The sequence below is a fragment of the Episyrphus balteatus genome, chromosome 1 (genome assembly GCF_945859705.1).
Source record: "Episyrphus balteatus chromosome 1, idEpiBalt1.1, whole genome shotgun sequence".
Lineage (NCBI taxonomy): Eukaryota > Metazoa > Arthropoda > Insecta > Diptera > Syrphidae > Episyrphus > Episyrphus balteatus.
This window is the reverse complement of record NC_079134.1, coordinates 119366095-119421775: the sequence shown is the minus strand read 5'-3', so window position 1 is coordinate 119421775 and position 55681 is coordinate 119366095. Positions and strand designations below refer to the sequence as shown.

The 55681-nt window shown below is 32.9% G+C and overlaps 1 protein-coding gene and 1 long non-coding RNA gene across 2 annotated transcripts; both read right to left on the bottom strand.

Annotated features, from left to right (window-relative positions):
* Positions 1–14514: 14514 nt before the first annotated feature.
* On the bottom strand, positions 14515–14873 carry LOC129907913 (uncharacterized). Its single transcript, XR_008771199.1, has 2 exons — positions 14792–14873; positions 14515–14678 (listed from the first exon to the last, which is right to left on the bottom strand). It is a non-coding gene; the product is annotated as an uncharacterized LOC129907913 (long non-coding RNA).
* Positions 14874–41072: 26199 nt separating this feature from the next.
* Positions 41073–42203, bottom strand: LOC129910486 (E3 SUMO-protein ligase ZBED1-like). The gene is made up of 2 exons (XM_055987891.1): positions 42056–42203; positions 41073–41992 (listed from the first exon to the last, which is right to left on the bottom strand). Exons 1-2 carry the CDS (start codon positions 42201–42203, stop codon positions 41073–41075), a joined length of 1068 nt encoding a protein of 355 aa, XP_055843866.1.
* Positions 42204–55681: the final 13478 nt, after the last annotated feature.

Sequence of the window (55681 nt, the reverse complement as noted above, 5' to 3'; positions counted from 1 at the left end):
TACTGTCTTGTTTATAAATTGTGTATTTGTGAATATTTTGTGATACAGTATCGAAAATAGCGTCAATTTCCTCCAAGTATTTAGTTGCCGAAAAAAAAAATAAATAAATTGTTGAAGCCACTACTAAAAAATTTTACGGTCATTTGAAAAACAAGACAGGATCCGTAAAACACGTTTCGAGAATTTTTTTCCTGTAAAGCAGCGAATTGTCTACAAACTAATGAATGAAAATAAGACGAAAGGCCACAACTCACCATCAAAAAAAGAAAAAAAAAATGCGTAATCAGGCAAATTGTTCATAATTTTTTTTTCTAACAACGAGCTTCCAACGCTCGTCGGACAAAAAAAAAAAATAGGCAGATCAACTCTTAACACCATCTTAAGAAAAGATCTTGGGTTTAAGTTCACCAAACGCCGGCGGAAGAACGTTTTAATAAAACGAAATGACATAATGGGGGCAATCCTGAATAAAAATTCCCCTGGAAATGTTTCCCATGGGAACGAAAATGATCATGAAAAGTTTCCCTCGGAATTAATTGGTATCGGCAACAAAATTTCCAGGGAAATTTAGCTGTCATTTCATACGATTTTTTGTTCCCTGGAAATTAATTCCGAGGCAGATTCATGATCAAGAAATTTCGAGGGAAAAAAATATTCCGAGGGCCCAATAACATGGAGAAGAAGATACTCGCGCGAAGTAAAGAAACTCGGAGAATAAAATAAAAAAATATATTTCACTGATGAGACATGGTTGAATGAGAGACACACTCGTGGTCGTGATAAAGCTTGCTTGAATAGATCCAGGGACCAGGGGTAACAACACCTCGCCAAGCGTTCAACGAAAGTCTATCAACAGGACTGTGTTGTGTTCACCAGCCGGGAAAGGATAAAGGCAAAGGGTCATCATTACGCACATAGGCAATTCAATTTCAATTTAGTTTATTGAACTTGTTATTTACAATTGACTTAAAATTAACTTATTTCTAAGATACATTGGTTGATATAAAATTTTGTTGGCACAGAAGGGGCCTAACCTTATACAATGACTACACTGAGCCAAAAAACAACGTAAAATCAATCGAAACCACTTTGAATCAATGGAAAATCACTACATTTTTAGCCTAAAGTGGAAAATGATTGAATCAAAGTAGTACACTTTAAATCTAAGTTGTTCACACATTAAAAAAAATAAAAAAAAGTAAAACTGGCATCCGCTGGGGATCGAACCTGCTATACCTGGGTTGACAAGCTTGTGTTTTACCACTGTGCCATCTCACTTATAAAAATTGATGTGACAAACTGTAACTTAAGCATAGGACGATTTTTAGAAAATTAATGAATATATTTTTCACCATTGATTCAATGTAGAACGGATTAAAAATTACTATGCGTATTTTCTCTGGGTGTAAGTTATAAAATATAAATAAATATTATACTTGGATAAACTTAATTTAAAAAGTCTGCTGACTAGGTTGTACTCGGGTTGTTCAGACCCGGATGTCCAGTTGTGGGGTTGGTTGAGTTGGGTTGGTTTGATTGGCGTTTAGCCACGATAGTGTGTCGACTGGGTGTCGACGTAAAAGTTAACTGCTTCTTCGTTGTCCATTGAAATTATGTGCTCATCCAGTATATCCAAAGCGCAAAGGTACCTAGGTTCCGGATGTCGTTTTTGGGCTATCATTCTTCTCATCAGCTGATTGGGGTGGTTGGCGATATTTCCTACAAGTATCTTCGCCGATCGCAGTAGATACTTGTCCAGTGGTATGATTTTTTCTTCCTCGTAGAGTCGCTTGTTGCTGTAGTATTTTTGTCGCTGTCGATCGAAGTAAAGTCCGGTGCACATCCTCAATATTTTTCTCTCGAACATTTGTAGTTCCTTCATGGCTGTCTTGGAGATGGTATACCATACCGGAAAGCTGTAGGCAATGACAGGTATTACGCACATAGGCAGTTCTACAGGATTTGTAGATGACGGGCTATTAAGCTTCGTTTCTGAAATCACCGGGGACTACCACGAAGATATGAATACCAGTGTCTATGAAGAATGGTTAAACAAGATCTTAACGCTTCTAGAGCCCAACTCTGTCATAGTTTTGGTTAACGCTTCATATCATTCAAGGAAGTAAAATAAAGCGGCCCATACACACCACACTTGTGTGCATACCGGAGCGACAAAATCAAAACTTTTTGATTTTTTTGTGTCGGTGTCATGATCGGTGTGCCGTCTGTGGTGCGGTGTCTTGTCTATGGGCTGCTTAAGGCTTCCACCACTTCTATTAGAAAAGACATCGAAATCGGATGATATAGCCTTTGAATTGCATACGGTGAAAGCAGAGTTATTGGCAATCGTGAAACACTATAAATCTCAATATGAGCCTACGTTGTTGATCAATTGATTTATTTGGGTTAACAATTAGTTTGATAGAGAGAGAGTTCCCGAGTCTGACAGCATGTATGAACAATATCTAAACGAGACCATTTCAAAAAATTTTGTAAAAATGGGACGATATTGATGCTTCAGCGGATCGATTGAATGAGAGCCTGTTGTTTAAATATGACGGAGACTTAACATTTATTAATTTATATAAGAACAAACAGTTTCTTGCATTAATGTATTGCTGCACAGAACCACCAAGTAAATTTCTGGTCAGGACGGATATTTGATCATGTCCGATCACATGCACTGATCGATGCACTATGTTGGTTCTTGGTTCTAATTGCAAATGAAACGTTTATGCCGAATTTTATCCCTACATCATCATGAAAGTGGGTTTTTTGAAAATATGTGCATGTAGTTATTACTACATGGCCTATTAGTAAAAGTTTTTACTACTTTGTACCTATATCACCCTTTACTTCCAAATTTCTTTTAAAGTACACCTTGGAATAAAACCGATGGAAGTAATTTCAGTTAACAAGAAAACGTGAGCCAGATGCTATCTATTGAAATAATCATTTCAATTGTGGAAATCATGGAATCTTACACTTGAAACTTGTTGCAAGAGAAAACATGTTATGTAATTGCCACTAACTTTTCTATTGTTTTAATTTGGCTGTAAGTAGTTCAAGAATTCTAGCTGAGACTTCCCTCACCATCACCATGTCAGTCTTTGATATAAAAACCACTTGGTCAAGATTTTAGATTATTAGAAATATGGTTGTTCCTAATTACATAATTCATTAAAATGCCCTTTTCACACACATTTACTTAATTATTATTGGTCGACATCGTGATTATTCATAAAATTCGGGCATTACAATCAACAAAGTAAATTCAAAAAAAAAAAATGTGTGTTGTTTTAATGGAGCTAATATTTTTAACTTCAAGTCCATGGCTCCTGATGAATGTCAGTGCTTAGAGACATTTACACAAATATCCTGATGACATGTCACGAGAACCTATGGCAATCAGTCAAAACACACATCAATGCACACCGGGGCTAAAGCAGTTTGCTTGGTGTTGCATTTGCGTCATTTCTTTTGTCGGAACTTCTTGTAGACATCATTCAATCTAGCTGTAATTTTCTCACCTGAAAATGTGACGTGCAATTTATTGTTTTCGTAACACATTTTTATTATTTATTATACTTGGCCATTTCCATAGACAGGAAAGCGCGCGGTAAGCAGGGTGAGAAGAGTACAGTATACGAACCTTCATGCGCACTTCTCACTGGTCCTGGTTGCATGATTTCAGAAGGCTCGCTTCTACACTGCTATTAATGAAGGTACGATAACCATCTTGAAAAATTATCTTCTAGTAATGGTTTTCGCGTAATTAGGTTCAAAGCAATGCTGTGTGGAAATAAAAACAAAGATATTATTAATGATCTGAAGACCATTTTTAAGCCTTAAGTATAAATGTTAGGTACCTACGAGTTTATGAACATGATTTTGCTGTTTTTTTTTGTAGATATCATTATAATTGTTGTGGTGTATGGTTAAGACGCAGAAAGTAGCTCAACACTTAACTCTAACCTAAATCACTCGTAAAAAAAAAAAAATTACCGTACACTTAAATCGTGGTTTAGGCTTACTTTGGTATTGTTCACATGAAAGATGGGAATAACAAATGAGATTTAATAAATTTCTTGGGCCAAATCCTTGAGTTGATAAGAGATCTTGGTCTATAAAAAAACATTTGATCCCTCTTTTCTCAAGAAGATGATTTTCTATTATGTCCCCGATTTGGTGGCTGAAATGTGTTAAAAAACTAGGATCCAAGAGATTGGCGTTTATTTATTGATTCTTCGAATTAAATGTGTTCTCTTACATAATAAAAATAAAATGGGCTGTTAGCTCATTGCACATTCAACAAAAGTTAAAGAGTTAAAGAGGAAAATCCCACGATAGATACAAAAAATATAACTGGCTGATATGCGTCGATCTTACTATGGTGAATTTTCTTATGGGTCAACAAGAAGGATATACTTAGGTACCTAACCCCAAGACAGCCAAGACAGAACATTGGACCATTAAGAGGTTGGCCATTGAGAGGGAATTTAGTACCGGGTAATATGAACGCGATAAATGCGCCGTCTAGTAGCCCGACACCGTTTTATATTACAAATAACAATTTACCCCCTCTCTTTATCAAGTTAGGTCTAATAAAACAGTTTGTAAAAACTCTTAGCAAGGATGGGGAATTTTTTGTATATAGTTACATATGAATCAGTAAAATATTTCCCAGATTAAACACAAACAAAAAATAAAGATGTTATTTTTGACGGTTCTCAAATCAGAGTCTGTATGACAGATAAGCAGAAATTTGCATATGGATTGTGCAAAATTTCTGAGGATAAAGAAAAAGCCTGCAGACTACATTCAATACATTGAGCAGCTAATGTTGCACTTCCAGCGACTGGAATGTAACATGAACATCAAGATGCACTACCTCTTCAGCCATTTAGACCGCTAGTAGTATTTTTGACTAAAAATGTAATCAATTAAAGTTTATTTTTAATTGCTCGAGAATTTCTTACAACTTATTCATAAAATTTTAAGTAACAACTACATATGTCAACACTGCAACAAATTAAAAATATGCAAGAAATCGTTATTCTCAATTTTGCGTTTTGAGCACGCTCTCCATACAACCAACACCAGTGTGCGTCGGAGCAATAGTGCCTTGCTTTCAAACACGGTACCTAAGACGTCATCTTTTCCACCAGATGCGCCTTCTGGAAACAATTGGCAGTGATTTTTTTTAGAAAAACAAACAGAGTGTTAGTAACAAAAAGGGTAAGCCATAAAGTTCGGAATATTTCGACTCGTGACAAAAAATATTAACAAAATTACCGGGTTGAGAAGACGTTTTCTTAAAAAAAGTAACTAACCGGTTAAAAAGAATGTGACATTACCGTTTTTTTATAGCAAAGAGCATAGTATCACTTTGACTGTTACCAGTTGATAAGTCTTCCAGCCTCGGAGAGTCAAAATAAAGGGAGATCAGTATCAGAAAGTATTGACTCCGTCTTGGATTACATTTAAACTTTCCTGCAGGAAAATTCCGTGGAGTATCAAATCACACTGAAAACTGAATAGATTAATGAAAAACGTTCCAGATTGTCGTACCCTTAAAACACGCTTGAAGAAAAAATTCTAAGAAAATATAATTATTTTCGAAATTAATAAGCGCGAGTCTATAGTCTACTTTTAAAATACCAGCCATAAACGATTAGTTACCTAAGGAAGCAGATGATTGGTAAAAGAAGAATTTAAAATCCAGACCAAAAAAGACTGCGCTTTATACGAGAAGCAGCAGCCCGAGATGAACGTTCGAAGGTTTACGACACTAATATATACCCTATTTCCACCCACCGACAAATTGATAAAGAAAGCTGACGAATTTGTGACTGAAACTCTTCGCGTTTTTTTATCCGAAAATAATTTTAAATTAAACTAGGCGATGATAAGATTTAAGGAAGCAAATACACGACGAGTGCACATTCGATAATAACTACCATATTTCTTCGTTTGCTTCCCCTGTCCTGGTGTAGGAGCTTTCTTGTGACAATTCAGTGACATTAGAAGTATATCAACTTGATGAAAGACATACATCGGATTATATAGCACAGATGCGAAATAAAACCTGCTGCGATTCCGATTGGGGATTTGGCACAAGCAAAATCTCGGCAGTTGTAACAGACAATACTGCGAATATGGTGATAGCTGTGGAAATTGCATTTGGAAAAAAGAAGCACATCCCTCCCATGTTTTGTCCATACGTTGAACATTGTTGCTCAAAATATACTCACAAAAATAAAGACCATGGTAACATTTTTTAAGCAAAGCTGTGTGGCAAGCGATGAATTACGAAAATCAGTAAGTGCCGAAACAAAATGAATTCAAGACGTATCAACACGTTGCGTTGGAACAGCACAATATTACATGATTCATCGAGTTTTGGAGCTAAAAAGTGCTGTGAGTGACATACTGATTTCCCATAAAACTGCAACGCCCATGTTGTCTGGGCTGTGGAATTGAATATTTTGTCATAGCTTCTTAATATTTTACGTCCATTAGAAGCTGCAACCAAGAAAATATCCGGTGATAAATATTTTACCAGCAGCAAAGATATTCTATTAGTTCATTGTATGCTTTCAAAACTAAAATCGTTTGTGATTGATGAACCTTTAGTAGAAGTCAACAAACGAATGGGCCTCATAGAACAAGTTTCAGCCACCTTGCTGCATCCGCGGTTCAAAAACTTCATTTTGAAGATACCTAGCTATTGAAAAAATTAAAGAATTACAGTCTTATTTAGGGCCAATTTTTCAATAGTCAGATAAACTTCAGTTAGAGCTCATTCCTAGGAATAAAAGTTTTTTTTATATTGACATTTATTCTTCTGATAGTCTAACTGACGATTGAAAAATCAGGGCTAATAGAATTAGCTAAACAGATCAATAGTACATAAGGGTTTATGTAATTTTTATGTAGGCTCTATGTAACGTTGCGAAAATTCCTTTTTGTAAAAAATTCTGCTATACATTTTAGTTATGCAATGCTTATGTCAAAAAAGTACAATCTACAATCAAAAAAGTGGCAATTTAATGTCTACATATGTCAAAAAAGTACCAAAATGTTATTTGTTATAACAAATTTGTTATTTGTTATAACAAATAAAATTTAAAAAAAATTGTTGGTTAAATTGAAAAAAATGGAATCTAAAGAAAAAAGGTCTCGCACCGCAAATTGGGATTCGTACGATAATGTAAGTAATATCAGCGACAAAAACCTTTCAATGAAATCAATAACATTTCTTTTAGATAGTACTCCTTCGATAGCTAGTTGAAGATAAAATTCATATCATAGAAAACAAAAATGTAGACACAAACACATCGCTTTTGAAAAGGGACGCCAGGCGTGAAATAACCAATAGGTATCTACAAATATACATAATCTTTGTTGTTTACTCATTAGTTTGTAATGATTTTCAATTTCAACAATTTAAGCGCAACGATGAGGGAAACATCGCAAATCCAAGCCCAATGACGAGGCACCAAAATGAAGGCCAAAGCTGAGAATGCAAACCAGCGTTACCGCAAAGCGACTTTAGTCGCTATTAGCGACTTTTTTGAAGCTTTAGCGACCAAGAGACGACTTTTTATTCAAAGCGACTTTTTCACTAATTTCATAATAGGGACTTTTTTTCTAAAAATTTTATTTCATTTTTATCTGACATTTAGAGCTTTGTGTTTATTTTTTCGATCTGAACGTGAACAAGCTCAGCTTGTTCAGAGCACGATCGATGGACTCATAATAAAATAACTGAGCAGATTGAGTTGAATGCTGAACACAAGCATTTAGCAAGTGAAATTGAAAAAAAATTAAACAAATAAAATAATGGCGCAAGAGTGCAGTAGTCAAGTTTTAAATTTTATTTCTTGTTTCTGTAAAAGAAAATTACAAGTAAATAGAAAAATGTTCAGATTTGTTTTAAAAATAATTTTGAGCGCTCAGAGGCTATTCAGAGTGTGCTCAGAATTTCTGGCTCTGTTCAAAGCCTTTTTCTGAGTTAAAAGAGAAAAACGCCTGCCCATGACCTCATCCATTTCCATACCCACATCTTCAATTCAAACTCAAAGTCCATTACATTGCATGTCAGTAGGTAGGTGTGTTCTTTTGCACTGCTTCCATATTCATATTCAGATGTCAAATCAAACAAGAATACATAGACACATACAATGAAAAAATAGCCAACCAAAAAATGGAATTGGAAAAAATATATTGGCAAGCTTGAAAGCCTTTTTTCTTTTAATATTTTATTCTTGTTCAAATTAAATGTTTCATACTTCAAATTTTAAAGGCCCAAGCGTAGCCTCCAACTAAATTTAGGTTCCTAACATGAAGACTGTTTTTTTTTTAGTTTATAATTTTGTTATTTTTTTTCGTATATATGAAAACAGTTTAGCGACTTTTTTATTTCAAATAGCGACTTTTTCGACAAAAAAGCGAATTTTTTTCAATTTTTCAGATTAGCGACCTTTTTTTTCTCAAAGCGAATTTTTTAGCGACTTTTCAAAAATTTTCAACGGTAACGCTGATGCAAACTACAAAAGAAACCGGAAAGCAACAGTTGGTGGGCCACCTCCTAAGTCACCTGACCCAGAGCACAACAAATTAATGGCACTTATCCTTAATGATATGAATTTCAGGACGAAGAAAATGAATTTGACCATATTTTCTTTCGAAAATCTATATTTTTTTTTAATTCTACATTTCTCTAAGGCTCATTGGGTTGAACCTTTATTTGTAAACTTTCCTCCTTCTCGGAGTTTTTAAAACGCGATTTAAATTACTGAAATCATTTATAAATGAGGAAAATTGGTAATTGGTGATAGAAATCAAAATGACATTTAAATATTAATAAAAATAATTTTCTAATATACGGTCTATTCAACCATAAAACGCGTTTAGCTTATTATGGGACTATGCTACCTTGCATAAGTTTTATAAATAGCAGTTTTGCGTTTAGAGGCATTATAAGGATTGCATAACTTTATGTAGGCTCTATACTGCTTTTTTAAATAAGACTGTTAATGAAGAAAAATCTACTAAATGAAGAGCAGATAGAATCTGACTCTGATAGTTCGGTGTGACCACACTGACCGCACACTGGGAGCCCAAACCGACTAAACTACCGGCCAATAGAGAATTTGTAGTGTGCGGGGGCTCTAACTCTTCATATGAAAAACATAATCTTCGTTGAAACTTTTATACGGTTTTAAGTGAAATATATGAAACCAATTGTTATACAACTAGGATGAAAAATTACCAACTTTATGGTGAAATTACATATTATTATTTGAAAATATAAACTAAACGTTAAATGTTACAATTTCTTGTAATATCAAAAATTTATTAGACATCTCAAGTTCTCAACTACAAATATGCCGCAGGTCTTGAAAGTACATTAGTTTGTGGAGCTATGTTTGGTCACGAATTCAATCTTGCTTAAAATGTTTTCTTTTTTTTTCATATATTCTTAACCAAAAATACTCTCTTGCGTATTGTATCAACAAAAATATTTGAGAATTCCTCAAAATATTATTTAATATATTGAAATCTCGAACAATTTTAAATTGCATTCCACATTTCATTTATTATTGATGCACATAGTTTGTAGCCAGTCGGCCTGTAGAGCCTAACGATTTACTTTCGACGCGCATGTGATCTGTGGTCATGCATACAGTGGTGCAGTAGAAAAAAAATGTTGGCAAAATTAAAGTAGAATATAAGCTCTCAAAAATCAAGAGTAACTGAAAGAACTAATATATTGGTAAGATGTACACTGACCCTATCCTCAACGATTGTTCGGATTCAACCCGGATATGTGGCACCTGACAGATCTTTGAGGGTGCGCTCATTAAAGATCCATCCTTAAGAATGTTCCTTCACATTGAGCTGTAATGATTTGTCCAGGACAGGAAGAAATAGAAATAACTAATTTTTCAAAACCGCCATTTTTTAATTTTCTGCAATTAAAATTATTTTTGGAGGTTTCATTTTTGTACCAAATATCACAAATATATTAAACAAACAACATTGCTAGAATTGAAAATAATTTAGTCGCTCATCAAATATTCGCATGAAAGAAAAGGCCCATTAATCACCCTAATTCTAGATTAAGTGTCCATTGTTAAAGTATTATTTCACAGAATAACGTTGAAGTTTCGTCGGTAACTTTTTCGTTGATCCACCATCCACTTGCAGGTCATATAGACTTTAGTCCATCTTTATATACAAATCATACCACTGTGCATCGGCGCGTCCATCTACATCATATTGACGGTAACATTAAAAACGAAGATATACTCTTAATTTGGATCCATTCGAACTAGCAAATGTCTTCATAAAAGTTTTTATTCTGCTTTTTATGAATGTTCTGATGGATCGCCGAATACTTCTCCTTTTACGCTCGGCATACCTACTACAACAACGTCATATTTGACTTCTTGTTTTTCCCATTGCAAACAGACGGAGTGTTGCATAGCATATCGCGGTGCAACTGCGCCTCGCCTTGTCATCAACGCCACAGAAGATGGCACGACAAACATATCTACTCTTAATTTTTTGCCAGTCAATTATTCAAACAATGCGTCATATCGATATTCATTTAATAAAATGTTTTTTTTTTTATTTATTTTGGAAACCTTGCGGTCTGAGTCAAACACAATTAATTCAGATTGGCGTCATATCTATTTATCGAGCGTATACTCAGAATTAGAAGGGAACGGGCGGGATCGGGAACATTCATTCCTTTTGCTGTAGTTAGTTTTTACTGCGGCCTGGAATATGTGGTTAATACTGCTGATGTACCTCTATCATGCATGATGGAATAAAGGCTGAAAAGGGAGATGTTTCATTTTGCCTCCGTTGTGTTTGCGATGTGAGTATGTTCATGGAAAATTGTGTATACGTATATGTACATTCGGCTCATTGCAACTATAGGAATACTTCTCCAAATGGGCAGAATTTTAACTGATTTCATACTATCGAGTTAGTTGAGCACGTTGGAATGCGAGGAATTGAAAATCGCCTGGCACATTAATTAAGTTATTCACACTCGTATGCATAAGAAGGGTATTCGAAGTAATGGTATTCCTTGACGAAAACGACATTTTGTTGTTTGCTTATTTCAATTTATTGTATCGTTAATATATGCAAAATCGATTAACTTTTCTTCATGGAAAGTTTACTTGGAGTTTTTTCGTTAAATCGAAAGTAGTTGTTCTTTATTTATATTTATATTGTTATAAATAATACATAACATCGCTAGGATTTATTAATATTATGAAGTTAGCATTTTGTTGTTCCTTAAACGAATAAGCACACCGTACAGACCCTGGCCATATTTATTAGACGCACTGTAGATCTTGAACAAAATCTAATTTAACCTCTGTTTTTAAAAAAATTGTTGTACTTAATTGAATCTTTTTGCATAATATACTGTATTTTCTAATAATTATAAATTAAAAAACAACATATTTATTGAGAATAAATCATATTGGTATTTTGCGCAAATTTAAAATTACTCAACAAAATTCTAATACTTAATAGGTAGATACCTACATTCTGCGCGGCATACTGTCAATACAAGACTGGACTATCTGTGCACTGTGTTGTGTGACTTGTAAATGATAATTCCAAACACGAATAATTTTTTCAAAAGTTGAGTTCTTTAGCCACTTCTCTCTTTATCAGCTCCCATTTTCAATTGGGTTCATGTCTCTGCTATTACCCGGCCAGTCCAAGAGAGAGATATTAATTCCAAATAAGTTTTAACAGATCGGGCTGTGTGTCAGGGAGCTCCATCTTGCATGAAAATGAATGATTCACCACTAGAAAAACAATTCCCTTATCGCGGCAACAACCGTGTCCTTAGAACTTCTTTGTACTGGTCCTGCTTCATGATCCCATTTACCACGTACAAACGTCCTATGCTTTTCCCACTAATCTCTGACCAGATCATTACCTTTGTCGTGTGTTTTACAATCTGGACAACGCAATCGGGATTACATTTTTCGCCACAGCGACGATGATTTACAAACTGAGAATTTTTTGCTAAGATATCAAATGTGCTTTCATCGCTGAAGCAGACCTGTTAAAAATAACAACAAAATAGGGAACTCAGTTAAACAATGGTAAATTTGTATAAGTTAATCGTTATCGATAGATTCAATTAGCGATTTCCAGAATTCCAAATCCTTATCACGAGCTAAATACTTAACAGCGATCTAATCTTGGCGTAAAAATGAATTTTCTTCCGCATTAACTTTTTCTTTTCGGGCTTAATCCAACCCCTGATACCGATTTCGACTTGATCGTTGATCCTTCTCCCGCTCGCCTCAGACACATCCAATCTTCGCGATATCTCGCCTTAACTTCAGCCTTTTTTCGTAGGAAAAATAAACAATAGTTGCCGTTAAATACACGTTGCAAGCTTTTTTAGCCACGAAATCACGCCAAGTAACATCAAACAACTGTGTACTTTTTATTGCTCTAGAAACAATGTAATAAAAAAGCAAAGAAATACAATACTATGTTTCTTAAATGAGAGTAACTTATCTATAAGGTTAAAAGTAAAACGTTTTGCATATATTTAACCTTCTGGAATACATGATTTTATGAAAAATCCATAGTGCGTCTAATAATACTGGTCAACAAGGTTGCAGTTACAGAAACCAGGATATACTTTTCTATAGGTTTTTGTGTGCTGAGCTCAATCCGAAGTCAGAAAAGCTCTATTACATCACGTTTTTGAGATATTCCCGTTAGAAAATCGAAAATGCCGCTTTTTATCAGTTTTCGAGGTTATTTCTTAGCGTTCGGTTATTTGTTTTAACTTTGCAAACTAATTAGACATAGTATAGTATCTTTGAAACATACCTGTTGTTGGGAAATCCTTTCCCGCAACTGTTGCAAAAATGACTTTTGGGTTTTGTAGCATTTTGGTGTTGAGGAGCAGCCGCCTGCACTGCAATTACTATAGTTTATCCTTAAACCTTGATTAAGATTTGTAGTGTTTAAGTAATGGCCTGGTAATGCTGCTGTCAATATTTTTCTTTAATTATTGACGAGAGCACAGACATTAGTTCCAAAAAATGTTTGGTTCTCATTGCACGTCACCAGGAACATGGTTCAGTCAAAGACGTTTTTTTTTTTGGTTTGCTGGAATTGGAAGAGTCAACAGCTCTTTTCATTTCAACAGCGATCAAGTTATATTTAAATGATTTACAAATACCCTTTGAAAATTTAATAGGGTTAGGGACTGACAATGCTGCAGTCATGAAGGTATCCTTCAATGGAGTTAAAACTCATTTAAAGGCATTGAACCCAAATATGTTTTACCTAGGTTGCACTTGTCATTCCCTCAATCTGTGCTCGAAAGCAGCTTCAAAGCAAATTCCTTTCGAAATAGAAAAAATGATAAAAACAATTTTCAATTTTTTTTCTCACGGTCCCAAAAGATTAACCGAATTTAAAACTTTCCAAGAATGTTTTAATGTCATTGAACATAAACTGCTAAATACCTGTTCTACTCGATGGCTTTCAGTTCAGGGAGCTGTAGACAGGGTTTTAGAGCAATGGACGGTTTTACAACATTACTTTTTATTATTGTCTTCCGAAGAACAACAGGAACATAGCATTGAATATGTTATTGAAAAGTTGAATGATGAGAATAAGTTATATTTACTTTTTTTATTTTACATATTGAATATAATTAATGAAATGAATAGAATTTTTTCAGTCAGAAAAAAATACAAAATTTTTTGAAACTGCTTAGTAATTTTATTAAAAGTGAATTCTTAAATACCGATATTAATTTTGAAAATCTAAATTATTATGTTCCTGTCCAAAATATATTTTGTGGAATAGAGTTTCAAAAAAATGAAAACAATGTTTCGAATGAAACAATTTTACTAACAAAACGAAATATTTTAAAATATTATATTTCTTTGTGTACTCAAATCAAATCGAGATTTCAATTTGAAGACAATAAACTTTGTTTAATACAATATTTAAACCCAACTAAAATTCAGAATGGTGATTTAATATCTATTTTACAACTTGTTGAGCATTTCCTTTTCATAAAAGCAATATTGATATTTTAAATGATGAATGGAGGTCATTTCTCATTTATGATATTAGTCAAATAGAGCAAAGTTATTTGCCTAAATGAATACAAAAAATGTACTGGAAGAATTTCTTTTCAAAAATTTATCAGAGTACTTGCTGAATTTAGCTATTTTGCCGCACAGTAGAGCGGCAGCTGAAAGGAAATTTTCAGAAATGAATTTAATAAAACATAAGTTTTTTTGTATTTCCTAAATCTGCTTCGAAAATTTTGGATCTACTTCAGTTTTTTTCTGCATTTGCTTCGAAAAATTTGATCTGAAGTCCGAACCCTGGTAACAGTACAGAAGGAAACCAAAACAAAAAACCTTGTACATCACTTGAATAGAAAACATGCTAAAATGGATTTTAAGACCATACACATTTGATAACTACAAACTTACCGATAAGAAAATTGTGGTCTACATATTCCCTGAGTTGTTATCATTAGATGTTACGGTTAACAATGCAGAACTGTTGGGGCTAACTACTGTTATCATTTGAGGTTGTGTTTGTTGTTGTTGTTGCTGCTGATGATGTTGCTGTGGCGTCTGATGAATCTTCAAATATTTTTAAGTGAAAAAAAAATTAATACATCCCTATCAGAATTTTGAGATATATCCATTTACGGAGAGTTTTTGACAAAGCACTGTTAGAAACTGTAAATACATACCTGTATTGATATTTTAAAAGTATTCATAATTATTATAATTGTTTTTTAATTTAAGAAAACTCCAAATTGATCTTCTCCAATCGATAATAGTTTTTGATTTTTGAAAAACAGTTTAAATATCAGCTACTATTTTTTATTAGTTCAGAAAAATATTATATGGCCAGAGACTATAATTAACTTTTCATTTACATACTCCCTATGTTCCTTTTTTAATTTTACCAGCCGACCAACCAAACTTTTTCAGATTTTTCAATCGATCGATAAACGGTACCTACAACGCTACAAGAGAACCGTTTTTCTTAATCCTGACTTTCTCGTGTGCTACTCAACGGATTTCGATGAAATTTTTCACACAAAAAGCTTTTCCTAATTTGAATATTATTGCATAACAAAACTTTCAATTTTTCGCAATTTCCACTTTGCCTACGAGCTTTGGATGACAAACACATAGGTTTTCGAGCACCAAAATTGGATGAAGCGGTCTATCTATCACAAATCCAAGGGATTTAATAGCATCGTTCTGTTGCCAATGTGCGACGCAAACTACAGATTCACTTATGTTGGTACATATAGGAAATAGGATGCAATGGGAGAATAACTGATTTTGGATGTTAAATCAGGGCGATTTGAGAATAGTTTTACACAAGAAGATAAATATTTTCCTCAAAAAAAAAAAAAAAAAAAAAATGGAAACAACCGGAAATTACCGTACACCATTATCAGAGACCATGCGTTTTGCCTTTTTGCCAAATACTTTCCTTGTAGAGGAGAACTTTCATGGCAAAAGTAGATGTAGAAGAAGATATTACTCCATATTAGGACTTACCTCTACACACATTAACTAAAAACTAACTATTGCAAATAAAAAAATTTCAATGCTAAATGCATTAAATATTTAAAACATTTTGTCTATTTAGCCTTACTTAGGGTTTCCAGAACATCTCTTTTAAAGAGTACTTGTTCTGTTTTTCAACTTTGATGTTTATACAGACTTTTATTTTATAAAGTTCTCGATACTGAGTTTTTTCTAATGATCATACCTTCTCTTTTTATACCATGCATCGACTCCACTCACGATTCACGACAAATAGATACTGAGTGGTTGCAAGGTTTGAGTTGAAGTTAAGTTTTTTTTAAAAACCAAATATAAAATATAAATAATATTCAAAAAAAAAGAGACTTGTGAAGTTATTTGAAAGATTTACAATAACTGAGTAAATTTTTTTTTTTATCGTTTTAAAAGTAGGTAATTCCTGTTTGATCAGCTTATCCTGTGTCCTACTAGATTCAAAAAAGACGCTATTTTGGAAAAAAGTCATTCAACCGTTTTCATATGTTTTTACACAGAAAAATAAACAGAATTTATCTTGAAAAAAAAAGTTTTTATCAACAAAAACAAAATTAGAAACTTAAAAAAATTGTCATCATTTTAGGAACTTAAAATTAACTTATATCTACTTTTACAGTCATTCCAGGACTTTTTTAAAAACCATTTTTTCGTTTATATAAATATTATATATATTTTTTTTTTAACATATGGTCTTTTTTGTACTAACAGCTTTTTAAATAAATTAAATATTAATAAATAAATCACATTTAATTTCTTTGTCTTTTTTACTTGCGATATAGGTACTATATATAGGGTTGCCATGCGTCCGGGTTTTCCCGGACATGTACTCTTTTTTGGCTGTGTGGGGGACGTCCGGGATAGTTTCTAGCAATTGTCCGGGATTGTACTCTTTTGAAGCCTTTAAAAATCTCACTTTTTGTATGCTACTCTTAATTCATTCCTTATTCAAAAAACGAATCGAGTTCATTAAAAGCGAGGCGTTTTTATTTTGGTCTATTATCTGCTCAATTCTTTTTTGTGTTCTGTTCCAATATAATCAAAACTCAAAAATGTGCATATGAGGTACTGGTTAGTGAATTCTCTGACCAACAAAAATTTATTTTAATAATTTATTTAAATTTTATTATTTATTACAGTAGGTACCTTATTGTAAGACTCAACACTCAAGGTGCAAAATTTTAAACGATTAAGAAAAATACATATAAGGCCGCTTAAGTAAGTTGCTAAGTCAAAAAGACCATTTCTTAACTTAAATAGTAACTCACTAAAAATTCTATTAGCATTTAACTAAGGGCCAATTTTTCAATAGTCAGTTAAAAAATTCATTTAGTACTTATTCCTAAGGATAGAGAAAAAATCAATTCTTCAACAAGCAGATATAGCTTATTCCTTAGAATAAAACTATCTGCTTCTTTCAGAGACGAATAAAAATTATCCTAAGGAATAACCTCAACAAAAATATTGTGTCAGTTGGCAAAGCTGTTTTGAAAGAATTTTGTAAAAAATACAGTGGAACACAAGAAAACAAAAACAATCATGAATAAAAATGACGTTGAATTTTAAATATTTTTGAATTTGACCATTTTTTTTTTTTGTTATTCTGTAGAATAAATTATTCTTGATTGAAAAATTCAATGTTTTTATCTGATTGTTTATGAGCCTAATAACTTTATTCGTCGAACAGTTAACTGACTGTTTATTAGAAGATTGAAAAATTGGCTCTTAATCGTTTAAAACTTTGAGCAATTGGATTTTAATGGAATTTAAATTTTTTTTTACTGTAACTATGTACATTCCAACTTTTGTAATATTAGCTAAAATTTTGAACCTTTATTTTTTTTGTGAAAAAAATAAGAAAAAAATGCTACGGGAACAAGGGTTAAAAATGTGATTTTTAGTTAAATTTTGAAAAGATTGTTCCGCTTTTTTTTGTTTTTATAAAACTATGCATTCCTTTTGTCCTAGATTTGTACTCTTTTTTGTGTCCTTATTTGTCCGGGAAAGTCCGGGATTTTACATCTCGATTACTAGTTTCGTCAAAATATATCTGGCAACCCTAACTATATATCAAGTTATGCATTCGTACAAAAAAAAAAAGTTGAGATAACATTTTTCCATGACATTACGATGGTAGACAATGCCAAAAAAGTGGGTCCCGGAAGTCCGTCTGTCTGTCTGTCTGTCAGTCTGTCTGTCAGTCTGTCTGTATAAGGAGCTACAGCCTAAACGGATGGACCGATTAATGTCAAACTTGGTATGTAGCGTTATTCTGCGACTCTCCAGAGGGGTTTTTGGAATTAATTTTTTTTGACCAAAAATAACGGTACTTGTCATATACCGATTTTAGTAAAATTGAAATATCTCGAAAACGGCTCTAACGATTTTGTTTAAAAAATTCAAATGTTAGTTTAAAGCTAAGGTCTATCTTTCAATGAAAAAATTTTTTTTTGAAAATCATTATTAACGGTACCTGCCATAGAATCGTTTTTTCCAAATCCGATTATCTCCGAAACTGCTTATTCGATTTCAACGAAACTTTTTGTGGAGAAGCATTTATATAATTTAAATATAAGCCAAAAATAAAATTTTGAAAAAAATAATTTTTGGATTTTTAAAAAAATTTTGAAAATTTTTATTTTTATAATATCACTGGTTGGTAATCAATTTGGTAAATAGGTTTAATGAAGTAAACGTGTTTTCGCATGTTTATCTCTTCACCCTTTTTGTAAGATTATGCTTTATTAAGGTAAGCTTCGAAAATACTCTTTCAGCCAAAGCGCTGTTGTGTGGTAAAGTCAAAATGTTAGCTTCAAATGCGTATAATAAGAAAATTGGTCATCGCCTTAACAGTTTTTCAGAGAACCTTTTTTATGCCAAAACTGTTCCAGGTCATTGATTTCAAAAATTTATTTATAATATGGAACGGATTAAAATAAATTTTTGTATTTTGTTCGACCTTAAAACCCAAATTTTTGAAAGCTTGCGATAAACAGGTAGTTTTTTGTTTGTTATACTAGTTTCTGCCTCCATACCGTAATAAATATCTTAGATTTATATTTAAATAATTCTCATAAGATCGAGCTTCATTAAAAAAATTTTAAGAATAACACTAAATGCCACTCTATTTTCTTATATATTGGGACCTCAGGTAATCAGAAATCACATATGTAAAAAAATTCGAGATATGATTTTTTGAAACTTTTTTTCGTAGTTTCCCAGCTTATATTTTTTTTTTGGAAAGGAGCAATTGGAACAAATAAGGTGTCTAGTGTCTAGGAAGCTAGGAACACCCAAAGGAAACTACCAACGCGAAAAAGAAACATGGTGGTGGAGCGATGAAGTTAAAGCAGTGATATCAAGGAAAAAGACCGCTTTCCAAGCTTGGTCCAAATGCCCGCCTCATAATAGAGATGAAAAAGCACGACTCGAAATGGACTACAAACGCTACAAGAAAGAAGCAAAGAAGAAATGCGCACAGCATAAAGAAGAGAATACGTATCGCGAGCTTGGGGAAATATCCGATCCAGCTGCTGACTCACGAAACTGCGACAACTATAGTTGTATACCGATCGATTAAGCTGATGTCAAATACCGAAAAATAATACGGCTGTCTGATGACCAGTGAGGGATGAGGGTTTGTCTCGGGTAAATCAACCACAGATGCCATACAGGGTTTAAGAATCCGAATGGAAAAACACCGTAATTCCTCAAGGGATTTGCATATTGTGTTGGTTGATTTCTAAAAGGCATTCGATAGACAACCACGAGATCTGATATGTGTGTCCCTGAAACAGCGAGAGGTTCCGGAAATCTACGTGCGGATGTTCAAGGGCATGTACGAGGAAGTAAAAACGAAGGTAAAATGCCCCGCAGGAGTCACCAAAGAGTTCCCAATCAAAGTCGGTGTGCACCAGGGAAGCGCCCCGAGTCCTTTGCTCTTTATTACAGTCCTTGACTTTCTGCTTGAAGGAAAAGTGACGGACCCGAAAGTGAATCAGTTATTCTTTGCTGATGATGGAGCCATCATAAATGAAGATCCAACATCCTTGCAACGAGCACTTGATGTGTGGTTGGATGTTCTGGAGGGAAGTGGGTACCGAATAAGTGCGAAAAAGACAGAATATCTCTGCTGTCCATTTTCTGACCCAGACGGCCCTATTTCGGACATTTACATAATAAGGACATAATGAAGAAGAAAGAAGAAGAAGTCTAGTGTTCAGAGATACCCAAAGGAGATGGGAAACTTTCGTACGTTTTACCCCCCAAAACCCATTTGTTTATTTCGTGTTGTTGTAATCTCTTTTGTATTCGTGAATAAATGTGAAAAACACACATAGTGTAGCCACGGTGTTTTTACGCACACCTAAGCAAAAATGTACGATTTTTCACGCATACTTAGCCAAAAATGTATATTTTTTTACGCATACTTATCCAAAAATGTCTAAAGCAGCTTGTAGGCAAACCCGTATGACGTCAGAAGTTTCTCATCTCTTTTGGGTATCTCTACTAGTGTTTATAGATCCGTAAGAAACTCCTATTGAAATGCAAGTTAATTTTTTCTATTAAAAATGAAGAGTTGTTTGTGTAAGTTAACTCCACATTTGTTGAAATATTTTTGTTGGTCAAGCATTACCTCTATATGGGTTCGAGGTCACCGGATATCAAATGCATTGCACAAGCCACGAGTGCAATGACCAACAGCAACATAATTCTGCCATACGTTGCAGTCTGGACTGTGTGAAGTAAAAACAACAGAGTCATCAAAATATAAATTGAAAGAAGGTTTCGCTTAGGCTTTATCCATTAAGTTAGTTTAGTTAGAAATTGTAACTCGTAGACGTAAGAAATATTATGAGAAAATAAAATAAAAATTATTTTTTTAAGTAAAATAAGTTTAAAATAGTTTAATTGGCGCCCAACACGGTTTTTTCGAACTAATGCAGTAAGTCGACCTTAATAAGCTCGCCGCGAGTGAATAGCCGAATAAAACAAACAAAACAAAGGAACGCAGTCAATCGATCGAGAGACGAGAACACGAGGGAGTGTGAAAGAGTTGCCCGAGTAGCCTAGGCAAAAGAGAAACCCAACCTTTCACCAGCGTGGGATGTTCCGAGTTATAGTACTGTAAGAACTTAAATTTAAGAAGTGAATTAAAATTCATTAGTCAATTAAGAAATTTAAGAAAATTTTATAAATTTAAGAAATTTTTTCATTGCATTATTTCAATTTCAAATCAAAAAGTGAATTAAAATTTTTTTTTTTAACTAAATTCTTTAAATTTAAGAAATTTCTCATTACTTAATTTAATTTTTAATCCAAAATCTTTATTAATTTTACTACCAAAATTGGTAAATCAAAGCATTCTAAAGCTAAACAAATCATGTATCCCCTTCCTAACACTGAAAATCCAAATCCAACCGATAATACAAATCCCCCTGACCTTAGCGGCATCCAGCTGCAATTTCCAAATCTTAATATGCCCCCTCCAAGTGGAAGTGCAACCGTAAATAACAGTAATAGAGTTATTGCCACAGCAGAGCTCGAAAATCTGGTTACAAATATAGTTTCAAGAGTGTGTAAGGAACAGTGCAAAGACATAGTTCAAACAATTATAAATCCTCATGCCAACTTTTACAAGGGTATAGAGCAAACTATTGATGCTCAATTTTCCGGGAATCTAAATGATCTCGACAAAGTACCTGATGTGGTACGAACACTAAGGGAATTCTCAGGAAACCCTGGGGAATATAGTTCTTGGAGAAAAAGTGTTGAGAGGATTCTCAACATTTATAACAATCTTAAAGGCTCACCAAAATACTTTGGCATTCTTAATACTATAAGAAACAAAATTGTAGGTAATGCTGATGCAGTTTTAGAATCATACAACACACCGTTAAACTGGGAATGTATTTCCAAATGTCTCACTACTCACTATGCTGACAAACGAGACCTTGGTACACTCGAGTACCAAATGACTACTCTTACACAGAGTCATAACACTGTTGAGCAATACTATCAGATGGTATATCAACACTTATCACTGATACTTAACAAGATATCAAGCATGAATATTTCCACAGATGCAATGCATCTGCTAACGGAAACCTATCGAGACAAAGCTCTTGATACGTTTATAAGAGGTCTTAGAGGCGATCTACCTAGACTATTAGGTATTAGAGAACCTGTAGATCTCCCACAAGCGCTATATTTATGTCAAAAGCTTGAAAACCAAAACTTTCGATCACAACATGCTAATATTCCTAACAAAAAACCAATCCCAGAATTACCATCCCGCAGACCAGCCCCTGCTACACAACAACAACAATTTTTCCCACATTTAGCACATATTCCACAATACCCTCCACAACGGTCCCATTATCCACAAAATTCCCAATATCCTCAATACCCCCAACAATTTCAACAACGTTACCAATACCCACAACAAAACGTTTTTCAACCACAAAAACAATATGTCCCACCTAGACCGACCGCTCCAAAACCTTTTCCAAGACCAGTGCCAATGGAGATCGACCATAGCATGCGCTCAAGAGCAGTAAACTATATGAATAGACCAAAACCCCACAACCCATTATTCGGTAAGAGACTAAATGAACAAAATATTTCATCCCCATCCTTACAAGCACATCCACCTAAAGCCCAAAGAAATTTTCATGTTTCAACAACACCAGTAACTTCTTATCACTATCCTGAATCAGTAAACAATCCAGATTTCGAACAAGGTACCGACCAAATTAACATGGTTTCAAATAATGTCTATCCTGACCAACCTGACATCAACTCTTATAATTCTCTCCTCAATTCTATGAATGAAATTGAAATTGGAGACGAATCACTAGAAGAGTATATTGCAAACCAAAACAACTACGATGAACAACTTAATGATTATGCAGATATTCATTTTTTAGGCTAACAAGCTCGTCTTTACCATACTTCGAATGTAAGACGAGCGATGGTAAAATTCTAAAATTTTTAGTTGACACAGGGTCAAATAAAAACTACATTCAGCCAAGCTTAGTAAATAACCCAATTCCCAATATCCAAAACTTTTTTGCAAATTCTGTTGGCGGCAAAGTCGAAATTACCCAACACACTATAATAAATCTATTCGGCATTAATAATATTCAAATAAAATTCTTTATACTCCCCACACTAAAATCCTTCCACGGAATTTTAGGCAATGACAGTCTTAAAGATTTGTCAGCTGTCATTTTTACAGAAAAGAATTATATGCTTATAAAAGGTAAACTTAAAATCAGACTCAAACAACAAATTTCCGAAGCAATAAACTCTGTCACAATTAGAGACAGCCACATGTCACAAAAACAAAAATTAGAACTTCATAAACTTACAGAAACATATTCAAATTTATTTGCCGAACCTGATGAAAAATTAACTTTTACTACGACAGTTAAAGGTAGAATTAGGACAGAGGATGATGAACCAGTCTATACAAGATCCTACCCATATCCAATGTCATTAAAAGATGAGGTTGAGAAACAAATTAACCAACTTCTAAAAGATGGTATTATTAGACCTTCACGGTCCCCGTATAATGCACCAATATGGGTCGTACCCAAAAAAGATGATGCATCTGGAGAAAGGAAATATCGATTAGTTATCGATTACAGAAAACTAAATGCTATTACTATTCCTGATCGCTATCCGATCCCCGAAATAAACGAAGTTTTATCCCAGCTTGGACAGAACAAAATTTTCTCAGTACTAGATCTCAAAAGTGGTTTTCACCAGATACAACTTCACGAAAATGATATAGAGAAGACAGCTTTCTCAGTCAGCAATGGAAAGTACGAATTCGTTCGACTTCCATTTGGGTTGAAAAATGCACCATCAATTTTTCAACGAGCTCTAGATGACATTCTACGAGAACATATAGGCAAGATATGTTTTGTCTATATAGATGACATAGTTGTCTTTAGCAAAGATGAAGAATCCCATTTCGTTAATTTAGCAAAAATTTTCGAAACTCTTCAAAATGCTAATTTGAAAGTTCAAATGGACAAATGTGAATTCCTTAAAGACAGCGTAGAGTTCCTAGGATTCATCATATCTTCAGAAGGAATCAAGACAAACCCCAAGAAAGTGGAAGCAATTGCTAATTTCCCACGTCCTATAACGCTTAAACACTTAAAATCTTTCCTAGGCCTATCAGGGTTTTATCGAAGGTTCATTAAGGACTACGCAAAACTTGCGAAACCCCTGACAGCCCTTTTAAGAGGGGAAGATGGACGAGTGTCCAAACAAGCTTCCAGCAAAAAAATTATACACCTCGACAATGAAGCCCTTGAAGCGTTCCAGAAAATAAAAAATTCCCTTATCTCAGAAGATGTAATCCTTACATTTCCTGACTTTAAAAAAGAGTTCCATCTTACAACGGATGCTTCTAACTACGCTATAGGCGCAGTACTAGAACAAGAAGGTAGACCTATAACGTTTATCTCTCGAGTTCTTTCGCCATCCGAAGAAAATTTAGCAACCAACGAAAAAGAGATGTTGGCCATCATATGGGCACTTGATTCTCTTAGAAATTACCTTTACGGTTCAGCAATTGTTACAATTTACACCGACCATCAACCACTGACTTACGCTCTAAGCAATAAAAATAACAACCAAAAGCTTAAACGTTGGAAGAACATACTTGAAGAATACAAACACAAAATAAAATATAAACCTGGTAGAACCAACGTTGTAGCTGACGCTCTATCTAGACCACCAGTAGACAGCAATGTTAACACATTGACTATTACTCAACACAGTGATGAGAGTTCTAGTCAGAACCTCATTCAATTCGCAGATGAACCTGTAAATGTCTTCAAAAATCAGATCATCCTATCAGAAGGTACTCAAGCTTCTTACAAATTTGAAATTATATTTCCAACATACCACCGACACACAATAATAGAACCAGAATTTTCTAACGAAAAAATAATTGAAATCCTAAAACGCTACCTTAATCCATCTGTCATCAATGGCTTACAGACAAGTGAAAGAATCTTAGGCCAAATTCAAGAAATTTATCCTATTCATTTCAAACAATATAGAACTAGATTTGCTAGAAAAATTGTCACAGACTTAGTAGATGAAGAACAACAAGAATCTGAAATAATCAAAGAACATAACCGTGCACATAGAAATAGTAAAGAAAATAAATTACAGATCTTGAGCAAATTTTATTTTCCTCAAATGCGTCGTAAAGTCGAAAAGATAACAAAAAACTGTATAACATGCAAAGAACATAAATACGACAGACACCCTTCCAAACCCATGATCCAAGCAACCCCCATACCTACATACCCTGGACAAATATTACACATAGATATCTATTTTACAAACAAACGAGTTATCCTGACAGCTATTGATAAGTTTTCAAAATATGCTTTAGTAAGAATCCTAAAATCAAGATCCGCTGAGGACATAAAACAACCTCTAAGAGAATTAATACTATCCTTTGGAGTTCCACAAAGTATTGTCGTAGATAACGAAAAATCCTTAAACTCGAATTCGGTTCTTTTCATGGTAGAAAACTTTTTCAATATAAACGTTTTTAAAACACCTCCATATACGAGTACAGCAAACGGACAAATAGAACGTTTCCACTCTACACTTTCCGAAGTAATTCGATGCTTGAAATCTCAAAACCCACACTTTACATTTTCAGAACTTCTTGACAAATCAATATTTGAATATAATAATTCCATACACTCGACTACAGGCAAAAAACCCATTGACATATTTTTCGCAAGAGATCTAGCAAATAATCCGGAACAACTTGAAAAAGAAAGAGAAAGAACAACACAGAAAATTAAAGAAAAACAAGACTCCGACTTAGAATACCATAACAAAAAGAAAACCGTTGTTAGAGACTTTTCCATTGGAGAAATTATTTACGTAAAAGTCAACAAGAGATTAGGAAATAAACTATCTCCCAAGTATAGAAAAGAAATAGTAAAAGAAAATAAGAACTCAACTGTCGTTACAAAATCAGGAAAAACCATACACAAAAGTTTAATTAAAAATTAATTTCCTCTCCTTCCCTTTAGGTTTTTGGTATACCTCTGTACCACAAATGCCAGCGTCAAAATCCTTGACTATACGAACTCCCAACTCATAGCCATCAACTCGGGAAATGTGAAAGTTCAAACAGGGAACTTCAAACTGATACATGTCATAGACATGGATCTTTATAGAAGAAGCCTGAGTGCTATCCAGAAAAAAATACAAGAATTTTCCAACGTTCCAAATTCTAACATTCCTATGTTCCCATTCTTATCCTACGAAATACAACAAATACAAACTCACCTCAACCGCCTTTCCCCTAATCCTCGAAACAAGCGATCTATAGAACTAATTGGTTCAGCATTCAAATGGATCGCAGGAACCCCTGACAAACATGATTTCCAAATAATAAATGAAAAAATAAACAATGTACTTTCAAATAATAATCAACAAAGAATAATTAATAATTTACTTTTAGTTAAAATAAACGAAATAAGTAACGCAACAAACGAAATAATAAGAAAATCAGACATAGATATTAAGCATGAACTATTCTTAAACTTGAAATTTAAATTAGATATGTTAAGAGAAGAAATTATTAATATTGAGTACGCCATGCAATGGGCAAAAACTGGTGTAATAAACACCTATATTTTATCTAATTCTGAAATACAATCAATCGAACAAATTATAAATGAAGAAAATATGCCTTACAACAATGTAATAGAAGCAGTTGAATTTGCCGATGTAAAAATAGCCTCAAATAATACATTATTGTTATACATTTTAAGCCTACCTATTACTAGCCCAGAAACATGTAACAAATTATTAATTAAACCAGTTAAAAGACAAAGAAACATAATAAAATTAAATTATAAAGAAATATTACAATGTAAAAAAATTATGTACGGCATAACAAATCAATGTAAAACTTATGATAAACTTTCAATTTGTAAACAGAATTCTATTATAGATATAAGTGAAGATAATTGTATAAGCCATTTACTATCAAGCGAAAAACCTTCATGCAACTACGTAAACAATCAACACGTCCCTTCAATAGAAGAAATCACACCCGGAATCATCTTACTTAATCAGTTCGATAGCACTATTGAAGTCAATGAGAAAGAAATTCCACTCAATGGAACTTACATAATTCATTTTAGTAACGCAACCATCCGAGTAGGACGGTATAAGTTCTCAGCATCTGAAAAGACGGATCATAACCCCCTGCCCGCATTACTCCAACCATCTGCCAATAAGCCACATATCGAAGAACTTTTATCACTAGAAATGATAAGAGAAATAGAAGCAAACAACACCCTATACATCAAGAAATTAGAGATAGCGAGCCAAAGAAAAACCATCTTCATGTTGTTATTATCAACGTTAGCAACCTTAGCAGCGATGTTCGCCTTTTTCAAAATAATACGATCAACAGCAACATCATGTAAGATCTGCAAAAGAGAAGATCCACAAGATGAAATCATATCAGTACCAAAACCAGCTGAAAGAACGAAAACAATAGTAATTGGAATTGAAGACATTGCAAACCACCTAAGGTCATCGAACGAGGACGTTCGAATTTAAGGGTGGAGGAGTTAACTCCACATTTGTTGAAATATTTTTGTTGGTCAAGCATTACCTCTATATGGGTTCGAGGTCACCGGATATCAAATGCATTGCACAAGCCACGAGTGCAATGACCAACAGCAACATAATTCTGCCATACGTTGCAGTCTGGACTGTGTGAAGTAAAAACAACAGAGTCATCAAAATATAAATTGAAAGAAGGTTTCGCTTAGGCTTTATCCATTAAGTTAGTTTAGTTAGAAATTGTAACTCGTAGACGTAAGAAATATTATGAGAAAATAAAATAAAAATTATTTTTTTAAGTAAAATAAGTTTAAAATAGTTTAATTTGTACGGGTCGAATTGTACTCAAAAAACAAAAATATATATAGCCAAGACAAAAATTTGATTTGTACCTACTTATTATGTACAGCATTTCCAAGAAATAAAGACCTTTTTGAAAATAATGTATGGACAAATACCAGAGCTATGCCTGTTTAAGTGAAGAAAAGATATTGTAATTTTTCCTCATTTTGAGTGATAAAGTTTTAAAAGTTCTTGTTTTGAAAGTAGGTATGTTGTCATAATCTTAAGTTACCCACCCTGCATTGTTCGAAAAGTGGCCATTTAATTTCACCTGATGTTATATTTTGATTACATAACAGGTCGAATCTAAAAAATTGGACCTTATGCAAGCCAAATTTTTACTTCGGTAGTCCTCGAGTAAATGACATACATTCATTTTTAATTATTCAGTGGACGGTCGATTACCTCAGGTAGAATATTATGAGAGCCAACAGTTTGAAAAGAAGAATTAAGATTTTTATAACTAAATGATCTTGAGATTTAATAAAACTGATACTATACTTAAGCTAAGTAGACTTGTCCCTTTCAGTTGGATTCCTTACAGGTTACTCATTACTCATTAGGAACCCACATGAGCAGAATGTTAATTTTCTCATCTGACTAGTGTAGAAGGTGTCAATACGAAAAAGTGGAAGAGGGCTCAATCGCTTCGTCTAAGAATGTCCCAGCTCAGTTAGAACCACAAAAACAGCTCTCGGAGAATACTTTTCTCGTCCTTGTTATTAAAGCACCTCATACCTAGAATTTCACCAAACCCTTTAGTTTTTCATTCATATCATTCACAAACAACTCCTGGGGAGCACAATTGATCCAATGATATGAATCGGCTTGTCGGCACGCCGCCGCTGGACCATCTAACCTAAACATATGTCTATGTGGGCACTCCAGACTGCACTCATTATCAACCCAACCCAACTTGAACTCATTTTGTCCCATAAAATGCAAATCACCATACAGAAAAGATGCGTTTTTGAAATGAATAAGCGAAAAATCTTCAGCTTTATCATATGAGCGGCTATGCGAATAATAAATATAGTTTCGAACTTCTTCGCTGTATTATCTTAAATATAAACCCTTTTTCTTTCTCCAATGAACGACACATGAATTATGTACAGCACATTTTGCGCAAATTGAGGTAAGAACGATATCAATTTGGAGTGGGGTGTGTTTTTTCCTTTCTACTGTGCTTGCATGGGTTATATTATATACTCATCATTCATTTATGCAAGTGAATATAGGCACAAGCAAAAAATTACTATCAAGAAAAACACAATAGTCATTAAAGTAGGTAGGATTTTTGTTGTCTCTTGATCAAGTAAAAAGGCATAAATTGTAATTTCTATTTTAATTATTTTTGAAAAGGCCAATCTACCTAATTCAATTAAACTGTGAACGATTTATTACAACTTGCATCCTGTTAAATATAATAGAAAATTCAGTTGTTCTTTGATAAACTCTTCACTGGAAGCAATTTTATTTCCATTTTAATCCAATTGGAATAGCAAAAGAGTGATTTTGCCTGAAGCTGTATTACAAGTCCCTTACGATTTTCGTAGTAATTATCTCGAATTCTGTGGTTAACCACTTAATAATTATTACAAAGCTTTGATATTATCTGAAGTGAATTTTCATATATCCCCAAGGTAAGAGCGGGTCACAATGACACAATATCGATTTATTTCTCCCAACTTGTCTGTCTCCAAATCTTAACGTTTGAAACTGTCCACCTGTATTAGGAGTACGAGAATGAATGAAAAACCAAAAGTGTATCCATCAAATTCGTTTAAGCTAAATAAAAGGTTTAATAATTTTTCATATTTTTGGTTTATCCTTAAAATATTTATAACGGAGAAAAAATGACAAAAAAAATATAATAAAAATAAACGATAACACACCCTCGGGCATCAGAAACACGTTAAGTCTACATGTTCAAGGCAAAAGGCAGGTAAAGAATAAGTTATGCTGATTCACGTCAGGGAACTTTCAACTGTATTCCACCCCTCTTTTTGAAACGATGTTGCCAAATTAATATATGCCTTTATACTCGTAGCAAACAATCGTTAGACTGAAGGTCGAGTATAGAATGTCGCACAAGGGTATGTGGTGCCGCAGGACATTTACTCGTACGGGGAAAGTCTGTTCTTATTTTATCGTCCTGATGCGAAATAAAATTTGAATCCTCAATTTTGACAACAAATTAAGGTTTAACTTGAACTGAATTACAAAGGGATCGGAATTAGATTTTATCGTTAAGAGTATTTGAGATAACCTCATATTGGAATTGAATATATTTTTTAGAAGCCACCTAAACCTTCGTATGCTTTTGTACATACATTAGATTGTCAAGTTGGTTTAATGGAGAAATCAATAACCACCACTTGGGTATAAAAAGTTGGAAGGTCTGGAAATATAATGTAGGTTTATATAGAATCGCTTTTGGCGACCAATTTAAATCAAAAATATAGTCCATGTACCATGTCCTTTAAATTTGAAGCATTTTACTGACCTTTTTTAAAAGCATAAAATTGAACTGACATTTATATGGAATTTGTTTTACAATGGGTTTCTGATAGCTTTTATTATTTTTGATACTGGACACTTGTTGTTTGGCCAATAAATTAGTTTCCCACTGCGCACCTTGTCATTCTTACATCAAATTTCTTTCAATAAGTAAAGGAACTAAGTCACTATTTTGATTAAGTAATGTTGATTACATTTTTGGAATTTTTACCTTGAAATACACTGAAACAGAAGACTAAAGCGGCCCATAGACACCACACTTGTGTGCACACCGGAGCGACAAAATCAAAACATTTTTGATTTTTTGGTGTCGGTGTCATGACACGTAAACTATTACATTCCATATTATATATGTACACATACATATTTCCTATTACCGGCATCCTGCGGCAGCATACCTTTTTTATTCTCACATTTTATTTTGTTCCTCTTCTTTTAAATATTCCAAGGTTTGTTGCTTCTTATTTGTTTCTTTTAGCAACAACAAAAACAAAAAATGTCAAATTTATCTGTGAAAGAAAGCGACGAGCTTTATTTCGCGAGCTAAATTAAGTGGAGTGGAGACTGCCAAAGTAGTAGATGAGAATTTGAGTTTAGCGCGTGAAGTGCGTAGTGCGTACTACCTGGCTAAAATTTATCTTTGGAGGAAATTTGTATGAAAGATAAATTTTAGCGCGATCTACATACTCTGACTGATTGAATACAGCTGATCCACCTTCAGTCTCTCGAAAATAGACGTTTAACTGGAGACATAATTATTTTTATATATAGGTCTGTTCCAGACTTTTTGTGCACTAAATTAGGCAGCAGGGTTCGGACTTTACTTCGATCGAAGTAGATTTACTTCGATTTTGGGCAAAAAATAAAATCTACTTCCCTACTTCTCTTTTTCAGGATCTACTTCTATTTCTTAATTGAAAAATATTTTTCAAGTAATAAATTTAGAGAAAGGGATTTAACTTCAATTTTAAATCTGGTCGAGGCATTGAGAAATAAAGCTCAACTGATATCTCAAAAGATGAATGGGAGGCCAATTATTCTTCGAATTCAAGATAGAAATAAAGTTTGTCAAAGTAATTTTGACTGATTTTGAAGAATTCCGGATCAAAAATTTGTTAGATTATGCTGAATTAACCGTTTTACCCTTAAGCACCGTTACATCTTTTGGAAAAGATCATAATAAAAAAGTAAAGAAAAATTATTTTGTTGAAAAATAATTTTTTTTGAATAAATTTTTGGAAATAAATATTCTGAAAGTTTAGTGTTGAAATCTACTTCCGAAATTTTGGATCTACTTCACTTTTTTTTCAAATTTGCTTCGAAATTTTTAAACTGAAGTCCGAACCCTGTTAGGCAGTCTGTCAAATTAATGAGAGTTGGGAGAGAATTCTCTCAGTAGGAAATACAGCTACGAAAAACTGCCAAAAAGTCTGGAACAAGTTGAACACCATTGTACAACACAATTTCATATTTTATGCTTAATTCGATAAACATTTACACTTTTTTAATGCAAAAAACACGTAAACGCGATTCAATTTAAAAATCACTACAATTTGATTTGTTTTCTTCTTTATTATTTGTTTGACACACGTCAACTTTTCATTTGACAGAACTCATATTTCTGCCGGAAGAAATTCTTTGGGCTAAATTTGTCAGGGTGGGGAAATTTTTTACTTTCTCGTGAGAGCTCTCTTCTACACAATTTTTGAAGTTGGGAACAGACTCTGACCAAAAATAACCAAATATTACTAAATTCGGCAGTTGCAAACTGATTGTGGAACGGACCTTATGATTTATTAACTGAGAACATTAACTCCCCAGCTCTGTTAAATCAAGTATCTTTTAACACCAATCGCCGTTGTCTTAGAAACGTACCACTTTTCCGCATCCCTTTCCACCGCACAAATTACAGATACTATAATCCTATCTCTCGAATGTTGCGCAATGCTAACAATGCATCAAATATTTTTGATTTTCACATCTCTAAACCAGTTCTACGAAACTCCCTCCACTCCTACTTACGCCAATAACTTCATATTCTTTACTTTTTTTGTATTCTTATTTTTTCACCGTGTATTGGAAACGTTAAGAATGTTATTATTTCTGCTATCAAAATATTTTTGAAATTCTTTATATGATCCTTTTCTTTTGGGGCTATGGGAAAAATGATTGTATATGTCTTTTATAATTTTTTCAAGCTTTTGCAAGCTGCCGATGCGCATAAATGCAATGAATGACATGTACATGGTACATCCAATATAAAATAAATCTTTGATTTCCCCTTCTAACCTCGTCTTAACCCCACTAATGTTGCCTCTCATGACCGAGGCATTATCTGTAGCTAGACCAATAATGTTTTTAAGGGGAATATTTTTTGATTCAAAAAAAGTTTTGAGACTCGAGAATAGATATTTCTTTGGAATCTGAGTCTGTCAACTCTATGAGTCCAAAAAACTTATCGATAATCAAATTTTTTGAAATATCAAAATAAGGAGCTACAATTACCAGGCATTTCGCACTGGAAACGTCCGTTGTCTCATCAATAATTAATGAAAATTTTAGACTTCCTAAGTGAATGGCTAATTTGCTCTTGGGAAAATGGGCCAATTACCACATTAACCATCGATGTGGCTTTTTTACGCCCATCACACTTGATGTCCTTTGCAATTGCAGAATCTTTACACACAGTGCGTATAAGAGCAGGCATGGAATCCATCAAAGTAAATGGGAGATTGTGCCTAATGCAATACATTACACAAGTAATCTCTGCCGTCAATTTCTTCAGGGTAGGATTTCCAGAACTGGATTCTTTTAACATTTCTTGAATGGGCATCGAGTTTCCAGTGCTTTTCATTTTTTCCACATGGATTTTCGATGCGCTATGCCTTTTCAAATTGGTTTTGTTATTGTCTAAGGATTTAAAGCATACCTTGCAAAAACTATTGCCATCTACAAATGTGAGCCATTTAAACTCCGACTCCCATATAGGCTTATATTTTTGTTGATATTTTTTCTGTTTTGGAGGTCTTGAAATTTCTTGGTCATCCGCAACATTCTCAACTCTATCATTAAAAAACGCTTCATTTATTAACTATACCCAGAAAATTTGTCGATTTATTCCTTATTTTAAACGTTAAAAGAACTAATAACGAACTTACAAGTTTCTGCTGGGACCAGCCTCTTGGTCTTGGTCAACACCATTAGTATCTCCGTCTGCACTCCTTTTTTTCTGTAAATCACTAATAAATAAACGCATATTAGAGAACAAATAACTGCAACCACAAAATATAAGTTCTCGATACCTTTTGCGCACAGATTTTATTAAAAATCTATCCATCTTATTGGATTTATAAATATTTTCTTATTCAAACGTTTACAAATCACAAGGCAACCCAACAAGAAAACAAAAACAAAACACAAATAATGAAAACATCGTCGTAAGTCAGCTGTCAACTGTCACTTGCCTTCAAAAAAATAGCCGAAAGCCAAACTACAAGTGGCGTCCAGGTTTTTGATGTAATGAGATTGAATGCATTCAGAGATACAATCAAGTGATTTTTTTTTGTAAAATAAAAAAAGTGCAGTAGATTTTATTTAAAGGCAGTAGATTTCTTTTTCGATAAAAATGCAGTAGATCTACTGCAATTGCAGCAAAGTCACATCCCTCACTGATTGAATACAGCTGATCCACCTTCAGTCTCTCGAAAATAGACGTTTAACCGGAGACATAATTATTTTAATATATGATTTATTAACTGGGAACATTAACTCCCCAGCTCTGTTAAATCAAGTATCTTTTAACACTAATCGACGTTGTCTTAGAAACGTACCACTTTTCCGCATCCCTTTCCACCGCACAAATTACAGCTACTATAATCCTATGTCTCGAATGTTGCGCAATGCTAACAATGCATCAAATATTTTTGATTTTCACATCTCTAAACCAGTTCTACGAAACTCCCTCCACTCCTACTTACGCCAATAACTTCATATTCTTTACTTTTTCTGTATTCTTATTTTTTTCGCATATTTTGTTTTATTTATTGTTATGAAATTTTGTCAATTTCCATGTTAAATTTTTTTCCTTTTTTTTTAATTTTATAATTTTATTTTAAATTATTGTTATTAGTTTTTTAAGTCTAGCTTGCAATAAGCAATAATTAAATAAATGAAACTGTCATTCAGCCGTTATTTTCAAATTTAAATTTATCTTGGCTTTTAGCGAACGCGTGTAGAGTTAAAAATTGTCGAGATAAAATTTAGTTTAGCGCGATCTGCGTACTAGGCTTAAACTTGATATTTTTGGTATTGAAAAGCCATTTTTGGAAGGAAAAATTTGTAAAGGCCATTCGAAAAGACATTATTGGTGTTCAATAGGCTGTTTTGGAAATAAAGTCGGTTTTTAACATTGATTTACTAGGTCTCTATCCTGTTTTTATTTTTATTTATTGAATTAGACGCTCTTTTAAAAGACATATAAAATGACATATAAAACTTATTTTCCGAGTTCTCTGTCAGTTCGGCCTGGTGATTGCAACTCTCTAACTTAGCTATTGCTATTCCTTTAAAAATGAAAACATATTTGCTATTTCTCTTCCATCTCATCAGCTTCGTCTTGAAAATTCTAGCAAAGAGTCGAATTATTTTACACTATTCCAGTATTCAAGTTTTGCGGTAACTTGATGGAATCGCTCACCATCTTCATCAGATTCCACATAGAGATGGGAAAAACCGACCGGTTTAAACCGGTTTCGTTTTTTTTTTAATCGGTCAACCGGTTTTTTTCGGTTTTTTTGTTCTCCCGGTTTAAACCGGTTTTTGCAAAAAAATCGAACAATCGAAAAAAAAACCGAGTGAAAAAAAACGTCGAACAAAAAAAAAATCCGACGAGATAAAAAACTGAAAACCCTCAAAATTTTCATTTCCTCTCTCAACTAACGATATAACATATAATCTAGAGCTGTGTCAATCGTGATTGATTCGGTCTTTTTGATCCGTTCACCGAAAATTCTGAGTGATTGCAATCACTATAGACCAAATCAGTCAATCCTAATATCAATCTCGTTCATAAAATAAGAAAGTACGAAGTGGAAAAGTACGTTTCGTTCATCCAAATCGTTTACAATCAAAAATCATCTAAAAAATCTCTCAAAACTCGGTTCGTTCATTCCATTCATTCTCAATCATCATTTCGATTCCATGCATACAACTGATTCAAGTTTATAAGAGCAGGTTCGGAAGGTCAGAGATTGAATTCTTGTCTTCTTTTTATTTTTGATGTACCTATTTCGAGGTTTTGAACTTGGCTAAGACATAGGGCCTTACTAAGTGCCTAACTACACGGTGATTTTTTAATCGCCTAAACAGTCACGTTGTAGGCAAGAGGGGTGAGGATTTTCCTCTTTTTGACGTTTGTTCCTAGAAAATGTGAATCGGAACGTGATTGGGCACAACACTGTGTAGCCAGGCCCTAATAAATCAATTTACCATTAAAATTTTCTTAAAATATATTTTCAAAAAAAAGCGGAGTACATAAATTAGATTTAAAAAAGCTCTCATAGAAAAAATAAACGAAAAATTGTTTCATATGGTTGCATTGAAAAGCCATAACTACAATGACCTAAAAAGTGGGAAATTTACAATAGTAAAAATTTCTTTCTTTCTAGTGCTATTGGTTTTGCGAAAAAACTACAAAAATTGTTTTTTAAAGCAAAAACTAAGCTTTCTGCATCAATATTTTTAATTTTTTGTTAGAAAAACTGTCACAAAATGAGTTTGAAAATTTTCACTTTTTGCTAAAAGTGGCCGTTGTAGTTATACCTAAATGTTAATATTTCACGATATACGCGATGCACTTTTAAGACAAAAGTCTCTAAAGAATTAGTATAAGATTATTGAACGAATATAAGCAAAATATTACCAAAGTTTTGTTAAAAATTAGAAAAAAATACAAAAAAGTTTTCATGTTTGATTTAAAAAAATCGAAAAAAAATCAATATGGCTGCCTTCAAACGCTTATAATACAAGAACGCCGCAATTTTTGTTAGAGTTTATGGCCTCAAAATGTAGCTTAGATTATACAAATATTTGTTTTTTCTCTATCAAAAAAAAAATTTACACCCATTATGGACCCAATAGCCCCTAACACTACAAATAAAAATAAGGAAGTAGTGGTATGGCCACAACATCCATGATGGATTCAAAAAAAATTTTCACAAAAAACCAAAACCATTCGTATGGCAATTGCATCCATGTTAGATTGAAAAAAAAAAATTTTAACAAAAAACCAAAAATCATTTGTATATTCTTAGCTACATTTTAAGACCATGACCATTAACATTAGTTGCGTCGTTCTTGGGTTATAAGCATTTTAAGGTAGCCATATTGATTTTTTTTTTTTCGATTTCTTAAAAATCAAACGTGGAAACTGTTTTTTTTTTTTATTTCTAATTTTTCGAAAGAATTTTGGTAATTTTATGTATATATTTGTTCAACAGTCTTATTAGTATTCATTTAAGACATTTATCTGAAAAGTGCATTGAGTATATTTAGAAATATTAACATTTCAATGCAATCATTTTAAACAAATTTTTGATTATTTTTTTCTATGAGAGCTTTTTTCCAACCTCATTTTCTCCGCTTTTTTTTTTTTTTGTTAGTATTTTCAGATATTTCTGTATGAACACAACAATTAAACTACCTTGGCACTACTGTTTTTATCGAGACAAAGTAAAATCTGGATAATTATCTGGATTTTTCAAAAATCTATACTGATACACCCGACAAACAATTTTGGTTCTATAAAGCTTTACAGATGCAATTGTTGCTTCTGTAAAGCATCATAGAAACAAAATTGTTGGTAGGGACAGTTAGTGTTGTATTTAACACATAAATTGTTTTGATTTCAAATATCTCGATGTCGTTTTTTTGCACAAAATCTATATAGATAAACAAAAAAATACGCCTATTGTTGTAAAAAGTTTCTACTCGGTAAAACGATCGATGCGTTTCTGTAGTCAGTTTTTCAAAAGTCTTCTTTTTTTTCTGCGACCGTGAAAACAATCGATAAAAATTGGCAGTACAGGCCTTATGGGAGAGCTTTTTCAAAATCAGTGGGACCTAACGACTGCCAAAAAGCAATTCACGAAAAATATGCCCCTAAAAGCTGAAACACAATCACGCTTTGCCGTCGATTTTGACAACTGCGAAAAGTTCAACTATAGGAAATCTGTGTATCCTCACACAATGACGCTTTTCTTACGTACGCTTTTTTTGACAAACGTAAGGAAACGTAAGAAAGCGAGCAAAAGTTCAACCAGACTGAACTTTTGCTCGCTTTCTGACATTTATCAGACATAGTTACAGTCACCCACATAATTATTGCGCCAAATGTGAATAAAAAAAAATAAATTATTGCAAAACTATGTGTGTTTTTTTAATTTCTCTATATAGATTTTGCACAAAAAAACGACATCGAGATATTTTAAATAAAAACAATTTACGTATTAAAAACAAACAAAAATTTAATGATGTTTTAGACTGAGTTTTATTGTTAAAAACAATATATTTTGATTGGTTTTGTTTTTATAACTATAGGATTAAAGAATAAACAAATTTCTATGCATTTTTTAAACACATTAATATCCTTTTTCATTTTTCCACAATTAAATCAAGATAAAGACTTGGCCCAATAATTTTGTGAGTGACTGTGTTTTTTTTTTATTTGACAGCAGATTTTATGTTGCAATCAGCTGTTCAAAGTCAAAGTGACAGAAGCGCGCTTTGCGGATTTCTCAACGTAACGCAACGAAGCGACGCCCTAAAGCGTGATTGTGTTTCAGCTTTAAAACACACAAGAAAACCACAGACGCGCCATGGCATTGTTGTTGTAATTTCTTTACTAAGCGAAGTACACCCTCCTATGACCGATCTGCCACACGATCTGTGGCAGAATGGAACTCAATGATAAAACTTTTTTATTAAAAGTATTTACAATACACAAGAGTTACCATTGGTAAACTTCCTTCATAAACTACTCCTTTTTCTATTATTTTTCTGAAAGAGCTTTCAGGATTAATGCTTTTTCAAGCTTTTAAAATGAAAAAAAGCATTATGTGTTGTCGTGGTTTTGGTGTCTGTTTGTTTTTTATTTTGTGTATGAAGGAAAACAGTTAATGTCAACATTTTGACATGCATTTTAACATTTCAACAGGAAAAATAGTTTACCCTTGCTTGGGGTCGGGCTGTGTTTTAAATGAGTGAATTTTTTGTTTTGTTATTTTGGTGTTAAACGAAAAATTAATTTTTTTTTCGTTTTTGTGAAATTTTACCGATAAAATGGTAACGCTGGTACCTTTTCGAAACATTTTTTTCGGATAATACGGCATCGCTGTGTGAGCTTTTTTATGTGATAGACATATCCAGAAGGCGTGAAGCAGAGTGAGATGCAAATGCCCTATCTTCCCTGTACTGCCAATTTTTATCGGACAGAGTATAGAAGGCATGGTATAAAAAGACAAGGTATGATCATTAGAGCCGCCATCTTACAAAATGGGGTAATAAGGTTTTGACGTTTGGCATTTGGCAAAGTCAAAAGCAACAACAACTTCCAAGACAAATTTGTTTACAATAACAATTTCAATGGGCTGGGCTGTCAAAACCTTAAGTAGCCATAAGTTTTGACAGTTCTCGATACTGAGTTTTTTCTAATGAAATGATCATACCTTCTCTTTTTATACCATGACTAGAAGGAACATGGGTTTAGCAGGTGGCCATGGCACAGAGGAATAGATGTATGACTTCAGAGCCAGACATCGTGGGTTCAAACCCAGCGGTCGGCTCAGAAGTTTTTTCTAAATCGCCAGCTTAACTGAAGCCACCTGTGCGATAACATGAGACAATTTTCAACTATGTCTCCTCCTCTGTGCCACGTAGTTCAGTGTTGTATGTTCTTCTCTCGTTCTTTCTCTCTTTGTCTTTCTGTGTTGTATTAATGTCTTGTGTTGTATCAGCAAAATGGACCTAGATTCCGAAGCTGCAGTGTTTCTAGTCCGGAGATTTATCTTCAGACTAGTTTAATATGTAATGTAATGTAACATGGGTTTAGGGAAGATATCAGATCATAGTCTATTCACTCCTATTGAGATTGTCAACTGTCCATTGATAGTTTATAAATATTGCAATTTGTTTTTAAATCAGTAAAATTTTCAATAATATTTATCAGTTTTATTTCAATTCTTGATGGTTAGTTAATGCTAACCATCTAGAATTGAAATGATCAAAACCTTAAATTATTGAGTTATTAGACAACAAATTTCTTTATCAATCATGAATGATGGTTGACAATCGAAATAAATAAGGTTGATTGAATTTCAATTTTGTTTTATTGGAGTTGCTTTTTATATTTACAATTCACTTAAAACAATGGCTATAAAATAAAATAGAAATAAATTTAATAAGTGGATAAACTTAATTTAACAAGCCTGCTGCCAAGGTTGTCCTGGGATTGGGGTATTAAGATTCGGATGTGCAATTGTGGAGTTGGTTGAGTTGTGTTGGTTTTATTATGCAGATTGGACTGGGTGTCGGCGTAGATGATGATGATGGCCCTAGTGTAAAACAGATATAAGTTGATAAGTTTTGGCACTCCAGACACTTAATTGGTAGTGAAAAGGTACTTCTTGTCCATATAGAATGTACCTTTTACAGTACCAGAGAATTAAACTAATTTTTTTGTTGAAAAAGACAAAAAAAAAAAAACAACTAATAGAGGGTAGGTATTATAAGAAAACAAAATTCTCTTCGGAGTCGAACTTACTGTCGGCAATAACTAGTCGCAGAAGCTGCTTGTAGATCAGGTTGGTTCGTTTAATCCTGATCTTTTCATTAGGGTAGGGGGTTAAGGCGAACATTAAAAGTTCGATTTTCAAACTTAAGGAATGAAAAATGAATACTCAGTTTAGTTTTAACAAAAATATTTGTTTATTTTTCTAGGAAATAGTTAATAAATAAAATTAAAAAAAAAAACAAAATTGAATTCAGTCCGCAGTCTCTTTTTGGGTTATGCTATATCTTCTAGGTACTAGGTAACTAAACTATTCGTATGTACATACATTATAAAGTTTTTGTTATTAAAGCCCAGTACGCAGATCGCGCTAAACTAAATTTTATCTCGACAATTTTTATCTCTACACGCGTTCGCTAAAAGCCAAGATAAATTTAAATTTAAAAATAACGGCTGAATCATAGTTTCATTTACTTATACCAGCCTACATTCAATATAACATTACATATTTTTTTTACCTGCAGAATACCTTTTTTACGCTCTCATTTTGTTTTATTCCTCTTCTTTTATATATTCCAAGGCTGTTTTTGCCTCTTATTCCTTCCAGCAACAACAACAACCACAAAAATGTCTAAATTTATCTGTGAAAAAATGCGCTGAGCATTATTTCGCGAGCTAAATTGAGTGGAGACTTTTTGCAAAAGTAGTAGTTGAGAATTCGAATTTAGCGCGTGAACTGCGTACTACCTGGCTAAAAATCCTCGCTAAAATTTATCTTTGGAGGAAATTTGTATGAAAGATACATTTTAGCGCGATCTGCGTACTAGGCTTAAGGTGTGATTATGTTTTAAAGCATAGAGAAAAATAAAATTGCAGGTAAAACAAAAAGGGAAATTAAGAATAACTCGATTAGTGAAAATATTATTAAAAAAAAACACAAAATTAAAGATTATAATTCAAAAACAAACACTGGGCTGCTTTCGCTGGCTTGAGGCTACTGCGTCCGCTTTCAATGGTTAGACCCGCTTTGGAAAAAACTCTTTCACAAGGTACACTCGTAGCAACTATGCACAATCTGCGCAAAACAAGTTTGTACAAGCGGGGATAAATATGTTTTCTGTCGCTCTACCATTTAAGAGGGTCTTCATTGCGCCTTATGAGTCGAAATCTTCCCATATCAAGGAATTTCGTTCTCTTGAAGCTGTAGTTCCTGTAGCTTGGTTAGAAGTGTTTGATTCCTCTGCAACGGGTGTCAGTGTCGCGTTTTGTAGTGGCAGAGCTTTCGATTTAAGTTCTTTAAGACATCTCTCGTACGTGCTCACGTTTGCAAAGCCAAATTTTTTAAACCGTGGATCCAATAAAGTAGCTTGGGCAAGTTTTTCGTCCAAAAATTTAAACCTTGTGTTCAGAGATGTTGATAGAACGCCTATAATATGGTCAATTGCTGGATCAAACTCCGAAGAAGAATGGTTCTCCACAGATAATTTAGATAAATGGTTTTTTATTGCCGACACCATCAACATAACTTTAGAAATCACATTCTTTTTAGCTGAGATTTCTTCTGTGATGGCTTGAAATATCTGGAAAACTTTCGCTGCCTTCTCCAACATCTTCCATTCGCTTGTCGACACACAGTTTAGCTCCGGATTTTCGATGGCTAGTACTGCTACCACGGCGGACTTGGCTTTTACGATTCTCATTAGCATATCGTTAGTTGAATTCCATCGTGTTGCGCACGAGTTTTTTAGCTTGAGACTTGGAAGATTTAGCTCTTTCTGCATGCTAGTGAGCTTTACGGTTGCTCTAGAGCTTCTTTTAAAGAAGGCAACGATGCTCTTGATTTTTACAAGCTGAGGGTCTAGTATAGTTATTCCTTCGCCTAGGACCAAATTCAATGTGTGAGCAAAGCACGGAAAATGACTCCAGTTATTTGCTTTTACGGCACCAACAATATTTGCAGCGTTGTCCGTCACAACACATGTTACCTTGCTTTCTAGGCCCCAAGCTTTCAATTCGGATTTCAGCAAATTTCCCAAATTTCTGGATGTATGGCTCTGGTCATACGGTATACATCCTAAAAGGTTGGACCTTAGCACTAAGCTCTCCAAACCTTACTGGATAAAATGAACAGTCATACCAATGTAACTCTGTTGTGGCATGGAAGTCCATCCATCTGTTGTTACACATACTGATTCTACGGATGCAAGCATTTCCTGAACTTTAGCTTTTGTTTCGCTAAACATCCGAGGAATAAGGGAGTTTGAGACCGTTTTCCTTGATGGCATTTGGTACGTGGGGCAAAGCATTCTAACAAATTCCTTGAATTCAGTATCTTCCACCATGGAAAAGGGATAGTATTGTTTCACAATTGTTTTTGTAAGTTGTTCGTCCAGTTGTTTTGTCAGTGAAACTGAGATTGGCCTTCTCATGAAAGATGTAATTTCTTGTTGTCTCGGTGCAGGTGCTGTCAATGTTGAAGTTGGAGTTGATGTCAGTGGCGTACGTTGAGTCGTCGGGGCCCCGGGGCAAGACTAAATTTTGGGGCCCCTTTCATATTTTGGGGCCCTTTAGATACAAAAAAAAGTACGTATACGCCATACATTTTTTTTTTGTATGGCTTATTATATTTTTAGGTTTATTTTAATGTTTTAGGTAATATGTTCGTAATGCACTTTGCCTAAAATGATATGTTTAGAGACCTCTATAACAATGTTTTTTTTAGCTTAGAATTGATAGTTCTTGGGGCCTCTGTTCTGAAGTAATATGTACATGTACATCATTGATTTTCCATCATCAAACATAATTTTTTTTTATTGTTGGGCCCCTGAAAAATTCATTTTGGGGCCCTCAAAATTAAATATTTAGCGGCCCCTAAAATAAAAATTTTTGAAGCTTATACAATTGATAGTTCTTGGGGCCTCTGTTCTGAAGTAATAAATACATATTTGAGTTTCCATCATCAGACATATTTTTTTTTATTTTGGGGCCCCTGAAAAACTAAAATTAAATATTAAGAGACCCCTAAAATAAATTTTTTTTAGCTTAGAATTGATAGTTCTTGGGGTCTCTGTTCTAAAGTAATGTTTACACATTTGATTTTCCATCATCAAACATAGTTTATTTCTTTTGGGGCCCCTGAAAAATAATTTTTGGAGCCTCAAAATTATCAAAATTAAGTGCTTAGAGGCCCCTAAAACATAGTATAATTTTTTTGGAGCCAAGAATTAATAGGTATTGAAGCCACTGTTCTGATGTTATATTCGGAATGCCACCAATAACGTAATGTTTTTAGTTTGTGCCCTGATGTATTTATGTTGGGGCAAAAAAAAAACAATTTTTTTTTAACTTGATTTTTTTTAAGTACTGAAGTAAAGGCATTTGGGGTCCCTGCAGGGCCCTGGCTTGAAGTTGTTTTTTGCTTTTTTGGGGCCCCTAATGTATTATTTGTGGTTGCAAAGATTTTTCAAGTAATATTTTTTGGGGGCCCTAAGATAAAATTATAATTTTTCTTTTAAAAAAGCAGTTTATTTCCTTTTGGAGCCCCTGGGGTAACATTTTTATCAAATCAATATATATTATGTGGCTACATTATACATTACACTGAATGACATTATTTGTCTCCCTTGTATCCGAAGTGATTCAAACTCATTTTAATTTCCTTCGTAACTCAATTTATGCTAACAGTTTCCTTCTCTGCATTGTCTTCAGTGGGGGCCCTGAGGTCGGTCGGGGGCCCCGGGGCGTCGCCCCGCTTGCCCCAAGGGAGTGTACGCCCCTGGTTGATGTTATGGCTGAAGTTATTGCAGCAGTGGGGGCAGCATCAATTTCAATTAAACCGGAAATAAGTCTGGATGAAGTGGAAGTTGATGGAGTATTTAAATGTGTTGAATTTGAAGTCATATTATTTGTTGATGGTGTTTTTGGAATATTTGTTGATGTGGATGGGGTTGAAAAATGTCTCAAAATTGAAGTAGGTGGATCAATGGAAGTTTTGTTTGCGGTACGAGGGACTTGGACTGGAAAATTTCTTGAATCTGAGTTTGTGTGACTTGGTGTTGTTGGTGTTTGTGGACTGGTTGTATTTGATGGAATAGGTAGTGGGGTGTTTGACTGAGGAAGATATCTCGTATTGTCTACATTTACCCCGACATGAACAGATTTTAAAGCCTTTTTAAATTTCCTGTTGCACCACCGTTGAAACTTATTGGTTTTTGACAATAACAGCATTTGGCCTTGTTGTCGTCAAGTAAAGAAAAATGCATCCAAACTGCACTGCGTTTCTTACCCAATTCAGATGACATTGTTCTGTAGAAAATTTACTTTAAACTGTGTTGATGATTTTTTTTTTAAACCTACCAATATTAATGTTTCCTTCAATATTAAAAATTTTCAATTATAACTTTTTAAGAATAACTACAAGTTTTAGAATTCTTCAACTGAAATTTGTCTGAATCTTTTGAAAACGAATATAAATGAACGGTAAATTTTTCAGACGAAAAATGAGATGGATATATTAAAGATTGAAAGAAATGGGTATACAATACATGAAAACATTTTCGTTCCATTTCAAGGTATTCCGGTCAGAACGAAATGAGTGAAAAAGAATTGGTTTTGATTAAATGAACGAAAGAACGATTGATAGAAAAGACCGAATCTTTGCTGAAATCAATCTTTGAACGATTCAATCTTTTGAAATGAACGATTTGCCCAGCTCTATATAATCATAAATTTTCATTCATATTTAGCTTAAAAAATTCCTCAAAACTCCTACTAAGAGTGAGTTAAGAACTCTTATAACAATAATGCCTGGCTACACAGCGATTTTTCAATCGATTGAAAAATCACATGCGGTAGCTACACACTGTTGTGCCCAATCACGTTTTTACATTTTCTAGGAACAAACGTCAAAAAGAAGAAAAATTTAGAAATGGAACTTTACTGCCCTCAGAAAATTCAGTTCCCTTCGTGAGCATCTTCCCCCTTAGGCGATTCAAAAATCACCGTGTAGCCAGGCACATAGCAAACTTAAAAAAGCTTTGCTTAGGGATTTTCTTCGAAAAGTTTTTTTTTTGGTTGACAAATTAAGTAAATTTTTTTTTTACTGTCAAATCAAGCAAAAAAAAACCGAAAACCGGTTTTTCCCAAAACCGGTTTTTTGGCCCGGTTTAATCGAAAGAAAAAAAAATCGGAAAAACCGAAAACCGGTTTTTGTACTAACAACCGCCATCCCTAATCCACAGGCGATTTTTAGTTAAATTTATCTTCATGGCAATTGAGAAAGTGAATTTTATATAATAATAATGTCCTTGAAATCGATGAGTATATATTGAACATGCGTTTTGCCAGAAAATAGAGGACAAATTTAATTTAATTAATGTAAACAAACATTTAGAATAATTTTGTATATTCTTGTTTCCTAGGTGATTGTATTTTTTTAATTTAAATATTTTTTTAAAGACTTCTATGAACTTTTGTTTGAATTGTTCTAACGCGATGTTGCAACATTTACTTAAACTCTTAAGCGTTTTGTTACAATTCTTTAATTTACGAATTGGCTTTGGCTTACGAAGTTTTTTGTATGTTCTGAATACAGGGCGCCCCCAAGTTAAATTTCTGACAGTTTTACGATTTTATTTAAAAAAAAAATTTTATAACAGCTCGTTGAGGCAAATGGGATAGTTTACCATAATACCTAAAACAATAATAAAACAAGCTACGAAAATAGCGGACAAGTAGTCATTTAATATATGTATAAAAGCCTGTATTCGTTTCCTTATCACCAGGGATGAGAATGCTAAGCCCGAAAAGTGAAACATATTGCCCAAAAAAACGAAGTAGATTTGGAAAATATGTAGCAGATAATGAAAAAAAAAATATACACATAAAACAAAGGAGAATGCCCAAAAATAAATATACCTATTAAAAAAAAAAGCCCAACACCGATTTAAATGAGACCTGCATGGCTTGAAAGCGCATCACTCGTAAATAACAAATATGAATTTTTTTCTCAAAAAACCATCCCCGTAATTGCTATAATGATTTATAATGATTTTTAATTTTAAATTATAAAGTGTTTTTTATTACAAAATTATTTTCATTGACTTGGTCTTAGTTCCATGAGCAAAGATGTGCCATCTGCCATATAATAACCTAAGATTGTTTTTTAAAAGCCGATGTCTGATTTATTTTATGCAAAATGCATGACCGGACCCAGAGCCATTATGGGGATCTGGGCGGTTACATAAAATAATTGATATCTTGGATGGGTCTTTGATTTGGATGTATAGATGTGAAATTCTTGCAGTGCCTAGTGAGCCAATTTAAAAATAAAGAGCACTAACAATGCATTTTTTTAACAAAAAATGTAACAAGACGACACATCTTAAATGAAATTTTGTTCGTTAGAAAAAATTTGTCAAACGAAGTAGAAATAGGTTGCTACGTAGCAGATACATCAAAATAAATTAATGAAGTAGATCTGCTACATATGAAGTAAATACTCATCTCTGCTTATCACCCGGTGGGGTAGAATACTAGATGCGTTTTTTTTCGAGGTTTCCCCAGAAAGCCTATTCCTCGTTTTAATACTACATTACAAGCTAAAATAAAAATATTGCGCATGCATTATATATTAAATAAGCAAAAATATATAAATTAAAAAATAAATAAATAAAATATTCATATTTCTTATTTCTAAAAAAAAAAACTCAGTTATTCCGCAATTCGTCGGCGCGTAAAGACAAACTTCCAAAAATCTGGAATAAATAAGAAAATTAAAATATACCAAGTTATGTTTAATTAAATTATTTTTGTTGGATACCTATAATAATTCTAAGTATCTAGCCTGCCTTTTTGGCTTAAAAAACTCATTTTTTTTTCTAGCGGTAAAAATGAGCAAAAAAATTCCAATAATTTTTCTGTGTTCACTTCCACAGCCTATTGGTAAGTATGTGCCTTCTGCTTCCATAATCTGATCCAACCATGTTTCCACTATATGTTCCGTATATTGTTTCTAACTTGTATTCGCGTTAAACATTGATGAGAGATTTTGAACTACATTTTCAAACATTACGGATGGAACTGTAAGTTTGCCGTACTGGCACTGGGAAGGTGTTGTTATGCTGCTGTAAGCTCTCAGTTCTGTTAACAAAGTTTGCTCTCTCATTTCGTCTTCATTAATCATATTCTGATAGCAAGCTTCGCATTTTAATATTTTATTAAGCTTTGCTGCTGCAAATCCAGTATAATACACTGCTGCTTCTTTCTGCAGTTTATTTGCTACAATATCCTCATTCCCTTTGTGTCTATTTGTTTGTTTACTCTCTCCAAGTTGTATTCGAACCTATATAATAAATAAACCGTAAAGTACAAGCATTTTTTACTATGGGAGGGGGGTCTATCTCGCCCCTTTTAGGAGGGAAGGGCAATTTTCTAAAAAATGACTCAAAATAAAAAAAAAATATTTAAAAATGACAGCAACACCTACAGTTATGAATAATACTTTTTTCAAAAGCCAGAATTTTACACTTTATTTAAATTTTTAAATCAAATTATTTAAATCCTAGTTTTTGAGTTTTTGAAATAATCGATTTCAAAGTTAAAATTTGGGAGAAAAAAATTTAAGAAATTACATTTAATACAATTTTTGTAAGGACTGTGGATTTCAATACAAATTTTTCTTATAAAATAAACTGTCTTAATTGATTTCTAATCAAACACTGAAAACCATTTGTTTCTGTTTCTATGCCGACCATGCGCGTAGGAAGGGGGGGTCCTGGGTGGGCCAGGCCCACCCTAGAAAATCAATGGCCCACCCTAGAAAAACCGACAGTTCTACGGAACTTTTAGTCTGGTTTTAGCTCCCACTAAGATTTTTTTTTTAATATCGCTTGCTGAAAATTATAGGGCTGTATGTATGTTTAATAATTTAATTAATTTTTTAATTAAAATTAATTTTTTAATTAAATTTAATTTTTTACAAAATTAAGATCTTTGGACGTCAAATATCTTTTAAACGGTTAGATAAACGAAAATGGTGTCAAAGGCCTTTTTTGTAGAGCGTTCAATTTCCTACAAGCTACAACAATATGTAAAGAAACCTGCTAAAAAGCCGATTTATAAAAACATGATTTTTTTAGTAGAAGGATAATATAAAAAATGGAAAATTGCGAAGCGAAGGACCTTTCCGTTAATACAAAGATTTCATATTTGGCGAGTATATTCTAGAGATGTCTGGCAATCTATCGGAGTATAAAATCAAAAAAAAAATCGATTTTTTTGAACCAGCCTTGTGTTTATGTATATTTTTCTCAGTCAGCGATATGTATAAATACCCCGTTTATATGAGCAGTCTAAAAGGTCGGATTCAATAACTATAGCTTTTTCAATGTGTGAATTGTGTTAAATAGTTAACAGCATGTAAAATTTTTGACACTATTGAGGTTAATAAAAATTTCAGCTGTTAAAAATTTATTGGGCACGGCCTTAGACCGTGTGTGAATAGGGTTAAATACTAAGCCGAGAATATATTTTTGACACTTTTGAGGTGAAAGGATAATTTCAGTTGTCAAAAATTTATCCTGCTCTAAGAGCCGGTTTAATTTTTATTTTCAGAGAAAAAATTTTTTGCAGAATTTTTTGAGTATTTTTTTCAATAACTAATCAAAAACTGAAAATAAAGAAAGAAAATTGAAAAAGTAGTACAAAATTATGATTTTTCAATATATTTCATTTTATTGATGATGAAAAAAATTGTTAGTTACCCATTAATGGCAACACAAAAATAAAATTCACATGACAACGTGTGTTGGAAGTTTGTAAATTGTTAATATTTGCAGAAAAAAAATATTTATCTACGTTCAAAATGTATCCAAATTCACACAGCTAAATTGAGCTAAAGATAATGTTTTATTCACCAGACATTCAAATGTCAAAAATGTATCCTCTGCTAAATACCTATTTAAAATATGACTTTAGAGTCATATAGTCACCCGCATACAACAACTTTTAATTAAAAATTTTTATTTTTATATGTACCTACACTTCTGGCTTAAGTTTCAAGAGCACCTTAAACAAAAAAATAAAGCAAATAAAATTGAAAACTTGGTAAGGTCAGTTTTTAAAGCCAATCGCTGTCATAAATTGCGACTGAATTCAACTTTTGTGTCGCTCAAAATAAAAGTGATGTTACTCCTTCCAATTGCATTTCGATATAACAAACTTTAAAAAAACGGAGTACCATATTACACTAAACAATATAAAAAGAAAAACCAGTAACTATCAAAAATATATTGCGTATTTGGAGTTGATTCCTTTTTATATTGAAAGATATTAACAAAATACGATACCATTGAACAAAAAACACACATTTTTCAAAAAAAAAATGAGTTACCGATTACATTACCGATCGAATATATTATTAAAAATACCGATCGAATATATTATTAAAAATAAACTTTTTGCTAATTTTAAGTTATTAAAAACAACAGAGCGTGGCGAATTATTTGCCAATTAAAGGAGCAAAATAAATAAAATGCACGACTGTGTCACGTAGTTGCTGTAAACTAATACTTATGTTAGTTTACGGATTGTAAGGGCTTCCTTTATATAAATTTCAAAGAAATTTTGTCGATGTTGGGGAAGAGCCGACATTCAGGGCAAAGTTTTGTTAAATAATTTTTTTTGTTATTAGACTTTTTTGAGAAAAACTTAAAAATGCAGTTTTACGCCTGCAAAGTTTAATCAAAATCGTTAGAGCCGTTTTCCAGTTATTTGGTATAACTTGAAGAATTTGTATGGGGGTACACTTTCTAATTAAGGTAGAAAAAGAACAAAAAAAAACAACTTTCAAAAAAATTGCTTACTCATGGTTATGGCTTCAGGTCGATGATAACATCTGGCCCACCCTAGATAAAATCTCTAGCTACGCCCATGATGCCGACTAGTTTTTGGGAAAATTGAAAAATAGTAAAACTACTTTTTTTAAGAAGAAATTTTATTGCAGGTGTTTTAATGTTGTTGTTATTAAGAGTTTGGTTCTTTTTCTGTCAAAGGGGACCAGGTAAAATAATTTTAATTAAAACGATATTGACATTGGCGCCTGCCAGACTACTTTACATACCCTAAGCGGAGCAATGAAGTTGTGTGAGCGGGACAGAGGACCCAAAAAGTAAAGCTAAAATCCTGAGAACCCGCAAAGTAGGCCAGGCAAAGTACTTTTTAGATAGTAAAAGCTATTGATGTTGGCACCTTCCTGGCGAGGTATCTTGTGTTTTTCTTGGAGGTACACAAAGCTTTCAACTTACTGTATGTATAAAATATCAAAGACCTTTTTAATGGTGGCAATGTAATGCAAAGTTTATCGAAAACATTAAAAATTAAAAAGTAGTTTTTGTGTTTTTCAATTTTCTCAAAAACTATAAGGCATAGAAACATATGGTTTTCAGTGTTTAATCAGGAATAAATTAAGGCATTTTACTTTAATAATCAATTTTGTATTGAGGTCCACAGTCTTAAGAAAAACAGTATTCAATGCGTTTTTAAAGCTTTTTTCACAATTTTTGACTTTGAATTCGATTATTTTAAAAAATATTGACTAAAATAACTTGATTTGAAGTTAATTTTAAACTTACCATTTTTAAAGTGCCATTTTATTTGTTCATAAATCAATTTTTATTGACTCTATCTATACTCTTTTCGATAAAAATTGGCAGTAGGTTTTGGCCTTATTTTGGCTATTTTCAAATCAGTGAGACCTAACGCTTGCCGAAAAAATGTGCCCCTGAACACACAAAAATTTTCATGGCATTGTTGTTGTAATTTTTTTATTAAGCGACGTACATGTAGGTACATTAGGGTGTGTCAGTTTTGTACGGCCGAAAAAAAGTACTCTAATTTTGCAATGTACCTAATAGTGGTCAAAAGTTTTATTCTTGGATTAACCTTTCAAGTGAAAGCCTAAAAAATATTTAATATATTTATTTTTGTATCCAAACATACATTTATATGTCATATGCAGTGGTAACACTTTAATTCAATTAAAGTAGATCTACTTCTTTTTCAAAAAAAATTAAAACCTACTTCCTACTTCTTCGAACCATCACAAAAATATTGAAATTTACTTCATTTTAAAATCTCTATTCCAATCTACTTCAAGTTATCAAAATATAAGCCAAATCTACTTCTTATTTTTCAGAAAACCAAATATTTGCTTAAACCTTGTTATAAAACAATGCATAAAAATATATATTCTGAAAGAAATATGTATTTTGAAAGAATTAAATTTTTTGGTTTTAGTTGTATTTACTAATTAAATTATTTAACTTAAATAAATTTAATAGAATTTTCTTTTTAATATAGATTTTTTATAAAGAAAATGATATTTTGAAATCTGCTTCGATTTTTCTCAATCTACTTCCATTTTTTCTTCAAATCTACTTCGACTTTTTTGCTGTAAGTGGTAACGCTGGATGTATGTTTCAAAATTCTCTAAAAATCCAAATTTCTTCGATTTCTTCCTATATTTTGAGCGAGCCAAGTATCTTAATTAAAATGAAAATTGTAAACGCAGGATTTAATTTGGATAAGCAATGCAACTTTTAAAAGCTATTAAATTTGAAAATTCCATACTTTTGCATTTTAACACCCTAATGTACATCCCTCTATGAACTATCTGCCGCACGATCGCACAGTGTGTCGAGCCCATACAAAAGTTTATCATAAATACTTGCAGCTAAGTTTTTGGAGTTTTAATATCTTTTTTTGTGTTTTTATGGCAGGAATAGAAAAAAAAATTACAAGTTAACAAATTAAACAACCTATTACTTTTTTTTTAGTATAATTTATGAAATTAACATTTATTGAAGAAGCCACTTGTGAGCAAAATTAATTTTTTTTTTATATATAAACAAAAATATACTTTTCGTAAGGTTTTTGGTGTGCTGATCTCGAATCCGAACTCAGAAAAATTCTATCATATCACGTTTTTGAAATATTCCCGTTAGAAAATCTGAAATGTCGTTTTTTAACAGGTTATGTTCTTGAACGTGGTGATTTATTTTAAATAAATTTGTGACAGTTTCTAAAAGAACTAAATGTTTTCTTTTAAAGCCCGTTTAAATCTTTTCAATATCTTTTTTCTACCTTGAGAAATCTTAAGTTGAAGTCAACTTGTTTTGTTTATATTCTCTATACAAAAAAAATCGTATGTTTATTTGCGTTTCATAGCAAATCTCGAATAGTTTTTTGTCAATCGCTTTCAAATTTTGAAATAACGTTTTATTTGCATTTTCGTAAATTCTTATATCGGCGAGGTTGGTAAATACGCTATAATACACAGTAGAGCGTGGCCGGGTCAAGTAATTATATTAAAAATCTAGTATGCAGAAAAATATAATTTTTTTCTTGTTGAAAACAATATTTAAAATATTTTTAATTACATAAACAGCTTTTTGTTACTTGTGTATGGCTAAAAATTATTAAAAACATCGATTTTTTCATTTTTGTGATCCCCTTGAAGATGTTTCTCAAAAAATGAATTATTTTGAGTACTTGACTCGTAGCACATAAATGTGAATATCTCTGGTAATCGCAAACAGAAGCAGACCAAACTTTGCCAATATTAAGTATAAGCCTATGGCAAAATAATATAAAAAAATTATCGATATGATTTAATAAGTATTTTTTTAAATTAAGTTTAAAAATTAAATTTTTTTTTTTTGGCCATTTATCAAAGAAATTTTAATAACTCATATATAATTTTATAAATTAAATTTTTTTTGTTATACGTTTTACAACAACACTCAAATAAACAAAATAACATTAACAAAATTTTTCAAACAATTACCAAATGTGAAATATATACTCTCAAAGATTCCCATAAATTCCTCAAAATATTTTCGATTTCCGAGGTACTCATGTTTCGGAGCTTATTTTGAATACATAACCTGGGTTATTTTGTAAGATAAATATGTTTTCATATGAGTTGACACTTCTAAATTATATTTTAATAGCAAAAATATTAATTTTTAACAAAAAAAAAAGTGATTTATCATAAGGGGACGACACACTGTGGATCGGCGGCAGAACACAGACACAGAATGAAAGAATGAAACTGAATCATCAAAGGTGTGTATTAAAATTATTCACAATGCATAAAGAGTTACCATTTGTAAATTTCCTTCATAAACTATTCTTTTTTCTATTGCATTTATGAAAGAGCTTTCAGGATTCATGTTATTATTCAAACTTTTGGAACGAAAAAAAGCAGTGTTTTCGTGTCGTGTGGTTGGTTGCTGTTTGGTTTTGTGTGTATTTGTATTTAACATGCACCTTGATGGATTTTCAGGAAAGAATTGTTTGTTAATATTGTGCGAAAAAGATAAATTTATTTTTCTTAGTTTTAAAATTTTGAAATTGTGAAACTTTACCGACAAGATGGTAACGCTGGTACTTTTTCGACACAAACTTGAGACATTTTTTGGCATAATACGGCAACGCTGTGTGAGCTTTTTGATGTGATAGATTTATGTAGAAGCTGTGAAGCATAGTGTCCTATCTTCTCTGTACTGCCACTTTTTATCGGGCAGAGTATAACATATGTACATATGTATGCTGTTTTTGAAATGACCGATCCAAATTGTTTTGATTCTAAACAAATCTTAAAATAGCTCTAATTGCAATTCTTTAGAAATATGTGTTATATGTAGTTTTTTCCCACATTGCAAAGCAGTTAGGATTTCAATTCCAACGGATTTTGCACCTATTATCATCTACAAATACAACCCTTGTAGTTTTTGTCGACATTTTTGTCAAACCTGTCGATGCTTCCTGCCCACCGTGTTTGACGTTAGGTTTGCAAAAACAAAAACTGTTCTGATATCACCAACTACGAAAACAGCTAATAATTTCAAAAACCGAAATGAAATGTAAAGAATTTTAACGGGAAATTTTGAATGTGATCTTTTAAAGGAACTATTTTCCAACCAGAATCAACAAACATTTTAAAAATAGATGATTTTAACACGAGAGAAAAAATTTTGTGTAAAGCCTAGAACCACAGATAATATAATCATACAGATATCTTGTCTGATCAGAAAAATATGAATCATTTTTTTCCTTACCAGACAAGCCTTACCAGACAAGAAGCTTTCAAAAATAAAGCTGAAAAAGCTCTTTTTCAATTGGACATTTTTTTCTCACTCACTCTCATAGGAAAGAAGAGGTTTTTTTTCAAGAAAGAAGATGAGCGAGATGATTTTGTGTGTATTTACTGAATATTTTAAAGCTTTTGGAAAAGCTCTTTTTTGGTCAATTTAAGTTTCATATATCATTTCTCTTCATATGAATAAGACATCTGTATAATTTATTATCTGTGCTAGTACGCTGCTGAAGCGAAAACAAATTTTGCATACAAAATTTCGTTAACGAAATCCTAAACGGACAATTTCATTTAGATTTTCGTTTTTCAGTACACAGCTGTAGCGAAAAATTGGAGAGTTTTCACTCATTTGTCACTTTTAACTGTCCTGTGCATTTTTCTTGACTCCAAGAGCGGTGTTGACGGTTTTTTCACTTTTAATTCATTTATTTCTTGCTTTAAAAATTATTTTCTGTTGATTTTTCTTGATTTTAAATTAATTTTGAATTTTTTTTTATTTGACTTTGACAGAATACTCGATGATATTTTTTCGTTAGCATTTTCGTTGTCGACTTTGGAGACTTAAGGCTTAAGAGTTAAAAATTTCCCATACAAATTTGTATGGGGAAAGTATGACCCTAAAGGCACGGGTTAATGATCTGCAAACATTTTTTTTGGCTGAATTCCCCGTATTTAGGTCCTGAACTTTTTATCTATGGGATGTCTCCCCCGCAAACATCACTTTGGGAAATAAGGGACACCCTACATTATTATGTATTCAGATTTCAGTACACTAAAGGAGAATAATGAAAATCTTTTAAATGGTTATGATGAGTTATGACGCTCAAGAGTATGTTTAATGGCATATTAGGCAGGTTTTGGGTATAGAATTCCATAGTTATGTATGACATTTCAAGTAAATAGCAAAAAGTGATCTTTAAAAAAACTTCAACAATCTCAATTACCTTGAAAGGTTTAATGTCTATATATAACTATATATATGTATGTACATACATAATACCTGCCACTATTAGATAAGTTCAAGCAAGTATACCTACCCATATGTTATTTCGTTTGCTGATAAATAGATAACTACTCGTAAATACCTACGTTTTCAACCTAAAAATCGATCGATGTAACAAAAACATTCAAAACATTGTCAATCCTTTTGTATGCATTCATAATTTATACCCACAAATACATACATATACCTGACTATACTTTTATTTATGTAATGAAACTGCTATGTATACTTAGATATCAGTTATCAACAACCCCATTAGTAATCTTACATACCTGCCAACCAAGCTATCTACCATATATATAAAATACTATAGATACCTACGTATCCCTTGCTGCATAACGCAATGATCCTTTTCCTGTTACATTAACAAAACAAAATTAATAATAATGGGGAAAAGTAACAAATTGAACGAACGCCATACACAAAGACCATTTCAACATGAATCCATAACACAATAGAATAAAAGCAGGAGCCCTTCCGTTCTTCGTCCGGTATTCACTATACTAGAAACGATGGCGACGTGGTTGAACGAAACCCTGATGTATTGTTGGAAATATAGGTACGGTGCGGCGGTTGTCGCCGATTCATTTGCTGGCGAGCAT

Coding starts and splice junctions, on each gene's coding strand:
- LOC129910486 (XM_055987891.1), bottom strand. CDS start 42,203: ATGCCATCAAGGAAAACGGTCTCAAACTCCCTTATTCCTCGGATGTTT. Junction 41,993..42,055: donor GCCACAACAGAGTTACATTG/GTATGACTGTTC, acceptor CCAACCTTTTAG/GATGTATACCGTATGACCAG.